At 41.6% G+C, this 72,089-nt stretch overlaps 1 protein-coding gene across 1 annotated transcript; it reads left to right on the top strand.

Moving 5' to 3' along the window:
* The first annotated feature begins 17,434 nt into the window (after positions 1-17,434).
* On the top strand, positions 17,435-57,913 carry CDC5L (cell division cycle 5 like). The gene is made up of 16 exons (XM_063442065.1): positions 17,435-17,580; positions 21,351-21,454; positions 25,505-25,666; positions 26,508-26,635; positions 28,090-28,189; positions 28,934-29,152; positions 30,447-30,594; positions 30,921-31,109; positions 32,483-32,631; positions 33,896-34,058; positions 36,102-36,266; positions 38,402-38,482; positions 38,774-39,019; positions 40,724-40,921; positions 55,675-55,887; positions 57,289-57,913. The coding sequence occupies exons 1-16, from the start codon at positions 17,536-17,538 to the stop codon at positions 57,391-57,393; spliced, it is 2,415 nt and encodes an 804-aa protein (XP_063298135.1). The 5' UTR covers positions 17,435-17,535; the 3' UTR covers positions 57,394-57,913.
* The last annotated feature ends 14,176 nt before the right edge of the window (positions 57,914-72,089 follow it).

The following is a 72,089-nucleotide window of genomic DNA, read 5'->3' as shown; positions in this document are numbered from 1 at the left end:
TGGTCCACATGAACTAGATTCGGCAGTCCGTTGGAGTCTGGTCACCAGGACTGTGTCTGCATTCAATAGGGAAATTGGGCGGTAACTGCCGCATTGTTCCGGGTCCTTCCCGGGTTTGAGTATAACAGTGATAGTCGCCGTTAGGGATTCTACACAAAATCATTCCCCTTCCGTCACCTTGTTGACAGCTTTAGTCAGCCACGGTAGTAAGATCTGGGCGAAGTGTTTGTAGTAGCCTGTGGAGAACCCATCCGGTCCCGGGGCTTTCCCCGTTTTCGTACTTTTAAGCGCTGCGGCGAGGTCGTCGGTCGTAATCAGTTCGTCAAGCATAGACGCTGCTTCTGGATTTATTCACGTCCGTACAATGTCTTGTAGATACGTCCGCATTTGCAGCGACGAGTCCCGTCTATGTGCTGGGTCCCCCGATTGGCGCAGGTTATATAGGGAGTTATAGTATTCTCGAAACTCCCCTGCTATGTCTTCTGGATACGGAGATGTACCGCCTGATGACAAGCGAATCTTTCGTACCTGTGTGCGTGTCACGTCCCTCGGAGTAGGCGCGCTAGAAACTTCCCCCCTTTGTTCGCGTGTGTGTAGAAAAAGTTTTTCGACCTTTGGAGCGAACGTAGGTGTCTTTGTGTAAGGAAGGCTGTCAGGTTACTCCTAGCTTCCGTTAATTCGTCATATATTTCGACTAGCTGCGAGCGTTTGTGCTGGAGCTCGAGGCGCGATATGGTGCCGTACAGGTCAGACATTGTGCGGGTTGCTTCTTTCCTCTTGCGGGTCGCAATACCAATAAGAGTGCCGCGTATGACACTCTTGTGTGCTTCCCACATGGACACCGGGGATGTTTCATCGATCCCGTTTTCCTCAAAGTAGTGCTCCTGTGCCTGGGAGACCTCGCTCCGCACCGCTAGGTCCTGGAGCAAGGATTCGTTCAGGCGCCAAGTCCGAGTTGCAGGTTTAAATAACGGGGATTCCAGTTCTATCTGGACCGAGCCGTGATCCAATCACGTTGCAGGTTCTATGGATGCCGTTCTCAGTCGAGATAAACCGTCTTGCTTAATGAGCATGTTGTCAATCCGGGAGTAACGATCATGTATCACTGAATAGTGCGTGTAGTCTCTGCTAGTGGGGTGGATCGTCCTCCAGCAATCAACCAGTGATAGCTCCCCTAATGATCTGCGTATGGATCTAATGTGGGTCTGTGGGACGGTTGCAATGGCCCGTGGAGGAATCCAGAAGTGGGTCCAAAGGGGCGTTAAAGTCCCCCCCTACTATCAGAGCTCCCTCCGAGAAGCCATGTAATTTACGGAGTGTTGTCCGTAGAAATTGTGCTTGTTTCGAATTGGGTACATAAATAGATGCAAGAGTGTATACTCTGTCGGCTATCACTCCTTTGAGAAAGAGGTAACGTCCATGTTCGTCCGCTAACCTGTCTAGTTCCTGAAATCCTAAATCCGCGGCTATCAGTATTGCTACTCCTGCCCGACGAGCCAGCGGGTAGTTGTTGCAGTAACTTAAAGGGTAGTAGGTGTTACGGATTTTAGGAGCCGCGCCTTCCCTAAAATGAGTCTCTTGTAGCATCGCAATCGATATATGCTTCTGTCTCAGTGTCCTCAGTAGGTGAGTGCGGCGTTCTGGGATGTTCAGGCCTCTGCAATTGAGCGTCATGACGGTCATGGGAGTGCGGTGGTACGCCATGGTCCCGCCCGCGACTAGGTGCGCCTGTCCTCAGGAGGCCGGCCCGAGCAGCGCAATGGCCCGGGTCGACGGCGCAGCCCCGCGAATGTGTGTGTGTTATGCTGGTCTGTAGGAGCTTGTGTGTCCAATTTAGGTCTATGAAAGGTCAAGGGAGTGTCAGGGGATCCCGTCTGTCGTCGGTCGTGGCCTGGTGTGTCGCCCCTTGGTGCCAATGTCAACCGCCAGCGTGTGTAGAGGTAACGGAGGGTGGTGTGCGTGTATATGTACGTGTACGTGTGTGAGAGAGTGTATGGGTGGTGAGTGTGGGTATGAGGTAGGTAGTGTGGATTGAGAGATTAAAATAAGGGTGGGCAGAGGGAGCCCCTCTGCCGGGTAATGTCCCCGTGGGGCAAACGTTGGTATTACCCCAGGATCTCCTTCGAGAAGGAGGAACACCTGCGCCTCAGTGGGAGTGGCCAGGCGTCACCCCGATAACCAGACCGGTGGGTGAGTGTGCCTGTGGCTCCGCCAAGAGTCTTGCGCAAGTGGTTATGTAGAGCAGTGGTCAGGGTCTAAACCGGGTATGGTAAAGCATATGTGTGTAGAATATAGGATATGGGTCAATCTGTCCCGCTCCAGCCAGTTCCTAGCCCAAGTGTTGTTGAACATGGGAGGTGCAGGTATGCCAGAAGGTAAGCATTCCAATAACAGGTAATAAGAAAATAAAATAAAAAAAGACTAAGACAACAGCAATAACAGTAGTCAGTTATAAATCACTCATCGTCCCCTTTTGCCCATCTCCGCCGCTATCCACCTCTTATCCCTAATCCCCATAGCAGGTCCTGGGCGGTGTATGCCACCTCCCCTCCTCCCTCTATTCGGTCTCAGAGACCTCGCTGACCCATGATATTAGGTTCAGTCAGGCCAGTTAGATCATAAAGGGGGTTACAGCCTTATCCCCACCTCCCGCTTTCTCACTAGGGAGGATTCCGGGCGTGAGGTATACCCGTGAATCGCCACATATACGTTGTTCGGGGGTAGGCCATGTCCTCCCGATGACCTCAATAATATGCATTCTCGTGCGTCCCACATATCACTAAGCTAATATTAACGTAAATAATAATAGTGATGGTAGTTATTAATTTTATTAATAATAATGTTTTTTTTAGGGGGGGGGTGTCCCCCTTCCCCCCCTCCCCTTTCCCCTCATCACCCCTCCCCTCTCTGTGAAGATTATAAACTCTCTCCTTCCACCGTACCTCCCTGTCTCCCAGGGCATATGCATATACATTGGTTCTGTCACCCCTCCTCCCTCCTATCGTTAACAATCTATAGCGCACTGCAGCGCGGTACTAACATTCCCACTATTGCAAGGCACAGCTAAATCTATCATACACCAGTCGCTTCAACATTATAATCGAATGCAGCATGTATAACGATAACAGGTGATACTTATCAGGTCTAAGAGCCAAACTCTGAAGTGTAGTATGCTTTCACAGTCTCGGTTTGTGGGTCAGAGAGTCTCATCCCACATTGCTACTTCGTGATTCGTTATGAGGGGTCAGCCCAGTGCTCCCAAGTGGTGGGGGGTTACCAGTCCAACATGTCCCTCAGTTCCCCCTTCCCCAAGACTTCAGCAGGGAGCCCCCTAGCGAATATCTGGGGGGAGGATTCTGCGAACAGAACAGAAAACAAAAAGGAAAAAGGGTGGAAAAAAATGAGCAAGAAAAAAGTGAAAGAGGTGGGTAGCAGCAGTTATCCAGTGCAATAGAGGGAGGTCACAACCCGGTTCGGCCACTTTCAACGGGCGCCCCATGCAGCAATGGGCCAGCGGTAAGTCTCAATCTGTTATGGGGTGGGGAGGACAGTACCTTGGTGATGGGAACGGCACTTTGCAGGTGTGTCAGCGGCATCAGGGTGACGGATGTTAATCTTGACCCCCTTGCGCCTCGCGGCGTCGGTATGCAGAACCCGGTGGTGATTGTCCCCTGCGTCGGCGAGGTGCGCGTTGCGGCCTCTGTCCGGGCCCCAGGATCCAGTTCGGTACCAGTGTAGGAGGGAGCCCCAGTTCTTCCAGAAAGCCGGGAGCCTCTTCCGGTCCGCGGAGCGACACCCAACCATTCCGGTGTCTTGCCGATAAGGCAAATGGAAAGCTCCATTTGTAGGGGATATTGCGGTCCCTAAGTAAGGACGTGATAGGCCACAATGCCCTCCTAGCTTCTAGGGTGGTCGGGGACAGGTCGTTATACAGTGAGATTTGCGCACCATGGTAGTCCAATGTGTGTCGGGCTCTGGCTGCCTTCATGATGGCGTCTTTCGTAGCGAATGAGTGGATGCAGCAAATTATATCTCTTGGGCCTTCCTCGAGCGATCGAGGACGCAGGGCCCTGTGTGCTCTGTCATACCGGAGTGTTAGCTGGGCGTCGCCGGGCAGGATCAGGCGGAATAGCGCCGTTAGGGTATCTTCTATGTCCTCCTCGCCTTCTGCCTCAGGCATACCGCGAACCCTAATGTTGCATCTACGGCCGCGGTTGTCGAGGTCTTCAACCGATCTCCTAAGCTGTAGTAATAGGTCACCTTGCCTCGCTAGGGCTGTGTCGGTAGCCGCCAGCCTGGTTGTGTGGGCCTCGTGGGAGTGTTCAAGCTCCTGTAGTCGGGTGCCTTGTGCCGTCACCTCCGTCCGGAGTCCGGCTAATTCTGCCCTCAATGCGTCCTGGATTGTGGTTGTAAGGACCAGAAGTTCCGCCTTCATGGCCATTGAGGCCGCTATCGTGCGGAGTTCTTCTCCAATTCCCTCTAGCGTAGGGGCAGGGGCGCCTTCGTGCCCTGAGGCCTCGTCGCGTGCATCTGCCGGCATCTGCAGAAAATCATCCATCGGGCCGTAAGACTGGCTGGGTTGGGAGTTCCTGGGGGTCCCAGGGGCAGGGCCGGATTAACATAGGGGCTGATGGAGCTGCAGCTCCAGGCCCAGGCCCATGGAATAGGCCCATTGATTTAAAAAAAAAAAAAAAAAAAAATTTTTTTTTTTCACACTCACACACACACTACTCTTAGGGATTCCACCTTTCTTTTATTTTATTGGAACAGCCAGTATTTGAGGCTGCCTGGCTGGTGCCAATATTGCAGTGATACTGGCAATACAAATGCTGGTATTTTTCTCAGTATAAACAAGAGATTACTATGCAATACCAGCACTGGCCAGTAGGGGTCACTGTATGTGGAGACCGGCAGGGATAGGAAGTTCCAGCATATCCCTCCGTGCCTATCTTAACTCACTGATCTGCAGGGGTGCAGCTACAGAGAGTCCAGACAGCAACACCCACCCTGCAGAGACAGCCTACAGCTCAGCGAAGTAAGGAATGGGGGGAAAGGCTGCAAGGAGACATACACTGAGACACTAAGGGACACTGGGAGACATTATGGCAGACACTGAGACACTAAAGGACATTGGGAGACATTATGACACAGACACATGGGGACACAGTGTCCCTAGTCTCCCAGTGAGCCCTAGTCTCCCAGTGAGCCCTAGTCTCCCAATGACCCCTAGTCTCCCAATGACCCCTAGTCTCCCAGTGTATAGTATCCATCTATACAGCAGAATCAAACTAAGTAGTTTTTTGGTGATTTTACAGCATTTTCTCTTATGTCACTCCTTGTGATTTACATCATGTGATGTCATCCATACATATTTAATTATGCAAATTAGTAAGTCCGGTATGTTTTTCCAAGAGAGGTGGCAACCCTAACTACTTTTCACATACTCTTACTTAAGTATGGAAAACTGTATGTATGGAAATAAAACTTGTGTGGACTGGCTGACAATGAATATAGTTGAATGGACACTATAGTCACCAGAACAACTGCAGCTTATTTAATTTTTTCTGGTGAGTAGAATCATTACCTTCAGGCTTTTTGCTGTAAACATTGTCTTTTCAGAGAAAATGCAGTGTTTACATTACAGCCTAGTGATAACTTCACTGGCCACTCCTCAGATGGCTGTTAGAGATCCTTCCTGGGTCATGGCTGCCTAAAATGCATCCAAACATTCAGTGTCTCCTCCCTCTGCATGCAGACACTGAACTTTCCTCATGGAGATTCATTAATTCAATTCATCTCTCTAAGGATATGCTGATTGACCAGGGCTGTGTTTGAATCATGCTGGCTCTGACATGACTCTTTGTCAGTCTCAACCAATCCTATGGGGAAGCACTGTGATTGGATCAGGCCACCACTTCTAATGATGTCAGCAGACTGCTTTTTTCTGAGGCAAACAGCATGCGGAGTTACAGCATGTTCCCTTTCTTCTACACTCACTACATACACCTTTTCTCTGTCCCAGACTATATACCAGGAGCTTCTGCCTGCTAGTAAGAAGGTAAGGAGACAAGTGGACCAGCGAGTGCTAGGAGACAGTCCTTAGAAAGCGTTGAGCGAGCGCATCATTAGATGCATTTATGCCAAGCTCAGGGTGCTATGCCCTTAGTTGGCCAGCTGCATGATTGGCAGGCAGCCTGACATGCATTCATGCCAGGCTGGCCTTCTAATTCTTTGGGCAGACGTCCTCTTTTTGGGCATGTTCTCCCCTTTTGGCAGGTTACGTGATTCTCACCAGTGGCACACCCTTTTAGCCTGCCCATTGACTTCCTGCTTGACTGGACACTGTTGTTAGGGGATATAGATTTACTTGAAAGATGAAAACATAAATTAGTGAGAGATTAGCATAGAGTATGTGTTTTCTTATAGCTGCTTTTTTTCTTTCTCTCCAGCACCATCTCCATCAGATACATGACACTTGGGAGTGTTTTACTGGTTTTGGTCGATATGATTCTGTAATTAGGCCCATCATAATTGTCAGCACCAGGCCCACTGGGCTCTTAATCTGGCCCTGCCCAGGGGGATCACCCCAACGGTTTCGTCCCATGAGTGCTAGTGTTAGCTAATAATTAGGGCTTTCGTAGGACCGGTGGAGCGGAGCTCACTGCTTAGGCTTCCATCCCGGTCGACGTCCAAGCCACGCCCCTCTGTTTTAAACTTTCTTAATTTTTTTACACTTTAAAAAATGTTTTAGAAACTTTTCCTTTACCGTTAACTCCTAACTAGCAGTAAGCAGCACTAACAGTAAATTCCCCACTTTTCCATAAATCCCACCCACCCCAGCTAGCAAAATATATACTTATAAAATATTTAAATTAAAAAAATAAATAAAAGTTAATCCTCAGGGGTTAAAAAAAATTAGATCACTGTATAATACTGTGATCTGTATTTTGATCACTGTAGGCAGTGATCAATTGGCAGGGAAGGGGTTAATTTTTATTTGGACTGGGTAAAGGGGGGTGGTATTTTTTTTTTTGTTTTTACATAAATGTTACTAAAACATTTTTTAAAAACTTTTAAAAACTTTTTAAAGCTTATTAAAAACTTTTTTAATGTTAACCCCTAGTTAGCCTAACACCAAATTCCCCACTAACTTCCACCCACCCCAGCTAGCTAAATATATTATTTTAATATATTTAAATTAATTAATAAAATAAAATTAACCCCAGAGGGTTACAAAAAAAAGTTAACCATCAGGGGTTAAAAAGTAATAATCAGATCATAGCAAAATGTATACCCTGCCAAGTGATCACTGTAGTCAGTGATCAATAGGCAAGGAAGGGGTTATTTTTTTATTAAAATGGGTAAAGGGGGTGGGAACTTAAATTAACTTTATTTTATTTTTTACGGGAAGCACTGATTCGTCTCCCTGCACTTCACACAGAACCCGGAAGCGCAGGAAGGCGGATGGTAAGTATCTGCAGCACATGTGCTCGCTCTGACAGCTTGTCAGAGCGAGCACTGCTGCAGGGGCAGCACGGTCTGATGCTCCCGATCTGCCTCTAATACAGAGGCAGACCGGAGCACCGCTAACCCCGCGATTGCCGCGATCTGGGGTTAACTTTAGTAAATGACGGAAATTTTCCGTCAACGGTCCTTAACTCAAGGACAAGGTTGACGGAAAATTTCTGTCTCCGGTCAGGAAGGGGTTAAGTGACTTACTAATAACAATGTATGTAGCTAAAATGTAATTTAGAAGAAGAACAATGTATCTGATTGACACAGACTGATTTCTAAACACATTTATTGTAGTTTAAAGATACATTATACTGTGAGTATTATTGCTGTGGAGCTCTGGTATATACTCAGACACACCAACAACATGGAGCTCCTTGAAAAGATGACCAGAGGGTTGCAAGTTCAAAATAAGGACTGTCCATCCTAAATAGGAATTTGGGAGGTATGTCGAATCCAATCATAACCCCCAACCAAAACTGACGTCACACGTACGCATGCATGCAGCTCTGGCCACGCCCCCTGGAACAATTGGAGTTTACCAGCCTGATTCCACAGCCGGCAGTGGAGAGAACCATGAACGACTCTATCCGTGGGGTGAGAGGCAAGGAGAAAAACACTTCACAATAAAGATTGGATTTTTATTATCACAGCTGAGTCCATTGTGGTACATTTTGAAGCCATTACAGTTAGAGCAGGCTTCTCAGCTCTACACTTCCAACTAGTACCATTTCATGTTATTATGGGCATGTTAGTATGTAAGTAAAGTGTGGCACTTTACACTGCTTTTTGCACAGTATTGCAGCACTTTATTGTAAGTTTTGAAGTGTTAGTTTGTTGCACTGGTGCCTATAAATTATTGCACGTAATGATATATATACACTTTAGAGAGAAAAATGTATTTGCACAATAATTATACATTCTTTTAAGTATTCGGTTTGAAATATAATATTGTCTTAAAGGCACTGCGCACCTTATTTTTTGTTTTCAATATTCCACCATTGACAATGCCATCTGGGCCATTCTTGCAGCTGGGGCCCGGTGCATGGCTCAGTAAAACTGATATTGTCAATGCGTTCAAACTACGTCCTATTCACCCCTCACTTTGGCACCTGCACAGCATTACATGGCAAGGTTTATATTATTTTTTTTCTACCGGCTTATATTCGGTTCCAGAAGTAGCTCCAAGATATTCTATATTTTTGCGGAAACCTTGTGCTGGTTGCTACTTAATGTGTGAAGATGCTTGACTGTTATCCACTAATTAGATGATTTCCTCACGTTTGACGACAACTACCAACCCCCTCGAAGTCACACAGCAGCAATCGGTCTTTTTGAATCCCTGGGTATACTGTTCTCCACAAAAAAAGACAGAAAGGTTCTGACAAGGTATCTGGGCATTCAACTAGACTGGGTCAACATTCAGTCCTGTCTTCCTCGTGATAAGATTGAGCGCACCCTATCAAGCAATGACCTATACTTGCAATTAGGTTCTTGCAACTGTGAAGAACTACAGTCTCTGCTTAGTTTGCTCATTTTTGCCATGAGGATCATCCCACAATGTAGATCATTTATTTCCCAACTACTCTGTTTATTCCCTGACCTTCCCTCAGACAATATCTGCATCACATTAGACCCACAAGCGCAGACTGACTTACTGATGTGGTTCACTTTTTTCACGACATGGAACGGGAAAGCAATGTTTATTCCCCCAATCTCTGACAAATCCCCGACACTCTGGACAGATTCTGTGGCCAATTCGAGTTTCACAGCCATCTGTGGCAACCAATGGCTCTGGGGTCTTTGGCCTAATGAAGTCAACTCCCTACCAAGTTTTTCCAAAACATCGGTCTTATTAGAGCTATACGAAATAGTGGCAGCAACAATTGCCTGGGGTTCTGACTGAGCAGGTCACTCGGTCAGATGCTTCTCAGACAACCTAGATACCTGCCACATTGTAAACAAAGGTCACAAAAAAATAATCTTTGGTCGTTATGAGGTTTTAGAGGAGACTCACTTGGGTGCAGGGCCGGCGCTACCCTAAGGCGGCCCAGGCGGCCGCCTTAGGGCGCGCGGGTCCAGGGGGCGCGATCTCCGGTGAACAGAAGGAGGAGAGCGCCATTTGCATCGCTCCCCTCCTGTCTGTCACTGCGGTGCGTGGCTGAGCGGGCGGAACGCTACTTACCCGGTCTGACAGGAAATGCAACGAACTGCTTCCTGTCAGACCAGAACAGGAAACCGGAACCTTCGCCGCGGACCTCCAGCTCAGTCACATGGATGGAGGTGCGGAGGGGAGAGGAAGGAGACAATAAAAGGTACAGGAAGCGGGGGGGGGCAATAAAAGAGGCATGATAGGAGGGGGGACAATAAAAGGAACAGGAGTGTAAGGGTACAATAAAAGGTACAGGAAGCGGGGGGGATGGGGCAATAAAAGAGGCATGATAGGAGGGGGGACAATAAAAGGAATAGGAGTGTAAGGGTACAATAAAAGGTACGGGGGGGGCAATAAAAGAGGCATGATAGGAGGGGGGACAATAAAAGGAACAGGAGTGTAAGGGTACAATAAAAGGTACAGGAAGGGGGGGGGACTATAAAAGATTTAAGAGGGAAGACAATAAAAGGTACAGGAGGGGGAACAATAATAAAAGGTAGAATAGGGGAGTGGGGGACAATAAAAGATACAGGGGACAACAATAAAAGGTACAAGAGGGGAGGGGGGCAATAATAAAAGGTAGAATAGGGGAGTGGGGGACAATAAAAGATACAGGGGACAACAATAAAAGGTACAAGAGGGGAGGGGGACAATAAAAGATACAGGACAGGAGGGGGGAAATGGTATAGGAGGGTAGGGGTACAATAAAAGGTACAGGAGGGGGGGACTATGACAGGCTCAAGAGGGAAGACAATAAAAGGTACAGGATGGGGGGACAAGAAAAGGCACAGGTAGGGAGGGGGGACTATGAAAGGTTCATGAGTTGAGACAGTAAAAGGAACATTAGGGGGATTATGAAAGATACAGGAGGGGGGACAATGAAAGGTACAGAAAAAGAAGGGGGGACAATAAATGGGATGGGAGGAGGGACATTAAAAAGCACTGGGGCATTGAAAGACACAGGAGGGAAAGGACAACTATGAAAGGGTCAGGAGGGGAGGAGGTGAGACAAAAAAAGGTACAGGAGGGACAATAAAAGGTACAGGAGGGGAGGGGGGCAATAAAAGGTACGGGAGAATATAAAAAGACACAGGAGGGCTGGGTGGCACAAAGAAACATACAGTGGGGTTGAGGGGGGACAAACACAAAGGGGCTGGGGGGAGAAAGAGTCGCGCAGAAGGGTGAGGGGCTGGGGGAAAGATGCACAGAGGGACTGTGGGGGAGAACGAAGCACAGAGGGGCTGTGGGAGAGAACGAAGCACAAAGGGGCTAGAGGGAGAAAGAGATGCACAAAGGTACTGGGATAAAAATACACACAAATATGTTGGGGAGAAAGAGCCACACAAAAGGGCAGGGGGACGAAAGACACACAAAAGGGCTGGGGGGAGAAAGAGAAAGGCAAAGGGGCTGGGGGAAGTAAAAAATACACAAGGAGGGTTGTAAGAGACACAGGAGAGATAAAATACAGCAAAGGGGACACACGGGATAAAAGTGGGGGGGCAAGACATACACAATGGGATATAAAACACTAAAGGGGGTAAGTTAGTCAAAAGGGGGGTAAAAGACACACAGGTGAAGATACATTTTTTTTCGACGGGGAGGGGGGTGGCAAAATTAATCTTCGCCTGTGTAGTCAAAAATCCTTGCACCGGCCCTGCTTGGGTGGCGGCCAATTACCAATTTGTCCTCACTTATATTTACATCCCGGGGGTCACTAATGTATCGTCTGATCACCTGTCTTATTTCCGCTTATAGGCATTCCACGAAACTCTGCCCACCGCTTCCCATCTGGCTACTCCAGCCCCTCCATTCCAAGCTATGTTACTGGATTAAATGTTTTATTATCGCACGCACAGAATCTTACCCACCTAGCACTCTCGGTTAACACTAGGAAATCATATGATAGTGCTTTTCACCTTTTCACTAAATTCATTGCTGATTTTCAAATTCATGACATGTTTGCTATGGAGTCTTTATTGGGATTTGCTTCCTTTTGCCACCTTAAGTTAAAATTATAATTTAACACTATCAAACTCTACATTCCGGGCATTTAACAACACATGCTGATACAACAACCTAACAAAACAGGATTCCTATCATCCTACCAAATTAAAACCTTCCTCTAAGAGACTACCCATCCATAGTAAACTATTCCAATAGTTATCCGATTTGTTAGACACGTCACCTTTCAAACCTATCACCAATATGGTAATTAAAACTGCCAATTACCTAGCCTTTTACAGATTCCTACGACCAAGAGAGTTCACTTCGGTTAATCTAACTTCTACAGATTACCTCAAAACAAGGGACACTATAGTCACCTAAACAACTTTAGCTTAATGAAGCAGTTTTGGTGTATAGAACATGCCCCTGCAGCCTCACTGCCCAATTCTCTGCCATTTAGGAGTTAAATCCCTTTGTTTATGAACCCTAGTCACACCTCCCTGCATGTGACTTGCACAATATCTGCATCACATTAGACCCACAAGCGCAGACTGACTTACTGATGTGGTTCACTTTTTTCACGACATGGAACGGGAAAGCAATGTTTATTCCCCCAATCTCTGACAAATCCCCGACACTCTGGACAGATTCTGTGGCCAATTCGAGTTTCACAGCCATCTGTGGCAATCAATGGCTCTGGGGTCTTTGGCCTAATGAAGTCAACTCCCTACCAAGTTTTTCCAAAACATCGGTCTTATTAGAGCTATACGAAATAGTGGCAGCAACAATTGCCTGGGGTTCTGACTGAGCAGGTCACTCGGTCAGATGCTTCTCAGACAACCTAGATACCTGCCACATTGTAAACAAAGGTCACAAAAAAATAATCTTTGGTCGTTATGAGGTTTTAGAGGAGATTCACTTGGGTGCAGGGCCGGCGCTACCCTAAGGCGGCCCAGGCGGCCGCCTTAGGGCGCGCGGGTCCAGGGGGCGCGATCTCCGGTGAACAGAAGGAGGAGAGCGCCATTTGCATCGCTCCCCTCCTGTCTGTCACTGCGGTGCGTGGCTGAGCGGGCGGAACGCTACTTACCCGGTCTGACAGGAAATGCAACGAACTGCTTCCTGTCAGACCAGAACAGGAAACCGGAACCTTCGCCGCGGACCTCCAGCTCAGTCACATGGATGGAGGTGCGGAGGGGAGAGGAAGGAGACAATAAAAGGTACAGGAAGCGGGGGGGGGGCAATAAAAGAGGCATGATAGGAGGGGGGACAATAAAAGGAACAGGAGTGTAAGGGTACAATAAAAGGTACAGGAAGCGGGGGGGATGGGGCAATAAAAGAGGCATGATAGGAGGGGGGACAATAAAAGGAATAGGAGTGTAAGGGTACAATAAAAGGTACGGGGGGGGCAATAAAAGAGGCATGATAGGAGGGGGGACAATAAAAGGAACAGGAGTGTAAGGGTACAATAAAAGGTACAGGAAGGGGGGGGGACTATAAAAGATTTAAGAGGGAAGACAATAAAAGGTACAGGAGGGGGAACAATAATAAAAGGTAGAATAGGGGAGTGGGGGACAATAAAAGATACAGGGGACAACAATAAAAGGTACAAGAGGGGAGGGGGGCAATAATAAAAGGTAGAATAGGGGAGTGGGGGACAATAAAAGATACAGGGGACAACAATAAAAGGTACAAGAGGGGAGGGGGACAATAAAAGATACAGGACAGGAGGGGGGAAATGGTATAGGAGGGTAGGGGTACAATAAAAGGTACAGGAGGGGGGGACTATGACAGGCTCAAGAGGGAAGACAATAAAAGGTACAGGATGGGGGGACAAGAAAAGGCACAGGTAGGGAGGGGGGACTATGAAAGGTTCATGAGTTGAGACAGTAAAAGGAACATTAGGGGGATTATGAAAGATACAGGAGGGGGGACAATGAAAGGTACAGAAAAAGAAGGTGGGACAATAAATGGGACGGGAGGAGGGACATTAAAAAGCACTGGGGCATTGAAAGACACAGGAGGGAAAGGACAACTATGAAAGGGTCAGGAGGGGAGGAGGTGAGACAAAAAAAGGTACAGGAGGGACAATAAAAGGTACAGGAGGGGAGGGGGGGCAATAAAAGGTACGGGAGAATATAAAAAGACACAGGAGGGCTGGGTGGCACAAAGAAACATACAGTGGGGTTGAGGGGGGACAAACACAAAGGGGCTGGGGGGAGAAAGAGTCGCGCAGAAGGGTGAGGGGCTGGGGGAAAGATGCACAGAGGGACTGTGGGGGAGAACGAAGCACAGAGGGGCTGTGGGGGAGAACGAAGCACAAAGGGGCTAGGGGGAGAAAGAGATGCACAAAGGTACTGGGATAAAAATACACACAAATATGTTGGGGAGAAAGAGCCACACAAAAGGGCAGGGGGACGAAAGACACACAAAAGGGCTGGGGGGAGAAAGAGAAAGGCAAAGGGGCTGGGGGAAGTAAAAAATACACAAGGAGGGTTGTAAGAGACACAGGAGAGATAAAATACAGCAAAGGGGACACACGGGATAAAAGTGGGGGGGCAAGACATACACAATGGGATATAAAACACTAAAGGGGGTAAGTTAGTCAAAAGGGGGGTAAAAGACACACAGGTGAAGATACATTTTTTTTCGACGGGGAGGGGGGTGGCAAAATTAATCTTCGCCTGTGTAGTCAAAAATCCTTGCACCGGCCCTGCTTGGGTGGCGGCCAATTACCAATTTGTCCTCACTTATATTTACATCCCGGGGGTCACTAATGTATCGGCTGATCACCTGTCTTATTTCCGCTTATAGGCATTCCACGAAACTCTGCCCACCGCTTCCCATCTGGCTACTCCAGCCCCTCCATTCCAAGCTATGTTACTGGATTAAATGTTTTATTATCGCACGCACAGAATCTTACCCACCTAGCACTCTCGGTTAACACTAGGAAATCATATGATAGTGCTTTTCACCTTTTCACTAAATTCATTGCTGATTTTCAAATTCATGACATGTTTGCTATGGAGTCTTTATTGGGATTTGCTTCCTTTTGCCACCTTAAGTTAAAATTATAATTTAACACTATCAAACTCTACATTCCGGGCATTTAACAACACATGCTGATACAACAACCTAACAAAACAGGATTCCTATCATCCTACCAAATTAAAACCTTCCTCTAAGAGACTACCCATCCATAGTAAACTATTCCAATAGTTATCCGATTTGTTAGACACGTCACCTTTCAAACCTATCACCAATATGGTAATTAAAACTGCCAATTACCTAGCCTTTTACAGATTCCTACGACCAAGAGAGTTCACTTCGGTTAATCTAACTTCTACAGATTACCTCAAAACTTTAAAGGGACACTATAGTCACCTAAACAACTTTAGCTTAATGAAGCAGTTTTGGTGTATAGAACATGCCCCTGCAGCCTCACTGCCCAATTCTCTGCCATTTAGGAGTTAAATCCCTTTGTTTATGAACCCTAGTCACACCTCCCTGCATGTGACTTGCACAGCCTTCCATAAACAGTTCCTGTAAAGAGAGCCCTATTTAGGCTTTCTTTATTGCAAGTTCTGTTTAATTAAGATTTTCTTATCCCCTGCTATGTTAATAGCTTGCTAGACCCTGCAAGAGCCTCCTGTATGTGATTAAAGTTCAATTTAGAGATTGAGATACAATTATTTAAGGTAAATTAAATCTGTTTGAAAGTGAAACCAATTTTTTTTTCATACAGGCTCTGTCAATCATAGCCAGGGGAGGTGTGGCTAGGGCTGCATAAACAGAAACAAAGTGATTTAACTCCTAAATGAAAGTGAATTGAGCAGTGAAATTGCAGGGGGATGATCTAAACACTAAAACTGCTTTATTTAGCTAAAGTAATTTAGGTGACTATAATGTTCCTTTAAATATCAATAAGTCTATAGAACACTACATCCTTTCACTCCCCCACTCTAAAACCAGCCAGATGGGATGCCCAGCCAACATACCCTTTTACCCTAACTATAACAAATGGTGCCCAGTTAAGGTTTTGGATAAATATTTTGGCACCATTCACAAACAATGACACCAACCACTACTAGAATTACATGGTTTCACACTCACTACTGCTAAATTATGCTCTATGTTCGTATGCTATTAGGAAGGCTTGGCCTCAATTCAACATATTACTTGGGCCACTCTTTTCGCGTAGGGGCAGCATCCCCTGCTTCATCCAATCACATTCCAGCACATATCATCAAGGCCATGGGGTGCTGGAAATCATCCACTTATACATTATATATACCAGAACCAGTTAAAGAGATTCGTCAGGCATTTTGTGACTTATCCAAGTAATTTTGATGTATTGTAGAACGAATAATTTTGTGTGGTACACATTTTTTTGTCTTCTTTATCACAGGCCTACTACATTGTCAGTTCCGGCACACCACAACCAACTGGTGTTATTAACTATGATACCTACTACTATTTATGTGTTATCTAACTTATGACAATATTGCCCCAACCACACATATATATTGCCATAAGAGTTATATATTTTTTTTTAAATATTTCTTTACTGGAATTTCATATGGTGTAAAATATAAATATATTAATAAATGATAAAATGATAAGAAATACAGTAATGCAAAAACAATTGTAGCAGGAATGTTCTGTTAACAAAGCTCTGTAAAATGAGTGATTTGCTGGTTAGCTCTTTTTTTCTTTAATCAATAGGTCTATTCCACCGTCTTGGGCCTGAAGCTTCAGCTCCATCAGCCCCTAAGTTAATCCATCCCTGGTAACAAGCAGTGAATTGATCATTAATCACACATTGGTGATAACTTTGCGATCGGCACCCAGCAATATTCTGTGTACAGAGAAAAGGGACAAAATAAACAGCAGCTGCTGAGTATTGTTGAGTTTAGCATGTGAGTCACTCAGTAAAATAGGCTTTAGAACTGATGAATGTATTTATTTTGTTAAAGTACAATTTAAACACTTTCAATAATCACACAGAAATAGAAAAAAAAACACTGTGGGCTAATACATAAAAAAAACACTGTGGGCTAATACAATAAAAAAAACACCAAGACAATGAACCAGTGCTGCCGATGATGCTCAGCTCCTATATAATGGTCAATTCCAAGGAATATCCCATCATCTCAAGATATATTTAAAATGCAATGAATAACTTGTGAGTTCACATGGTGCCAGAGGGCAATATACTACCGCAGGGCATCACTTTTCATGTGCTCCCCGTCTGCATGAAAAAGCAGTACCAGGGGTCACGGTTTCATCGCTGGGAATTTAAATTTTAGCAGAAATGAGACTGGCGGTGACTTGGGGAAAGGTTCCAGTTTGGCTGCCGTGAGCTAAATTGTGAAATTCTTCCAATTCCCGAATAAACCAAGGGTTTATTCACTAAACTGGCAAGAAAATGTGATAAGACTTAAATGGCAGAAATGTAAAAACGAAATTGACTGTGACTAGCTAAGTCAGAATATTTTTCCATTCTAGCTAATTATTTTTTGCCTTTTGGACGTTAATTTGCTCTAAATCAGAGTTTAGAAAATAACCCTGTTAGGTGCCCAGTAATAAAGTGGACGTGGCAGGTGCAGACTGCGCTAGGTGTTGCCTATTATAATCCTGACACTAGAGGGCGCTGTGCCGCTCCATCAGGGCAGCGCTGTGGTCCTCCTGCCACCAGAGATCGCTGTGGCTCTCACGCGTAGTGTTTCTTCCTAACGTCTTAGAACGCTGGTCAATGCATGCGGAGCAGCGCTGTGGTCCTCCTGCCACCAGAGGTCGCTGTGAGAATCCCGCCGCCTCCAGCCAGTTCCAGGACACGCCGAGGGCAGCGCGTCGTTTGACGTCACGAGCAGTTCCCGGTGCAGCGGAGGATCAGGCCTGGGAGCGAGCGCAGCCACACAGCCGCCAACATGCCGCGAATCATGATAAAGGGAGGGGTGTGGAGGAACACGGAGGTGAGGGAGCACCCAGCGACCCGGGGCCGGGAGACCGGCTTACTGAGAGCAGATATATATATATATATATATATACATCAATATCAATATAAATGATAATAATAATAGCTAACAGGCTGACTGACCCTGCAACCCCCATCACCCTCAGCCAGCCACCCACCAGAACATGATCACCCCCAGCCAGCCACCCACCAGAGCATGATCACCCCCAGCCACCAGAGCATGATCACCCCCAGCCACCAGAGCATGATCACCCTCAGCCACCAGAGCATGATCACCCTCAGCCACCAGAGCATGATCACCCCCAGCCACCAGAGCATGATCACCCCTAGCCAGCGTGCCCTGTGTCCAGCAGAAGAGTCATAGAATGAGAGAGCCAAAACACATAATGTGTACAGCCCAGATACTGCTGGCTGAGTGTGATGGGCTGGCATTGCACCCTCACCACTCCTAGCCAGCATGGTCACCACTAGTCCTGGCTATGGATCTTGTGGCAGGGGGGGGGGGGTGTCACAGAGTGAGAGAGTCAGGACACGTACCATGTGTTATAGTGTACAGACCAGACACTGCTGTCTGCGAGTGATGGACTGGACTCCTAGCCAGCATAATCACTTATAGCCAGCATGCCCGGCTGTGTGCCCTGTGTCCAGGAGAAGAGTTAAAGAATGAGAGCGAAAACACAACGTGTACAGCCCCGACACTGCTGGCTGCGTGTGATGGGAGTTACCATGCACAATACTGGGTCTGCTCTGATTCAGTAATTGCTGGGTTTCTGGATTAACAACTGTCAGTGCCTGAGTCTAGCTATGGCTGTAGTGGTGAGCGTTATTTGATCCAGGACTAAACTGTAGAAACATAGAATGTGACGGCAGATAAGAACCATTCGGCACATCTAGTACCCAATTTTCCAAATACTTTCATTAGTCCATGGCCTTATCTTATAGTTAGAATCGCCTTATTCATACCCCACGCATTCTTAACCCCTTAAGGACACATGACATGTGTGACATGTCATGATTCCCTTTTATTCCAGAAGTTTGTTAACCTCTACGACTTTAGCTGGAAGGCTATTCCAAGCATCCACTGCCCTCTCAGTAAAGGACTACTACCTGATATTATTTTTAAACCTTTGCCCCTCTAATTTAAGACACTGTCCTCTTGTTGTGGTAGTTTTTCTTCTTTTAAATATAGTCTCTTCCTTTACTGTGTTGATTCCCTTTATGTATTTAAATGTTTCTATCATATCCCTCCCTGTCTCGTCTTTCCTCCAAGCTATACATGTTAAGATCCTTTAACCTTTCCTGGTAAGTTTTATCCTGCAATCCATGAACCAGTTTAGTAGCCCTTCTTTGAACTCTCTCTAAAGTATCAATATCCTTCTGAAGATACGGTCTCCAGTACTGTGTACAATACTCCAAGTGAGGTCTTACCAGTGTTCTTTGCAATGGCATGAGCATTTCCCTCTTTCTACTGCTAATACCTCTCCCTATACAACCAAGCATTCTGCTAGCATTTCCTGCTGCTCTATTACATTGTCTGCGTACCTTTAAGTCATCAGAAATAATCACCCCTAAATCCCTTTCCTCAGATGTTAAGGTTAGGACTCTATCAAATATTCTGTACTCCGAACTTGGGTTTTTACATCCAAGATGCATTATCTTGCACTTATCCACATTACCGTATATACTCGAGTATAAGTAGAGTTTTTCAGCAAATTTTTTGTGCTGAAAAAGCCCCGCTCGACTTATACTCGAGTCAAGGTCTGTATTATGGCAACTTATATTATGGCTCATTACAAGCCCCGACGGTCCTGTTGGGGGCTGGCAGCGAGCTGTTACTTACCTTTGTAGCAGCTCCCCTGTCAGCTCCCAGTGCAAGTCTTGCGAGACCCGCGGCCATGTATATAATGCAGAGTGTGTGTTTGTATGAGAGTGTGTGTTTGTATGAGAGTGTGTGTTTGTATGAGAGTGTGTGTTTGTATGAGAGTGTGTGTTTGTATGAGAGTGTGTGTTTGTATGAGAGTGTGTGTTTGTATGAGAGTGTGTGTATATAATGCAGAGTGAGTGTGTGTATATAATGCAGAGTGAGTGTGTGTATATAATGCAGTGTGTGTGTTTGTATGAGTGTGTGTGTGTATATAATTAAATAAATCACAGAATTTCATAGCCCCAAGTTTTACCCTCGACTTATCCACGAGGCATAGCATATTTCACAATTATTGGTCACAAAACTGCACTCGACTTATACACAAGATCGACTTATACACGAGTATATACGGTAAATGTGAGTTGCCACAACTCTGACCATTTTTCTAGTTTACCTAAATCATTTGCCATTTGGCTTGTCCCTCCTGGAACATCAACCCTGTTACATATCTTAGTATCATCAACAAAAAGACATACCTTACCATCAAGACCTTCTGCAATATCACTAATAAAAATATTAAAGAGAATGGGTCCATGTACAGATCCCTGCGGTACCCCACTGGTGACAATCCCAAGCTTTGAATATACTCCATTGACTACAACCCTCTGTTACCTGTCACTAAGCCACTGCCTTACCCATTCAACAATATTGGAATCCGGATACCTCTAAATGCAGTGTGCTTGTCTGTCTGTTTAATTTAAAAACTAAAGTGTGAGTTGAAGGGAGATCAAAGTGAATTTTGAAATCTAAAAACAGAGAAATTGTTCTCAGTTTAGCTTCTGAGTTCTGAAATGTAAGATTAATTTTTAATTCCCAACAATTCAGACTTTACTGGAGGGCAGTTTGGTTTATCATCTGGGTTTGTTGACAAAATATAAATAAAATATCGTCCGACCTTATTGGGTCAAATTCTTTGCAGTGTCATATATTCTGCACTTGAAACAAAGGTCTCCCCACAATGTCAATTATTCAGCAAGGTTTCATTGAGAGCTTGAACACCCACAGTTTATTTTAATGTCAAATAGTGTTTTGGTTGAATGCTTATGGTTTGTGGGAAATTACTGTAATCACAAGTGCCCTTATTCACAGGTAACACATAACACTGTTTTTTTTTTTTTTACTAATTGATTTTTTTATAAGAGCCGTCGTGGCCTGTATACATGTAGGAATGTACAGTAATCGGCATTTTGCTGTAATCCAGGCTTTCACTTAGACTGTTAACTGCTTAGAGATTAATATAATCAGATTTACACATTTCCAGTGCATTGCTATGCACCATTACCCTTTGAAATTAGAACTCAGATTTTTAAAGATTCTCCAGAGCTCAATTCCATGGTCTTAAAAGGAGACTTGAAAGTGAAACACTTTTGACCTGAATTATTAAGACTGGTCCCCACTACTGTAGACCAAAGGGTTCTGTAGATCAGCTGGCTCCCAATTTTTTTTTTTATAGAGAATTAAACAAATCATTTTCCTAGATCTTCCTCTTGCAAGACAATTCTGACAAGCTAATTTTTCCTAAAAGTTTAAATAACATATGCCATGGTATTGATATTGTTGTAGTTTTTGTATAAATGATGAGTTATTCATCTGCAGTATGCAGCAATCACAGTATGTCAAAATTATCTGTGGGTTGAAGATCAAATTCTGGTGGTGTAAGTATTACAGCTAGTTAACATGGCTCTTATCATTAAGGAACTTACTATTAAAGTTGGCTTTCAGGCATATTCTGACACTGAAAAGGTTCATCGTGAATTTTTTTCAGACCTGTGATAATCCCAAGACATTGTAACAATAAATTCTTTACCATATGCTCAATGTGTGATTTGTTTATTTCTCCAAAGGATGAAATTCTTAAAGCAGCTGTTATGAAATATGGCAAAAACCAGTGGTCTCGTATTGCTTCTCTCTTGCACAGAAAATCTGCCAAGCAGTGCAAAGCACGATGGTATGTATTCATCAGTTTGTACAAAAAGCAACACAGATTGCAAGTTTGATTAATGGTAACAAGGGTGTCGTGGTAGAAATCCTCTAGATCTGAAGTTATAGTAGAGCTATATTTTCTGGGATTATTCACTCGTTTTTTAAGGATGTTCATATTATAAAACATGGTTTGACAAATCCCAGGCGTCAGGTCGCCATGGCAGCTAGAAATTGCGCCCTGGCGCCTGGGATTTGCAAGCTATTTAGTGGCTGCCAGAGCTTTGAAGGTGGCCGTCACGGGAAATATTGGAGTCGGCTGCCCTGGAGAGCAAGGAGGCGGCCGCCCTGAGCTAGATGGAGGCGGGCAGCATGGAGGCAGCCACCCGCTCGAGCATTGTAGGCAACTTGGGTGCGCGTGTGCCTGTCAGTGTGTGTGGGCCAATGTGTGCATGCAAGCCTGTTGTCAGGGTACGTGTGTGTGTGTGTGTGCGCGCGCGCGTTTAGGTACCTGCCCCCACTCAGCCTCTCAAAGGTAGGGAGGCTGAGTGGGGTTCAATGAAAACAAAAATGTAAGTGTTCTTAACACTATAGGTTCAGGAATACATGTATGTGTTCCTGACCCTATAGTGTTTCTTTAAGATTGCAAAGTCTAACGTAACAGGGAAAAACCTCCAACTTGTCTGTTTTGTCAATTAGATTCTGACCTAGGACTACCCTGCTGCATCTTCGATGCCCTCATGTGCAACTCATGTGCAACATATCAAAATTAATGTTAACATAAATTCTTCTGGATTTACATACTTTACGGGGTGTCTTCTACCTGTTCAACACACAATCTGTAAAATGTTACATTCAGTATGCGAATTGTGTCCCAGCATGCATTTTTTTTGTTGTAAATCTTTCTTTTATTATGGCATATGCGTCATGGGGTACAGAAGAGAAAGAGGAGGCATTGTGGGATAACACGAGTGAACAATATCAAGATAGTGTGCAATGCACCTCAAAGAAAGATTGCCGTGTTTTTTTTTTTGCTTTTTTTTTGTGGAACAATCATGTAAACAGAGTGGTATAAGCTTAGTTGAGAAACAAAAGTAATAAAGTTAGGCTTCATATACAAGTCTGGTAGTCATAGCTAAACAGGATATTTTTTTGTTTTATAACGACATAGGAACAACATAGCAATACAGGCCTGGTAGTATTTGCGGGTCATATGAACACACAGAGGGTTATTAAGGCTCAACTGAGCTGGTATAGTGGGCAGAGTCATCCACGCTAAAACATTCTGTTTGAGAGTGATCCTAGTTGCAACTACTGGGCAGTTTTAGCTCTCAGGGTTGGGTACACTAAATACTATCGTGATCCGGCATAAGCTTTTAACCCATTCAGCACTATTGTGTCAGGAAGGTTAAACTCGAGTTACAGTCAGCAGCTTAGCGTTTGTTATGAGTCAGTAGCGGAGTTGCCGTGTTTTTAGGGGGTAACAGGGGTATCTTAATCGATCAATACACAGGTTATTAGTGTGTAACTAGATAGGGGGTACAAAGGCTACCCTAACTGCAGGCAAATGACGGTTTCCATTATTATCATTATAACAGGCTAAACAAGCTATTCAAGCTAAACAATAAAGGCATGTTGGACTGAGGTGGATGTGACCCTGTCGGGATAACAATCTTGCTACCTCTAGCCGGATCCGTATTAGTATTCCTATAACGTCATATGCGTCTCTAGATTATACGTTAAACATGCATAGAACAGGCTAGTCAAAATGCTGGGCCAGACAGTTCAGTATCGTAATTGCTTTATAGCTAGCAAAACCAAGGTAAGGGGTTAAACTGAAGCAGATAAAAACGTTAGTGACTCTAGACGGCCATACAATTACAGCAGTGAGAAAGCACCCAAAGTCTGTCCGATGTCTAGACTGATGGCTGAGGTGCGGGTTGTTGAGACAGTTCACCCGATGCCTTTGGGATGTTTCTGGAGGCAGACCACCCCGTGGTCCGGCGCGGTGCTCTCAGCATCGTTTCTGCCCGGGTTTTCCCGATTCCCTGCTCTCCGCCCGCTCCGACCGGGCGCTTGGTGTCTGGGGACCTTGTGTCTTCGGCCCGAGGCCTTAGTAGGGGTTCTTGCCACAAGTCCATTGGCCCCATCAACAGGGTCGTGGGCCTGAGGGTTTGCCGGTGCTCGGCTGTCCCCTCGGGTGTATGGGTGGCGTGGGAGGGTTACCTCTTGACGAACCCCCAGCTCGGAAGAAGATCGTGTGGCCCCTTTGGTGGCTGGGTGTGTTTGGCGGTTAGTCCGGGGTGTATTCAGGAGCTTGCTTGGGTTGGGTCCTACCTCCACCTCGTGTTTGCCGACATGGTTCGGGAAGGCCTCGCCTAGGCTGTGTTTCCGTTGAGAGGCCGCCTTTGCCTTCCGTGGAGGGATCACCCACAGATGGCGCCGGGTAGCCGGGCGGATCCAGGCCGCCAAATCTCTTATTCCTCGTTTGTAAGGCAGTCCCTTGGTATTGTGCCCCCTCCACAGGCGTGTGCATAGCTGGTGTAGGAACTCCAAGGCGTCCCTGGGTGGTTTAAGGAGTTTGCTTTGCGAGGTTCCCGCCATGTGGCTGGACCCAGAACATCCGGAGTCCAGCCTTGAGTGGGTAGGTGCAGTTGTTGGATCAACGTATGTCCCATTGGTGGGGACCGGGATAACCCCCGCCGGTCCATAGGGGGGGGAACGAGGGCACAAATCTTGTCTCGTGTCTTGCTTCAGCAGTGAGAGAGCGGCCGTCTCCCTCACCGCCGCCATGCTCGTAGGCCGCAACCCCGTGCGGGTCGGGACCGGTGCAGAGATCACCTTGCTTGGTGTCTACACGTAGGTCTCAGTAGCCCCAGTCGTTTGGGAGTCGCTATGTTGTGGTTCACAGCCTCTGTTCGTCGGTAGTCGACGGTGTGCACGGTGGTAAGCTGGAGCAGCAGCGACATGCGACTGCTCCGTTCCGCGGCCAGGCCCTGCCCCCATGTCCCAGCATGCATTTGACACAGTTATTAAAAATTTTAAATTCTAATAAAATTGTGTCAGACAGCAAGTAAAGTATTTACTTTGCTCGTTTTAAAGAGCAACTGTAGTTCCCAAAACTACTTTTGCTCTTTTTAAAGAGCATACAATTCTATCTATACATTGTGCTAGCAGTTTAGCTAGAAAATGTATAGGTTGGGAGAAAAACCTTTTTTTAAAAATGTTTCTTTCTTCCACCTGTCAATCAATTCTGTGCTGAAAATTGAATTGATGGTGTAGAGCAGGAGAGGCCACCCACAGGCAGCACTACTGCTCACCATCCATCCTACCACATACTATGTGGTTGCTATGGTAACCCACTAGCTGAAGCTGCTAGAGTATTGGAATGGCGTCACTTTAGTCTTACTGACATGCTGACAACGAAGCCAGCGTCTTGGAAAAGTGTCCCAAACTGCGCAAATCAGCAAAGACTATGGGAGTAGCACAGGATTAATCTGATCTTGAGAGCGCAGCGGGGGAGTGGAGAGTCAGGGAAGTCAATACAGATTCCATTTAAACAGGCACTCTAAGCAACAGCTCACTCTAGTTGTTATAATGTCTAAAGTCCCCTTGTACTTTCCCTTGGTTTAAACACAGAAATTACTTCATCTTAAATATGTAATTTTGTTGTTGCAAACAGTGCCGTTTCAGTGAGAATTCTGTCTTGGCACTGAATTGTAGGTAAGGTCATATGATACTAATCCAGTTGTTTAAAATAGGCTGGGGACCTATTTATCGTAAACAAATTAAGGGACACAGATAATTGAAATAATTTTAAATAGTGTTCCTTTTAGTATCAAACTATTTAGGAAAAGTCCGATTCGTCCAAACTGTATGACATTGGCTGAGTGTGCTGGGCTAAAAAAAAGTTTGACAAATGACTCTAGGCAAGTAAAAAAAAAAAAATGGAATTGGGAAATGAATGTATTAAAGTGCATAATTGGTATTCATCCTAACTAAAAATGTACGATGTATAAGTTATTTAATTTTGCAAAGGCATTTATGATGATACACTTTTATCTTTTGTTCGTGATAGGTACGAATGGTTGGACCCGAGCATCAAAAAAACAGAATGGTCTCGCGAAGAGGAGGAGAAATTACTACACTTGGCCAAGCTAATGCCTACACAGTGGAGAACGATTGCACCAATCATAGGCAGGACAGCTGCACAGTGCCTGGAACACTATGAATTCCTGCTGTATGTATAAATACATCTTTTTTTTTTTTTTTTAAGATCTTTTTGTAGCTTGTTACCACATAGTTCTGTGTGTGTTCCAGAACTGGTGCTCTCCAGTGGGGAATAAGTCCCTAAAATTTCCAAATGGCAAAAAAGAGTGGGAGGATGCACCAACAATCACACCAGGAGATCCATAAATTATGAAAAAATGTTCTTTGAAACACAAAATGTGTAAAATGAAGTGGCTGTAGCTTCATCTTGCTTTTTTGGCACAATGTAATACATTTTTATATTGTAGAAAATTCATTATTTATTTTTGGATTTTCCCATAGACTTTAGTGTACACACCTACACTACAATAATTTTAGCTTTCCTTATTACACAGTAATTTTACTTTAGAATGTCATATCTCTGCCTCTTTAAATAGCCTTCTAGAGCATGCAACAAACTCGAGTGTGATTAAAGTTTCTTTAACATAGCAGGAGATTACAGTTTTTCCAAGTTAACACATTGTGGTGTCAGATCTGATTGAGAATGTAGTTTGTCAGCCACGGCAAGGGGAGGTGTTGCTAGGGCTGCATAAACTGAAATGAAAGGGGAACTAAATGGAATAAATTTGTGCAGTGAGACTGCGTCCTGGTATATAGACATGATCTACACACCAAAACCACTTTATTCAGCTAAAGTTGTATTGTTTCTTAGAGTATTCTTTTAAGTCCAGGAAAATATTCTGGTTATATTACCACATTAAAAGTTACTTGCCACTGTAAGACATTGTATGCTCACCGAGTTAGTGGCGAGTGGAAAATTTGAGTCCCGTGTGTGTAAGTATATATAATTACAAACTTGTTTGTTCCCTTAGGGACAAAGCTGCTCAGAGAGATAATGAAGAAGAGGCAGCGGATGACCCTAGAAAACTTAAACCTGGAGAAATCGATCCAAATCCTGAAACCAAACCAGCAAGACCCGATCCAGTTGATATGGACGAAGGTATTTTGACTAAACTGTCTTAGTTTGTTTTTGTTGATACATGACATGGTTGTTATATGTTTGTGTGACTAGACACTGTACAAGAGGTGTCCCTCACGTGTATCTTTTTTTAGATTCTAGGGTCCAACTTTTTACTAAAATAATAATTGAACAATTTTACTTGCCTGTAATTCTTTGCAGTCCAATCTGCCCTCTGTGTTATCATCATGCTCGATAAGTAAAGCAGATTGTGCCAAAAAGCCATGTTGTCCTATCAAATGCTTCTAACAGAAAAGCCTTGACAACATAAGGCACATGCTAGGCAATCACTGCAGTCCGCCAATCAGAAACCTCTGCATGAGTACATCAAATTCCAAGAAAGGATGGATGACTCTATTGTGGACTCGAAGCACCATCTAGTGGCTGTCAGGGTGAAAACCAGGGGAGGTGTGTTTCGCCCCGCAATGTTACATTGCTGTATCTCTGAAATTGAAATGGAGTGTTTTTTAGTGTCCCTTTAATTTGTGTGAACTTGCTATGATTGGTTCACTTTATTACCCTCTCACCCACCACCACCATATGCAATCACTAATCCTACAGCATTCTATTGTAACACACAGCTCACTTGCTGTCCCATCTTGCACATTCATTTTGATCAGATTGACCTTGGGATAGTTCTCTAGCTTGTCAATTCTCCCCAATACATCGACACAACTGGTTTCATTGGCCTCATGTTCATGTCTAAATAATTAACAGGTGTGGTGCAGGAATATTTTTTATACGGAATTGTAATGTACTTTTTTTTTTTTTTTTTTTTTACTTTAACTTGTACTTAAGCTTTCTTTTGTTAGGTTTATTATTTTGTAGCTTGACACCTAGACAGAGCAGATCCTTGTTTGTCTAATGATATTTATTTATTTTACTGGAAGTTCAATAAATTCCCAACGCAGTCAATATGAGTGTTTAATAAATATTTATTTCGGCAGCAGAGCTTCCTTTAACACAATAGAATTAAATAACCCTGACATTGCTCTCATTTGTACTTATTATATCACCTTGGCAGAGTTCATTCTTAAAGGAGCACTTTGACTTTAAAACTATTTATAAAGCTAGATATGCTCCTTACTTTATTTAGATCAACCCACTTTGTTTAAAAATAAATCATGTTTAAATAGATCAGCTATATTGATGCATTTATGTTTTATTTTTTTGTGAGCACATATACATGTAAGTTGTATTTGAGCAAATTGGTTGTGGTGATTGAACAACTATTGACACTTTATTTTTTCTGCCTGTTTACGTCACTGTCGTCTGCCTTATGGTTCACAAATCTGTGAATGATGTGTCTCCCCCCCCCCCCGGCTTGCTTTCTTTCTTTTCTTTTTTTTTTTTTTGTGTAAAACTTTATACATTTTTAACACTGCTGTCATGCCTAAACATTGCCTTTTAACTTGAAATGTTTGTACTGATTCCAGATGAACTTGAGATGCTTTCTGAAGCTAGGGCCCGTTTGGCTAATACACAAGGAAAAAAGGCAAAGAGGAAAGCCAGAGAGAAACAGTTGGAGGAAGCAAGGTATATTCAGCTATGGAGCCTGTTTGTCATGTCAGGCAATATATCTTGTGTATGTCCTGTATAATACTATGTTTGAACAAAATAGAACTCCTTAACATTTAACTGTGGAACAGGAAAATACTATAGTGATGGAGTAGGAATGTACAAATATCTCGTAGTAACATAGACACGTAAATGTTGAAGACCATTGTTGGTATTAACTGCCATTTTTTGTCACATTTTTAATAGTGTACAGAGACAATATTGAGCATACAAATGTCTGTTCGCCAGTGTACACAGTGAAAATTGGCTGCTCTCTCACATTGGTGGGTGTTAAAAAATAAAATAAAACAAATATGAAGTTATTATTATGTATAAAGCTCCAACACATTCCTCAGTGCTGTACTATGGTGTGCCTGAATGTGTTCAGGGAAAGATAAGTGGGAATCGGAAAGGTTGTTTAGGTTGCAGCCTTGGGGTGAGTAAGGAGATGAATTTGACATCCTTTATTGAATTAAGGTTTATTTATTTTAGTTTTTTTTTTTTCATTTAATTTATTAATTTTTTTTTGTTAATCTTTCTTTTATTGAGGTATTTTAGTTTTTTTCTTTTTTTTCTAGTTGCTCATTAATTTTTGTTTGCATCATTTAAGAAACTATTATATGCATTATTTGAAGAGAAACCTTTTCTAACAAGTATACCATTTATTCAATCTATCTTTATTTTTTTAAATAGAATATTAATACAATGTGCTTACTTTGACAGGCGCCTTGCGGCACTTCAGAAGAGGAGGGAGCTCCGTGCTGCAGGAATAGATATACAGAAGAAGAGGAAAAAGAAACGTGGTGTAGATTACAATGCAGAAATCCCGTTTCAAAAGAAACCCGCGCCTGGATTTTACGATACGGCAGAGGAAAACTATGATGCACTAAATGCAGATTTTAGAAAGCTCCGCCAGCAGGACTTGGATGGGGAGCTGAGATCGTATGTTAGCATTATTTGTAAATCACAATAATGTTCAGTCGTGTGTAATAGGGCTAGAAACCAATAAACCCATATTTAAAAACAAACCATTCAGGTCCGTCATGTAGAAAATAGTCTTCATTTTAATCAATTTGTATTAATTACAAATAAGATTAAAGGGAAGTTGATAAAATGTTTTTTGTTACCTTTTAACCCCTTAAGGACCAAACTTCTGGAATAAAAGGGAATCATGACATGTCACACATGGCATGTGTCCTTAAGGGGTTAAATAAAAGTACAATGTATTGTAGCCTTATAGTAAATATACAAGCCAGCTTATTGATTTGGCATTGCTGCTTGTGAGACTTGTATTGACTAGTGTAACTTTCTCTGGGCCTGGAGAAATTCCTCCCTTCCCTGGCACCAAGGCACGGGTATGTTCTGTCAAATATAACAGTTCAAAGTGTTGCTAAGCTCCCTTGCTGAACTGAATCACAGTAGATGTCATACTTCTAAAGTGCCCTTTAAAAGAAAGCACCTCTAGTGACTGTTAGGAAGACACCCACTAGATGTGAATATTTTACCCTGCAGTATAAAAAAAGCAGTTTTCTTTAAAAAAAAAAAAAAAAACTGCCATGGTTAAAACTCAATGACCAGTGCACTCAGACCACTTGATTGAGATGGAGTGGTCTGGGTGACTATAGTTTTCCTTAAAACAAAAACAGTCGTGTATAAGCGATAATAGAGATCTACTCTGTGCAGAGCAATCGTGGCTATAAATTGTTGAATGTGATTTGGTTTGTCTGCTGGCACATTCTACATAGTTATAAGCCTTGGAACAATATTTTAATGCCAATATCAAGTAACTGGGTGGTGGTCTGGAGCAGATACTATATATATTTTTTTTTTCAATCCTGGACACTCTTCTAAATGTTTCCCAGGGTGACATTCCAGTGCTTTTGTCTGATGAATTGACTTTCATCTCATCCAGCTATCACACTTCTTCCCATGTGTTAGTTTATACATTAGAATAAAACCCAGTCTATTTATTTTTCCAGGCGAGATGTTAACAGATTAATTGATTTTGCTTATATTTTGGGTGTGCTTCTCTGGAGAAAGAGCTGTGAAAATATTTTTACTGCTGTCAATTTTAACGTCTTCCTAATGAAAGCTTGGAATGTGGTTCACTACATCTTGAAACCAAATTTATATTCCGCTTGGATAATGTTAAATAGTTTTTTTTTTTTTTTTTTGTTCTCTTCTGCCTTTCATTTAAGACAGAACCGTTGAATGATTGTTTTATTGCCATTGACAGTGAAAAAGAAGCAAAAGAAAGAAAGAAAGACAAGCAAAATATAAAAAGGAAAAAGGAGTCTGATCTTCCATCAGCAATTCTGCAGACAACTGGCGGGGTATCTGAACTCACAAAAAAAAGAAGCAAACTGGTTCTCCCCTCACCTCAGGTTTGTATGAGTGACAGCATCACATTTTGCTGATTTAAAGAGGACATTCTGTGAAAATAAATACACGGTAGCACATTGCTAATTTTTATACAGACAATACAGGTGAATTTACTACCAAATATGAAAAGAAAAATAACATACAAAGATGTAGAATATATCTAGGGATGGATAAATATAGGTTACAGGCCTGACATGAATGTGTAGTTTCGCATGTCATAATATCTCCATTATTGGCTTTTGTCTGCTTTTAAGCATTTTTGTAATTAGGGTATTGTTTATTTATTGTAACTATGAATTTTAACAATGTTTTTTTTTTTTCCGGTCAGATTTCAGATGCAGAGCTTGAGGAAGTTGTGAAGATTGGCCAGGCCAGTGAAATCGCTAGACAAACAGCGGAGGAATCCGGTATCACCAATTCTGCTTCCAGTACGCTGCTATCGGAGTACACTGTGGCCAACAGCAGCATAGCCTTAAGAACCCCTAAGACACCTGCGGCACAAGATCGAATCCTGCAGGTAATGGGGATAGTGTTTCATGTCATTAACAGGCTAAACATTTCCACTATCCATTGCGCTTTGGTTTAGTTTTTATCATTTTAAAGGCCTGGCTAATAGTGTAGGATTTGAAATTGTAAACCCTGATTAGAAGAAACTTAAATAGTTTCAGCCTAAATTTTGCTCCTTTTAAAACACCAAGCCATTCTATAAACTGATTTACAAAACACTTTGTAGGTTACACAAATAGCAAGGAGTAAGTAAAACTCAATGATCATAATTACTGCTTAACTAATGACTGAACTTATAGAAGCAGTGGGACCATGTGCATGTAAGTGTATGTGTAATCTCTAAAAAAAAATAAAAAAAAAAAAATATATATATATATATATATATATTTCTAGTAAAACATTAATGAATAAAAATAAATAACTTTTGCTGAAGACAGTTCTGCTTACCTAAAGATCTTCGTAGCATCTTTCTATCATTTTCTTTATTCAGCCCTCGGCAATTCATCTGCCGGGAGCTGATTTTGCATTGACCAACTCTCAATGCACGAAAATAAACGTTGTACCAGTGCCGTGGCTAGGGATGGCTGTGGAAATTAAGTTTTTCGATGTAGGCTTTGCCCATAAAGTAGTTTCTACCTTATCTTGTTAAGAGATTACACGGATAGTGACATGAAGTGACATAGCTGTTTTTGATGTGAATACTATTCATGCCAGGTTTCAAATAAATGTCATGCTATTTCTTTTAATTACATGACAGTGAAAAAGATTAACAGATTAATCGAGTTATTGATTTAGCCGTTATACATGTTTAGATAGATTTGGATATTTGCATATATTTATGCGCAATGCAGCCTCTTGGCTTGCATTAACCCCTTAAACACTGCACTACATTCTTTCATGCAATTAGGGTGACATTGGGACATAAGGGCTAGAACTCTGCTGGAACCAGAGAGACCCAGGTATCACTTGATACCTGGGCCTGTGCTCTGTAAGCTGGGGCCATATTTAGTGGCCCCAGAATAACCGGTGAGCTGTGTGCAGCAATAGAAAGATTCCAACAAATTATAAGTACAGTTTTAAATAATAAAAACAATATACTCAAATATATACCGGTAGTTTTTTGTTTTTTTTCTCACAAACCAATACTAACATATATGGCAGGGAAACTGTTTTATCAAAGTGTTGGATGTTATTTCAATTAGCATTCAGTTGTCCACCGATGGAAGTGGCCAACGGACTGTCTGTTGCAATTTATTTGGTTAAATAAGAGCTAATTTAAGCAACATAACTGGCATTTCTCTATATCACAATGTTAAAAAAAAGTAATAAGGTTTGAATGATGCACCCACCTGACCCTCTATTGTGTGTTCTGAAACTTTGCAGGAAGCACAGAATCTGATGGCACTCACCAATGTGGATACTCCGCTTAAAGGGGGGCTTAATACTCCTCTTCACGAGAGTGACTTTTCTGGAGTAACACCACAGAGACAGGTCGTTCAGACACCAAACACCGTGCTCTCCACACCCTTCAGGTAAAACGCATTCTTTAGTTTTATGGTTTGAAGAAAAAATCAATTGCTACTTTGTGTTTCATAAAGGGACATTGTAGGGACTTTAACTGCTTATGCTCATTGTGTAAGTAATGGTGCAGGGAACTGTCTTGGCCTAGTCTGCCTGTATACAATTGCTTATAACTACAACAGTTTGTGAACAGTGCAGTTATAAGCCTGCCTCTTGGGTTTGAAATACTGGAGGAAGAGACTATCCTAGCTCCTCCTGCCTACATGATATTTTGTATGGAGTATGCATGCTAAGATCACTACGTTTTCTTTCTGATTTTTTTTTTTTTTTGGGCTGTGTGGGCCAGCAGTGTGCTTAGCCCCATTTAAAAAAAAAAAAAAAAACAACTGAATTTAATAAGCTCTGAATGGATTGATAGCAGCCACTATCCACACTGTTATATCCAAAGATATCTTAAGGTAAAATGGGCGCTACTATGTCCCCAATTGCAAAGGTCAGAGCTTCTTCATTGTCCTCCTGCTATAAACAACTGATGGGAACAGGCATCGTCTTCGTGGGATCTTTCATAGGCCCCAATCTGTAGTATCACACATGTGTAAGCAAAAACTGACAGGTGAAGTGAATAACATTGATTATATAGAAACAGTGGCACCTGCAAAAGGGATTGGATATATTGGGCAGCAAGTGAATAGTCAGTTCTTGAATTTCGTGTGTCGACACAAAAGTCAAATGACAAAAAAAAAAACTAAAAATGCAATTACCATTTGCCATATTATTTATTTATCACATTCTTCCATTTCCCAGTGTATCTCGAAACAATACACGGTGTACCATCGGATAGTTAATCCAAACAAATCTTCAAACAATAGCAAGCAGTGTACACAAACATTTTATTCAATGCCCATTCCTTTGAAAACATTTCTTCAGCGATAATCGTCTGATAGAGATTACATTAGACATACAGTCAATGCTCCTTTTCACCAACCAAATCTTGGTAATCAACGTGTTTCTTGTTACACAACACTTCATCAAGTGTAATGAAGTCCAAGATCAATAAAGATCCCCTTTCCTCAGTTAGCTTGGTAAATGACGTCCCAACACCTAGACAATTACGTATTGTTAGCCACTCAAGGATTCTATCATCCAATATAATGTGGTTATACGTAAATCAGTTTTCTAGATTTAATCATTGCGCATGTAGGGAATGGTATCATTTACTTACGCTTATAAGAGAGATACAGATGTCAACCTTTTTATTTTATTTTTAAAATGTAGGACACCGTCTCAGAACTCAGAAGGATTAACCCCTCGTGGGGGCATGACTCCTAAACCTGTTATTGGAGCAACTCCAGGAAGAACACCGCTGCGGGACAAGCTTAACATAAACCCAGAGGATGGATCAGTAGATTACAATGACCCAACTTACATTAAGCAATTGGTAAGAAACTGTTTTGATCTATTATCATGTTACTATTCCTGTAACAGTTATACTGTTATATTTTATTTTGTTTAAATATAGGTCTAGACAAATTTGTCATTGCTGTGCGTGGCCTGATTCATCTTCTCCAACATAGTTTAAAATTCTGTTTTTCATTTTCAATTCATCAAAAATTATTTAATTCTCCACCCTGCTTGTCTCACCTCCTGCAGCTGTGATAATGTCAACTTTCTCTTAACTCTAACCATTATAACCACTACAGCTGCAGTGTTTACAATAGACGTATCCTGCCGCTGTTCTCCAGTTATGGGGAAAACCGTTTTACATTGGTTTGCCCTCTTACTTGTATTCTCTCCAGACTCCATTCGTAAAGCTTTCGATGTTTCTTGTGAATTGTAGTTTTACACCCATGGTTTATTCAGTGGTGTTTGTGTGGGTTCTCGGTGTAAGAATGCAGTAGTTTATTCGTATGGAGTGCGTACATGGAGACAAAGTATAGATGCACTTTTCCCTTCCCTTGTTACTTTTTAAACCTTGTATTTGTGTGAATGTAGAAATTTATTTCTGTGGATTGTGAGTGTATGGATGCAGATGATTATTTATGTGGCGTGTGCGTCAATGGAAGTATGTATGTGTACCCCTTGTTTGTCTGTTTTCTGTTATTTGCAAAGTCTCTTTCCACTCTCCAAATATCTCACTTCCCTCTTCACATAGTCAATGTAACACTTGCTTTCTGCAACTTTCCCTTCACCTATGATCTAAGTATGTATTATTTTACACTCCTTTAAAATGTTATTTCACTTTTTTCAGGCAGCAGGGGGACTACCTGTCATTCCAGGCACTCCCCCTGCTGGCACTGCTATGGGCGGCTATTCCGTCCATGTTATCATGAGGTCCTCGCAAGGACCTCGCGATCACATGGCCCCAGATTGTCAGCAGGTATATCAGGTAAGTCGCCCATCGCGATTGCCGGTGAGTAGGTAAGTTCCCTGGACAGCGTGGACGTGCTATGTCGGCGTTTAGAGCCGGGTCGCCAAGGACGGCATAGCACGCACGCCGTCCTTAAGGGGTTAATAGCTGCGCATTTCATTTTTTTACATGTATTATGCTTTTAAGACATTAAGCTAGGTTTACATCAGCCTAATTGGCAATAGGTTATTAATTGCTATTTTATTGATGAAATTACCTTTTTGGTAGGAATTGTCAGGAATTAATTCAAAGTGAAAGTCTGAAAGCTGAATTCACTTACAGGATTATTTACCAAAATGAAAATTGTCAGGAATTCCAAATGAATTTAAAATTTTAGAACAAAATCGCTGAACTGGATCATGGCGCACTTAGAGAGTTTCTCCAGTTCAGCTTTTTCGGTTTTAACTTCCCTGTGAATTCACCCTGCAATTCTCACTTTAGTCAATAACTCTGTTGGAATTTGCATAGTATGCCCTGGCTGTGCCCTTACAGCATTGTCTTGTATGCAAATCCAAAGAAAATAATAGAAGTTAAAAATAAAAATCACAACTAATTGCTAGGTTTTAGTTGACTATAACAATGTGCTCTGACACCCCTACCTTACCGAATTTACAGGATTCTGCTCCTGAAGTCCTTCAAACAGAAAACATTTTGGTTACCCTGTTTAGAGTCATATATTCTATGCTAAAGAAGTACTACATTTGTGCAAAAACTATTTTTATACTTGTCTTTATATTTTTTTTGTTTTACTTTTTTCTTCACCACTTTTTTCTTTCAACTTGAGTATGCATTGTCCTCTTAATATCAAGTTATAAAATCTACAGATACTAGACACATCTTAAGTCCGTGCATGGGGCTACCTGTATAGGAGGTTAACTGAAATATGTTAACAGCTTATTCACAAACTTGTAAGTGCTACTTTATGTGCACCATAGCTCCAGTGGTATTTTCAATGCCCTGCTTAAACTGATGTTGAATGCAACTCGCACCATTAATTCCAGGAAGCTGATGTACTGAAAGATAAATGAATTTGGTAAAATGCTGATTAATGGACTAATCTTTGAACACACACAGGAAAGAGAATCCCGTGAACATCTGCGTCTTGGGCTGATGACTCTTCCATCTCCGAAAAATGATTTTGAGATTGTTCTGCCAGAAAATGCTGAGAGAGAACTTGAGGAACATGACCAGGAGGAGACCTTTATTGAGGATGCCGCGGACGTGGAAGCACGCAAGCAGGTGTGCAAGTTTGCTAAACAATGACAGTTTGTCAATTTGGATCCAGGGGCAAAAGCAATTGTTTTTGAGATTATATTGGTCAGAGAAGCAAAGATTTGATGGCCTCTGAATGCCTGTATCACCCAATGCTTTTTAACACCTTGCCGGCAGTGTATTATCCATACAATACTGCTTAAAATAATTTTTACAGAGTATGTTTCATACATGTTTAGTATGCTTGTTCGTTTCATATATTAAACGCAGATTTATTGTACTTTTATTGGAAGTTAGATATACCCTTCCCACATACACATTTGATTTATTCTTCTAATTCTTTAATAAAAGCTATGAAAAGTTGATTTTACATTTTAAATATGTAGCTACAATACATGTAGTTCTTTTCCTCTGCTTTTTATTTAGTACTACACATTTATTAATATTGTCAAACTGATGCTTCCCACAACGCACTTAAAGAATGGGCCGTACCATATCGCTGATACTTCCCAAAATGCACCTATAGAATGGCCCATATCATGTAGCTGATACTTCCCAAAACGCACCTATAGAATGGCCCATATCATGTAGCTGATACTTCCCAAAACGCACCTATAGAATGGCCCATATCATGTAGCTGATACTTCCCAAAACGCACCTATAGAATGGCCCATATCATGTAGCTGATACTTCCCAAAACGCATTTATAGAATGGGCCGTACCATATAGCTGATACTTCCCAAAACGCACTTATAGAATGGGCCGTACCATATAGCTGATACTTACCAAAACGCACTTATAGAATGGCCCATATCATGTAGCTGATACTTCCCAAAACGCACTTATAGAATGGGCCGTACCATATAGCTGATACTTCCCAAAACGCACTTATAGAATGGGCCGTTACATATAGCTGATACTTCCCAAAACGCACTTATAGAATGGCCCGTATCATGTAGCTGATACTTCCCATAATGCACTTATAGAATGGGTCGTACCATATAGCTGATACTTTGAAAATATTTTGCTGACTTGTATTAGATTTGTGCAATTGCAAATGTTTCCATTAATTTTTTTTTTTTCGAGCAACATCTGTGTTTTGTAAAAACATAATGTTTGAGACCAAATCATTTTTATGCAAGGCCAGTCAGATATAATTTGTTTTTGTTCTTTGAAGGCTCCCTCCAGACTCCTAAACAACTTTAGCTTGCTGAAAAGCTTTGTGTGAAGAGCACATGACTTACAAAGACTTCTCATTGAGCTGTATTTGGAAGTCTGTGATTGGACAGCCACAGAAAGTCTGGGCGGGGTTAGAAGGGGAGAGCTTTCAAAGGCAGCAGACAAGAGAACTCCATGTTTTTCTAGCTGATTTTAGATGTATCCCCAGTGGAATACATAACTAAATGCATGCAAGTTTTCATTTGGGGTAAATCTACTAAACAGTGATTTTTATTCATTTTGTATTTGGGCAGTGGAGTGTCCCTTTTAATTATGTTTATTAGTAGCCTTGCATACGCCCTGTCTAGGCTTGACCTGTAGCCGTAAGCCTACTTTGCAACTTTCATATCTATCCCTGAAGGTTTAAAAGGACATTATGAGGAGCTATTGAATATATATATACTAGCTGGCTTGTGCAGGTGCAGCAAAGGTCAACCATAAAACAATATCTATATGCATAGCAATGTTAAATATGGTCAACTATATAATTTATATTGATCTTTTATATTTTATACAATATATGTATTAGAAACTGTAATGTCTTACTAAGACTTTTTTTTAAATTCATAAATACTGCTAAGTGTGTTGTGTTATGATTTCCCATGAAGGTCTTTGACATGTGCCAGGAATGGGTCTGGGAACATGTCCTATTAAATGGTGAAGTAAAGGTTTGTGATGCCACTATGAGCGTTATGTAAAAGTCAAGTGTCACTAGGAAGGCTGAATGTGATCTCACTGGAATGCCTGTGTGTTGTGCAATATTTTAATAAGGGATACGTGACGCTTTAAGGATGTGATGTACATCAGTACATTGTACCATCAGCAGACAGGATATTATAAGTGTGTCTTAATAGTACCCTAATAGCCAGAAAATTAAAAAAATTTTTAAAGAAAAATATAATCTGTGATATGGTACATGTGTCTAACCTTTTTTTTGTCTCTAGGCAATACGAGATGCACAACGAGCAAAGGAGATGAAACAGAGACACAAAGCCATTCAGCAAGACTTACCGCGACCTTCTGAAGTAATTCAGCATTGTCTCTAAACTATATCATGTTCCCATAGTAATTTACATCTTGAATATTCTTCATGCTGAATAGACACGAAAATGTTTACTGTTCTTTTCACACATTCCAAATCACTACTCTTCTGTGATTGACAACCCTCTCACCTGTGCCAAGATTATCACACCATAGACCTGCTCTAGATTATGCTATAATGTTACTTTACCAAAACCTATAGTCGTTCGCAGATAAAATCTATATATATATATTGTCAGTAAATTGGTCGGATCTAATCATTTCTATAATTTTAGGTAAATGAAACTATATTGAGGCCTGTAAATGTTGAACCTCCACTCAGTGATCTACAGAAAAGCGAAGAGATGATCAAAAAGGAGATGATCACAATGCTGCACCATGACTGTCTCCATTATCCATATGGCGACAATGTTGGAGTAAAGAAGGGGAAAGGTCCTGGTTCTGGAACTACTAACGCAGAGCATATTACATACCTAGAGCATAGTCCGTATGAAAAGATTTCCCATGAAGATGTAAAGCATGTAAGTGATAGTTAAATCCACCCTTGTTTGGATGGGGTAAACCTAATGTTATGTCAGGATTACTCACTTCTTTTCTATGTCTAGGTCAACATTCACCTTCTTTGAGTCTTTGTCCCCTTCTGGTCTGAGTCTTTGCCATTGTTCACCTCATCAAGACCAAAAACCAAGGCAACATGGGTTCTTATTCTCATAAACAAACCGTATAATACAAGAAAACTATGTGGTCTAACTGAACTTTAAGAGAGTTTTCAGCATTGCCACATACTTATTTGTATGTCTTCTGTTGCTCTATGATTGACTGACAGTGGCTTCCCCTAAATACAGCTGTGTGTGAGGCCATACACCGTTCAATGACTCTGATAAAAGTACACAAATAAGTCAGCGCTAATAGACACAGATAACTAAGAAAGGCAGCAACCCTGGAAAAGGGATTCCCTCTAAACCTTTCAAAGACCATTATAGGCACCCAGACCACTTCAGCTTAATGAAGTGGTCTGGGTGCCAGGTCCAGCTAGGTTTAACCCTTTTTTCTATAAACATAGCAGTTTTAAAGAAACTGCTATGTTTACATATGGGTTAATCCAGCCTCTAGTGGCTGTCTCATTGATTCCCACAGTGTGAAGACGCCAGCGTCCATAGGAAAGCATTGTAAATGCTTTCCTATGAGACTGGCTGAATGCGCGCGTGGCTCTTGCCGCGCATGCACATTCAGCAGAGGAGGAGGAGAGCTCCCCGCCCGGCGCTGGAGAAAGAGGTAAGTTTAAAAAACGAGTGTGTTTTCCTGGCACTATAGTGGTCCTTTAACAAAAAAATCACAGATAGAAAACAAATTTTAAAAAAACAGAGGGAGGGCTGCACAGCGAAAATATATAAGAGAACAGTCAATGAGCCTAAAAAGTGGAAAACAAATAGTTCCAATCAAGGGGGTAGAATGTCTCACATAAAGAAGTATCCCTCTTGGAGGAGTATGATGTAGGGTGGAAATATTGTTAAGATCAGAGAGTATGACTTGGCTCCAATATTTTCAGATGTTCATAAGTTATGGAGAGATTAGAGGTAAAAAAATAGTGTTATGTGTAAAATCAATACGCAGGACAAAATGATGATATTTAACTCACATTTGTTAGAGCTTCGCCAGCTGTAGCGTTTCTCGCGTTCGATGGTACAGTCCTCACTTATAGGATATGATATGTGTCTCCTCGGTGTAGTAAGGAACCAGAACTCAAGGAGAAGGAAATAAAAGGACAACGATAGTGCTCTCAATACAATACATAGGAATATTACAATGTAATAAAAATAATACTCACAAAGATAGAACAGGCTCACTGCTCTTTGGTAACAGCGTTGGTGGTGTAACCCCAACTAGCATTCTTTGGAGTAGGAGATAATATATATAAATGCCAGGTTGTATGTTCACAATAAAATAAAAGATAAAAGGATAATTGGAACAAAAGGCTATTGCAGTGACCATAAATCTCTTTATTATAAAATCCAACTAATTAACATCAACGCATTTCCTAAATGGCCTTTTTTTTTTAATGCTTTTTTTACTCCATTTGAAAAAAAGCCATTTAGGCGAAATGTGTTGTGGATGTTAATTATTTGTATTTTATGGGCTCTAAAGTAGATATTTGAGCTGTAAGTTTAGAAACCAGACTTTGAATGAAGTAATCGTGTCTTTATATCTCTGTCATGCTGTCACAGGCAGAAGAACTCCTGCAGCAAGAAATGGAAGTAGTGAAGCAGGGAATGGGGCATGGAGACCTCTCTATAGATGCTTATAACCAAGTGTGGGAAGAGTGTTACAGTCAAGTGTTGTATCTGCCTGGCCAAGGGCGTTATACAAGGGCTAACTTGGCAAGTAAGAAGGACAGAATTGAATCGCTTGAAAAGAGACTGGAGGTAGGTCACTAATCATCTTGGATATTGTTATATGTTCTGTTTCTGTAATTATTAAGGGAAATGATTCATAAGCAAAATAAAGACCATTGTGAGCTTGCGCATTAACGAAAATGGAGGAGGGAGAAGCTTTCTTGTAATCCCTCTTTACTATAAAACAGTCTGGCAGGGGGGCATTCTGTTTTTGCAGCACTGGTGTCATTTAGTTGAATGGCAGATTTCAAATTGCCAATTTATAGTACATTTTATTTAGCCTACATATTGGAGTTTGGGTTTCTGTTCACTACAATACATGAAAATAGATATAAAAAAATATAAAATTTTGCAAATAAAATACATTTTAAATCCAATGTATGCAGGGTTTTTTCCACTCTTATTTTAATATATACAGGAATATGTTTGTTGATATAGCGACCGCACATAAAAAGCATACCTTCCCTTGCTGTTGAGAGGTTAGGTTTATCCCATTTGGAGAGCTTGAATACCAACAGTAAACATGGTTCCTGCTTTCATTCTCCCCTCCATTTTATGAGTAATCATTTTCTGTGGACATGCTTTACACCCATGTTCACGTTATAGGGAGTCAGAGGTGGTATTTTCCAAGTTTTACACTGTAAATGCATATTTAAGTTGATCCTATAGGGGAGGCGCATGCTGACTCGTCAGTGAAATGTGGTGGTATTCTTGCCACATTGGACTATGGGAAGCCGCATGCATTCCCAGCACTCTGTCCTGTAAGGGCAGTGTAATTTACTAAAAGCTGGGAAAGGCTGAACCATGAAAGTGACAGAGGGGAATCTGATGGATTTGAGGGAGAAAACAGGTCTGGCGGTTGAAAAAGAGGCTTAAGGTCATTCGTGTGACGGAGGAATGAAAAACAAGCAGAAGGCTAAAAGTAAAATAGAACTAATTGTACACGTCTCCAGCGTAAAGTTTGTGAAATACGGTTAACACTACATGTGACCACTTAGGAGTACTGAGCAGAGTCTTGGGGCTTTTATGTCCCACTTTAAACCCATGATTACTCTTGTTCTTCAATATTACCAGTAGATGGCATTCCAGCTCTTCCATAATATACTTAAATTCTAGTTGACGATGCCTTGATTCTGTTTATTTACTCTGCATTTCTCTGCCAGGCTTGTATTATTTTAACATGATCAGTGTGACAGTTTATCTGCCACACTAGTTAAATCAACAGACAAACAACCAAATCCTCAGCGTATTGTGGGAGGAAAAGTACATTTAAACTTGCTCGACACTTTCTCTGTTCCCAGATTTTATTGTCTCCACAGACCTGGGTAAATGTTTAGCTATGGGTATCTTATTACACATCTGATACCGTTATCCTAATGGCAAATCTTTTTACAATCAAGAAGCTTAGCAGGCATGTTTGCTGTCTGCTTATTAGGGTTCCAGTGAATCCGTACAGCCATACATCTTTAGCGTAAGGTGCTGTCATTGACTGAGTCTATGTTCACAAAATTTGATAAGACTTGACGAATGGTGAAACAAAAAACGTTCTACTTGTTTCCATAAAGTGATTTATTTGTATTTATTTTTTCCTTTTGGGTGCCACCTACATTTTTGATATTTTGCTTTGTCCATTTGCTCACTTGTTTTTGGGTGAAAGTTGGTTATTATTTTCGAAATTGATCTTGCAGCTGTTTAGCAGAGATCTCCCTAAATTGGTACCTTTGTGGGATTGCCATATTTAAGGGTACCACATTTGGCAGGTATTTAGTAGATAGCTCCTTTTTAAGTATCCATATGGCAATTCCACAAGGATTAGGGAGCTATCTAACAGTCATTTATTTTCATAATTGCTGTCTGTCACCCTACTTTACTAATACAATGTAAAAATACTTCGTGTTATTAAATAAGGGAGGTTAAATCACCCTATGCCCCCCTGGCCCCAAGGATATCAGTGCTTTGAGTAGGTGCATGTTAACTAAACAGTCATAAGAACAGACTACTCACCAGTCAATCCAATAAAGGGGGACCACACACACTACCTAATAAACTAACAGTGGGGAATATAGTGTCCAACCAATGCTCCTTGAGTAATGCTATTAAGTGGGGTGGCCTAATGTCCCAACCCCATCTGTGGACTATTGGAGGTGGGTGGGGGGGCCCTTAATAATAAAAGGAGTGGACCTATTGCTTGCTGTTTACTATACATGCCCTTACTTGCTGCACAGTGGGTAGGGGCATGAGGGAGGATTTATTCTCCCTCATAGCAAAAAGTACTGTATACATTCGGGTGACTGGTAGCATGGGGGGGGGGAGGGGGGGAATTCGGATGAACGAAAGAAAAAATTAATTGCATGGAAGAAATTCTTTTAACAAGCAAATCGTTCTTCTAACATTCGTAACCATTTTTATTCGTCTTTCGGACAAATGGACTGGTTGCCAGAAAATTAGGTCGAAAACGTATTCATCCTAAAACAAATGCCCCGGTCTAAAATGCAGTACTCATTGCACAGTAGTTGTAAAAATTGGGTACGCCAACATTTATATTGTTGGAGCAATACCATGGCCTCTGTTATCCATCAGCGTTCTCTGGGCAAGCATCTCTAACATTAATCACCCGTTTTATGAATTACAGGCCTCTGTGAAAGCACTTTGCTTAGGCTGACAGCTAGGCGATCGCATTGTGTGGTTAGTGTAGGTTATTGAATCGTCTGCCATTGAGTGATTTTTGGATGTACATTTTTGTCATTCTAGAAGTTGGCATGCTTTCTTTTATATGATCGAGTAGAGTGGGATATTTCTATAATGTAGTTTAGCATTGTTCTACTTCAATAGAACCATGAGTTTTTTTCCTGCCAATGTACAGTTTAAGTGTTGTTAATTTAAAAAACAAACAAACAAAAAAAAAACATGTATTTATTGGTTATTGACTGTTAATTTATTTTGCCCTACATTGTGTTACTTCAATGAAATAAATTCTCCAGGCACTCAAAGTGTTAAAGACAGATTTAATGAAACCATAAAGAACATCAGCGTGTCGCGTGTAAGCTTGAGTAGGTCGAAACGTTGATGTTCTTTTTTGTTTCATAAAAACTGCCTGCGGCTTTAACAACTTGAGTGCCTGGAGAATTTTTTTTTATTGCCTTGACGTTGTGGGATTGCTGGTCCTGCTCTGGAGCACCGGTTGGCTGCTGGAATTGAGTGCGGCTCCTACCCTCACTTTTGCTTCATTGTGTTACTGACTTTGTGTTATAATTAAACATTGTCATCTGTCTTTAAGGAATATTGTCGTTGCTTCTTGTATTTATTGTAGTGAAATGTGGCCATTTTTTTCCTCTGTGCTCCAGTTTAAAGTTTTGTTAAAGTAAAGAGATCCTTGATTTGTAAAAAGTGCTTAAACCTTCCCTTTTCTGAGAACTACAGGTTACAGATACCAGGGAGACCTTAGCTGTCAATCGAGTTACATTGAAAAGTTAAAGACCCCTAAAGCATTTAAGCTTGCTGAAATGCTTTGTGTGAATTGTGTTTGCTCTTTTTCATTTTACAAAAAGTGCTGTTTTCCATCGAAATTGTAACTTTTATAAATGAACCTTGTTACACCCCACTGGCTGTCAATCAGACACCAGATCTGTTACTTCCTGGTAGTTTAACTCAGTGAAGCTAAACTCAAGAGGAAGCAATTGCTCAAAAGCTTCTCATTGAGCTGCATTGAAAAGTCTGATTGGACAGCCTGCGGAGGTCTGGGCGGGATTAGAAGTGGAGGGCTTACAAAGGCTTCAGATGAGAAATGCACCTCTTTTTAGAGTTATTCCCAATTAAAATGTATCATTAAATGTTTTCATTGAGTGTATATACACTAAATAGTGATTTATTTATTTTTCCATTTGAGCAGTGGAGTGTCCCTTTAACATTGTGAAATTACAGTTCTCTTTTGATAAGTATTAGAATATATTCTACAGCCCACCTTCATTAAATTAGTCATAAGTGCTACAGGGATCTCACCTGCACTGGGAAAGGCAGGGCTGCTGCACTAAACAATGTATTGTGGCCAGTGTTCTGAATAGTAGGATGTCTGTTCCCCCAGTAGGTACCAAGTTATAGGTCTGCCCATACAAATATAGACACAGTCTAACTAGTACAGCTGAACAGTTTGAGAATCTTTCCCAGCCTCTCACTAGCAGTATCATTGCTGCATTTTAAATCTGATGTCCTAGGAGTCCAGGGGATGCAGCCAGCTTTGGCAGAATGGGTATGCCAGCCATGTTCTGATGTACGAAGTCATCTGGAAGTCATTTCGATACTTGCATGATTACGTTCCTTGGCAGTGGGGTTTCTAGCTGCTAATAAAACAAGACTTCTGATTGTGTGACCAAGAGAAGGCTATGATGGTACAGTGAATGATTCAGTTTACCTTAAGAGCAATTCAGCCCCGATAAAATGCACAGCCAAATAATTCTTACTGATTTTCATGCGACTGGCTCACACATCCTTGGTTTAAAATGCTGCTTAACTTTAAAGATCAGAATGTGAATTTACTGTGGTCCGAAAGTACCAGTTGGTAACTCATTTCTCGACGCCGTAGCCTGTCTGCCTGATTTTTCTGTCAGTAAATTTCATATTATGGTTGAATTACTTAAAACAAATTTTTATGTTTTGTTTTGGGTGTTTTTCTGTTTACTCTCTCTGTGTGATTTGTTAACGGTTAAAAAAAAAAAAGGACCTGTTCGACGTTATAAATGCTTGTGCAGTGGTACTATGTTATTGATGATAGGCGCAAGGAATTCAGTGTCTTCCTAACTACATGTGAAGTAGCTGGCTCATTATGCTGTAAGTTCTGCTTGCATGGCTACCCGTGCTTGTTAAATGATATCCAGCACCTGGTTGAATTCTGTAATTCTAAATAGACTGAGGGCCCTTTTCATGAGCGGGAAGGTGATATTGCTGTGTGTATCTTTCCAGCTGTTTAATAGGAGGGGTATACCCAGAGGATTTTATAAGAAAATACTGCACTTGTGGATTTGCATAATTCGTTACTCTGTGCTGATAGATTTTACTGTCGTGCTTTTAGCATTACTAACAAGGTGGCTTTTGAAACCCTTGGATATATTTTCGGATCCCTCCACTTGCTGCTGTAATGGTGATGTCAAGGAAAGATCAGAAGTTGTATCAGTTTATGATTGTACTGCGTATAACATTGCTTCTTGTACATAGCTCTCAGGTTGAATGTTAAGAACACCAAAGCCAAACAGGCAGGCATGTAAACTCGGCTAAAACACTTACCTTTCCTTTTTCTAACTATTACAATACTCGTTTTAATAGGACTGCATATACTAATTGCAGTGTGGCTTGCCTGGGCGACACCTGCAGACATTGTGTGGCTTCCCTAGGGGGCACTGCAGACATTGCGTGGCTTCCCTAGGGGGCACATGCAGACATTGTATGGCTTGCATGGGGGGCAGCTGCAGACATTGCGTGGCTTGCATGGGGGGCACCTGCAGACAATGCGTGGCTTGCATGGGGGGCACCTGCAGACATTGCGTGGCTTGCGTGGTGGGCACCTGCAGACATTGGGATGCTTGCATGGTGGGCACCTGCAGATATTGCATGGCTTGTATGGGAGGCACCTGCAGATATTGCATGGTTGGCACCTGCAGACGTTGCGTGGCTTGCATGGTGGGCACTTGCAGACGTTGTGTGGCTTGCATGGTGGGCACCTGCAGACGTTGTGTGGCTTGCATGGTGGGCACCTGCAGACGTTGTGTGGCTTGCATGGTGGGCACCTGCAGACGTTGTGTGGCTTGCATGAGGGGGCACCCGCAGACATTGTGTGGCTTGCATGAGGGGGCACCTGCAGATGTGTGGCTTGCATGAGGGGGCACCTGCAGATGTGTGGCTTGCATGGGGGGGGCACCTGCAGATGTTGTGTGGTTTGCATGGGGGGGGGGGGCACCTGCAGATGTTGTGTGGCTTGCATGGGGGGGCACCTGCAGACGTTGTGTGGCTTGCATGGTGGGCACCTGCAGACGTTGTGTGGCTTGCATGGTGGGCACCTGCAGACGTTGTGTGGCTTGCTTGGGGGCATCAGCTTGCAATATTTGGCTTGCTTAGGGGGCACTCTTATACGCTTGGGCACCTGCAGACATTGTGTGGCTCCCCTTTAGGGCACCCGCTTGCAGTGTGTGACTTGCAAAGGGGGCATGTTCATGCAGTGTGTATAATACCTAGGAATACCACAAGCTTTTCATAGCTTCCTTAAGGGGGTGCCCACAGGCATTGTTTAGCTTCCCTTGGAGGCACATAAAGATAGTGACTTCTCTGAGAAGAGCACAGACTTTAGTCTTCTAAATTAAAGTATTCTTTATTTGATTGCATTGGGCCAATCATTTTTATGTCTGTGTACTCTGACCTGTGGCTAAGGGAATATTATACGCCCACCTGAATTTTATCATACTCAAGTGAGTGCTTACCACATTTATTCCATTTGTATGGCCGGCTGTGTCAGTAACTTTATTATATTCAGCCACGGCTGAATTCTGAATTGTTCTATAGAAACCTCTATTATTAACTGGTCTTTTCTTAACAGATACCAGCTGAGCAGTGAACATTGCTCATAACTACACCTCACAAATACAGAGTCTCTGTCCAAATACCTGAACTGCTGCTTTTCTTAGAAAGACAGCATTGTGTTCAAAATGGACCTTAACACAATGTTTTCTTAATGTGCTGTTTCTAGAATAATTACTTATGGATTTGTATTCATTTTTTTTTATATAGAAAGGCACATTCAGACTACAAAGAATCATTTATTTGTGTGGAAGAATTCAGTTTGTATCAGTGTGAACATTTGCCCTTTATTTAATTTGGCTCTGCATCTTTGCTTGGTTATTGATAGGTACATTCTCAATGTATCTTTCCTGGTAAAATATTCTATACATTAAATAAATAAATTCCCTCATTGAAACATTGACTGGCATTGAAGGACCACTATAGTGCCAGGAAAACATACTCGTTTTCCTGGCACTATAGTGCCCTGTGGGTGCCCCCACCCTCAGGGACCCCCTCCCGCCGGGCTCTGGGGAGAGTAAAGGGTTAAAACGTAACTTATTCCAGCGCCGGGCGGGGAGCTCTTCTCCTCCGATCCTCCTCCTCTCCACCTATTCGGCTGAATGCGCACGCGCGGCAAGAGCTGTGCGCGCATTCAGCCGGTCTCATAGGAAAGCATTATCAATGCTTTCCTATGGACGCTTGCGTGCTCTCACTGTGATTTTCACAGTGAGAATCACGCAAGCGCCTCTAGCGGATGTCAGTGAGACAGCCACTAGAGGATTTGAGGGCTGGATTAACCCATTTATAAACATAGCAGTTTCTCTGAAACTGCTGTGTTTATAAAAAAAATGGGTTAACCCTAGCTGGACCTGGCACCCAGACCACTTCATTAAGCTGAAGTGGTCTGGGTGCCTAGAGTGGTCCTTTAATATAAACATAAAATACATACAATGTAGGAGATGGTTCACACTTCTAGAATGGTTCTGTAATATAAAAAGCAATATAGTGTAATATGCTAGTACAATTGTATCAATCGAAATGAGCGTCAGGTACTCACAAGCCTAGAGCCAAATTTCTGCATATGGCTCTCATGGATAGCGCTGTGGGACTTTTCAGGATGTCCCTCTCCTATTCCCAGATCACTTATATGATGCTCCGGTTGGGTAATAATCCAGGTTCCACAACTTGACTTGAATTTTTCAGGAGAAAACTTTATTGCTCCCCAATGTGGAGTAAAACATGGATAAAATTGAAATATCGATAAAATAAATAAAAAATAGAGTAACTGGATATAGTCCTGCCAATTGGCAAAAGTCCAAATGTCCGAAACGCGTTTCGCCCCGTACCAGGGGCTTTTTCAATCGGTTGACACCGATTGAAAAAGCCCCTGGTACGGGGCGAAAACGCGTTTCGGACATTTGGACTTTTGCCAATTGGCAGGACTATATCCAGTTACTCTATTTTTTATTTATTTTATCGATATTTCAATTTTATCCATGTTTTACTCCACATTGGGGAGCAATAAAGTTTTCTCCTGAAAAATTCAAGTCAAGTTGTGGAACCTGGATTATTACCCAACCGGAGCATCATATAAGTGATCTGGGAATAGGAGAGGGACATCCTGAAAAGTCCCACAGCGCTATCCATGAGAGCCATATGCAGAAATTTGGCTCTAGGCTTGTGAGTACCTGACGCTCATTTCGATTGATACAATTGTACTAGCATATTACACTATATTGCTTTTTATATTACAGAACCATTCTAGAAGTGTGAACCATCTCCTACATTGTATGTATTTTATGTTTGTATTTTATAGAGTGGTGTAAGGAGTTTCCACTCAGGTGATCTGTGGCATTTATTGCCACCACACTTAATCCCACTTTGTTTGTATATTTTTGTGTTTCACTTACTATGGTCCTTTAATATGCTCGCAAGGTTTGCACGGGGTGTTTCACACACACACATCTGGATTTTTATGTATTTGTGAAGATTTCTTAAGTCTTTATTCGGAACCTAGAGTTTTATCAACTGAAATTCAGTCAATTCAATGCCCTCGTAATTTAAGACAGAGAAGCTGAACTGAACAATCTGTACAGCTAGTTAGGCAGTCCAAGTGTATATAGATAGTTTTTTTTTTTTTTTTTTTTTTACAATGTCTAATATCCACATATTTGATTTGTAATGCTGTAATTTGTTTTTCATGAATTTCTTAAAGGAACATTCCAAACATCTACAGCACTTTAGCTTGCTTAAAGGACCACTATAGTGCCAGAAAAACAAACTTGTTTTCCTGGCACCATAGGGTCTTTGGGTACCCCTCCTCCCGCCGGGCTGAAGGGCTGAGCAAGGGGTTAAACACTTAACTTTCTCCAGTGCCGGGCTCCTTGGTGCGCGCATTTAGTCAGTCCATAGGAAAGCATTTCTCAATGCTTTCCTATGGACGCTGGCGTCTTCTCACTGTGAAAATCACAGCGAGAAGCGCGGAAGCACCTCTAGCGGCTGTCAGTGAGATTGACCCTGGTGTAAACATAGCAGGTTCTCTGAGATGGACCTGGCACCCAGACCACTTCATTGAGCTGAAGTGGTCTGGATGCCTATAGTGGTCCTTTAAGTGCTTTGTGTGGAGTGTCTAATTTTATCACTTTACAAAAAGTGCAGATTTCAATAATAAAATGAACCGTGTATAACCTTGTTACACCCTCCTGGCTGTCAAGCAGTGAGCCAGTCCTGTTGCTTCCTGGTAGTTTAGCTCAGTGAGAAAGTCTTTAATTGGACTGTCATAGAAAGCCTAGGATGGGGAAGGAGGAGTGGCCTGCAAAGGCTGCAGACAAGGTACCTGCAGTTTTTGCAAGCTCTTTTACATAAATCCCCAAATGAAAAATGCTTAAATAATTCATTGGGATGTATATCTACTAAATAGTGATTCATTTATTTTTTATTTAGGTTTTGGAATATACATTTTCTGTAATAGCGCCTGTATCAATGCTGCAGCTAATGAGATTGGGATAAATACTGTGGAATATCGTAGTAACCACTTTGCTGGATAGCTTGGTTGCTTCATCTAAGTGTTGCTTCTAAGTGTGTGTAGTTGGAGATATTCTGGAGCGTTTTACAGAAGCTTCAACTGTCTTAATGCCTCGTTTCCACTAAGCAGATCGGTTCAGTTCGGTACGGTTCGCTATTTTGGGTGTTTCCATTATGAAAGTGGTCCATACAAGCGAACCGTACCATTCAATTCAGGGTCCTGCTTCAGATGTAGGGCCATAGAAAATGGAACGGTTCGGTTAGGGCAGAACTACTATACAATCCATTGATTGGTGGACAGGAAGAGCATTTTTTCTAAACCCTGCATGGCCCTGAAGGTCTGACTTGCAGTGGAAACGCTCACCAGAATGGGCTGGTCCATTCTAAACCTTCCAAACCCTGTACCAACCCGAACCGATCCGCTCAGTGGAAACAAGGCATAAGATTTGTGCTAAGAGTTTTCTTTTTTACTGTTACAGGTAAGATTCATCTGTAGGAAAAGGTTACTTATTGCACAAGGTTTGATTTCCTGTTGGTAATTATAAGGCATTTGATTAGTTAGGTACTTGCTATTGATTGCTGTTTAAATTAGCTATTGTTTGCAAATAAGCAGAGGCCTACCCAGGTGTTAAACATTCCTAGTGGGTGGTGATTTTAGGAGTATATAAGGGTTGTTTTCATTAGCTTGGCTAATGTAGCTTGGTTGCTTCATCTAAGTGTTGCATCTAAGTGTGTGTGGTTGGAGATATTCTGGAGAGAAACTGGAGGTAATCTGAGGTATTCAGGAGGATAAATAAAAAGTAAAAATTCGTTTGATTTAAATTATTCACCTCATTGGAATGGCAGACTTAGTTCAGTGTAATAGTTGCTATGCATTTGTTTTACGTTCCACTTTTTGGAGGTTTGGGTGTTGTCTAATCTGTAGACAGTTCTCTATCTTGCGGCAAGAGATTGTATTTTTGAAGTCTGAGATTTGTAAATTATCTGGTAAACAAACTCAGGCTGGAACTGCTGCAAAGCCACTGCCGCAGAGACATAATAGGAATGGCAGATGGATTACTGTAGGATCTGGTAGACTTAGAGTTGTGGATAAAAGGTATATTGCACAGTCTGTTGCTCTACATAATTCAGTTTCTGCACTTTCAGAGTGTAATGGTGTTATGGAGACAGGCACTGAGGGTAGTGGTGTTGCGGAGAGAGGAACTGAGGCTAGTGGTGTTGTGGAGAGAGGCACTGAGGCTAGTGGTGTTGTGGAGAGAGGCACTGAGGCTAGTGGTGTTGTGGAGAGAGGCACTGAGGCTAGTGGTGTTGTGGAGAGAGGCACTGAGGCTAGTGGTGTTGTGGAGAGAGGCACTGAGGCTAGTGGTGTTGTGGAGAGAGGCACTGAGGCTAGTGGTGTTGTGGAGAGAGGCACTGAGGCTAGTGGTGTTGTGGAGAGAGGCACTGAGGCTAGTGGTGTTGTGGAGAGAGGCACTGAGGCTAGTGGTGTTGTGGAGAGAGGCACTGAGGCTAGTGGTGTTGTGGAGAGAGGCACTGAGGCTAGTGGTGGTGTGGAGAGAGGCACTGAGGCTAGTGGTGTTGTGGAGAGAGGCACTGAGGCTAGTGGTGTTGTGGATAGAGGCACTGAGGCTAGTGGTGTTGTGGAGCGAGGCACTGAGGCTAGTGGTGTTGTGGAGCGAGGCACTGAGGCTAGTGGTGTTGTGGAGCGAGGCACTGAGGCTAGTGGTGTTGTGGAGCGAGGCACTGAGGCTAGTGGTGTTGTGGAGAGAGGCACTGAGGCTAGTGGTGTTGTGGACAGAGGCTTGAAGACTATGGTGAGGCCTAATAGAAAGCAGTTTTTGTTGGTGGATTCCATCATAAGAGGTGTGGAGATGGACAATGGTGGTCTTGTGAGGTGTCTTCCCGGAGCTACTGCTCACAGAGACAGGAGACTTATCTGTAATATTGTTAAGCGAGCAAAGCAGGAAGGGGAATTTGGATGTACTTGTCCATCTAGGGACAAATGACTTGGCTTGCAATGAGGTTTCAGAGGTTAAAGACGTTTTTGCCAATGATATACGGCAGGTTGCTTCCACACTGTCATTCTCTAAAGTTCTGTCTGTGCATAACACTCAGAACGACAGGTGGATGTGTATTAGGGACTTTAACTTGTGGCTTGGTGAATGGTGTCGGGAGCAGGGATTTGGCTTTATTTCTCATGGTAGCTCTGTTTGGAATGGAAATAAACTGTACAAAAAAGATGGTTTGCATCTTTCTCAAAAGGGAACAAATGTTCTCAGTGAGCAGTTCAGAGGTTTTGCTAGGATGTATTTAAACTAGGAGGGGGGGCAAAAGGGTGATAAAACATCAATCCAATTGTCCCCCAAAACAAGGACAGAAGGTGCCTGTAGCAAGTGTGTTAGAAAATGATAAGCTTAGAGTCATGTCTACAAATGCTTGCAGTTTAGGGAATAAGATCCATGAACTTGTGGCAATAATGGCAACTGATAGTGTAGATTTAGTCGCTGTTACTGAGACATGGTATAATGAGAAAAATGACTGGGACATAGCAATACCAGGGTACTCTTTATATAGAAAAGACAGGGAAGGCAGGAAAGGGGGAGGGGTGGCCCTGTATGTGAAGGATAGCATAAAATCTAGCCTAATAAAAGTTAGTGAGGTGAACATAGAGTCTGTTTGGGTTACGTTAGAATTTGGTAATCACACAGTAATTCGTGTAGGTGTGATTTATAGGCCCCCAAATTGAATGAGTTAGATAATCTACTAGTTGAGGAAATAGCTAAAATGACAATGAAGGGGGAAGTTATCATCATGGGTGACTTTAATCTTCCCGAAGTGAATTGGAAAACAAAAATAGCTGCTTGTGCCAGGAGCACACATATTCTAAACTCCCTACTGGGATTGTCTCTAAAACAAGTCGTTGAGGAGCCAATTCGTAAAGAGGCCATACTAGATTTAGTGTTAACAAATGGAGATTTGGTATCCAATATTACTGTAGGTGAAAGTTTAGGATCCAGTGATCATCAATCAGTGTGTTTTAATATAAGAACAGTGACTGAGTCACACCACACAAAAACAACAGTTTTACACTTTAGAAAAACAGACTTTTCTAAAATTAGAATATGTGTAAAGAAGTCATTATCAGACTGGAGAAATTTAAATGGCGTCCAAGAGAAATGGGATTATTTAAAAGTTGCACTACTGAAGGCAACAGAAAATTGCATTAGGCTTGTCAGTAAAAGCAAAAAATTCAAGAAACCACTGTGGTGCTCCGCAGATGTGGCCAAAATAGTAAAAAACAAAAAGTTAGCATTTAGTAATTATAAAAAAAAAGGAAGACAAAATGATCTATAAGATTAGGCAGAAAGAGGCTAAGCAAGTTATAAGAGCTTCCAAATCACACACAGGAGAGAAAATAGCACAGTCAGTAAAAAAGGGGGACAAAACTTTTTTTAGATACATAAATGAGAAAAGAAAAGTAAAACAAGGATTAGTTAGATTAAAAACAAAAGAAGGAAGGTATGTAGAAGAGGATAAAGGTCTAGCTGACTGCCTCAATGAATATTTTTGTTCGGTATTTACAGATGAAAATGAAGGAGAGGGACCTCAGTTAAGCAAAAGGATAAATGAGTTATTTATTACACGTGAGTTTACAGAGGAAGAGGTACTATTTCAACTGTCAAAATTAAAGACAAATAAGTCAATGGGACCTGATGGAATACACCCTAAGCTATTAAAAGAGCTTAGTGGTGTACTAGCAAAACCATTAACAGATTTATTTAACCAATCATTGATAACAGGAGTAGTCCCAGAAGATCGGAAGTTGGCGAATGTTGTGCCCATTCACAAGAAAGGTCATAGGGAGGAGTCGGGCAACTATAGGCCAGTAAGCCTTACTTCAGTAGTGGGGAAAGTGATGGAAACCATGTTAAAGGATAGGATTGTTGAACATCTAAAAACACATGGATTTCAAGATCAGAGACAACATGGGTTTACTTCAGGGAGATCATGCCAAACTAATCTTATTGATTTTTTTGATTGGGTAACTAAAATATAGATCAGGGTGGTGCAGTAGACATTGCTTACCTAGATTTCAGTAAGGCTTTTGACACTGTTGCACATAGAAGGCTTATCAATAAATTGCAATATTTAAGTTTGGATTCCAATATTGTTGAATGGGTAAGGCAGTGGCTGAGTGACAGGCAACAGAGGGTTGTAGTCAATGGAGTATATTCGAAGCTTGGGCTTGTCACCAGTGGGGTACCTCAGGGATCTGTACTTGGACCCATTCTCTTTAATATTTTTCTTAGTGATATTGCAGAAGGTCTTGATGGTAAGGTATGTCTTTTTGCTGATGATACTAAGATATGCAACAGGGTTGATGTTCCAGGAGGGATAAGCCAAATGGCTAATGATTTAGGCAAACTAGAAAAATGGTCAGAGTTGTGGCAACTGACATTTAATGTGGATAAGTGCAAGATAATGCATCTTGGACGTAAAAACCCAAGGGCAGAGTACAAAATATTTTATAGAGTCCTAACCTCAACATCTGAGGAAAGGGATTTAGGGGTGATTATTTCTGATAACTTAAAGGTAGGCAGACAATGTAATAGAGCAGCAGGAAATGCTAGCAGAATGCTTGGTTGTATAGGGAGAGGTATTAGCAGTAGAAAGAGGGAAATGCTCATGCCATTGTACAGAACACTGGTGAGACCTCACTTGGAGTATTTTACGCAGTACTGGAGACCATATCTTCAGAAGGATATTGATACCTTAGAGAGAGTTCAGAGAAGGGCTACTAAACTGGTTCATGGATTGCAGGATAAAACTTACCAGGAAAGGTTAAAGGATCTTAACATATATAGCTTGGAGGAAAGACGAGACAGGGAGGGTATGATAGAATCATTTAAAACATAAAGGGAATCAACACAGTAAAGGAAGAGACTATATTTAAAAGAAGAAAAACTACCACAACAAGAGGACATAGTATTAAATTAGAGGGACAAAGGTTTAAAAATAATATCAGGAAGTATTACTTTACTGAGAGGGTAGTGGATGCATGGAATAGCCTTCCAGCTGAAGTGGTAGAGGTTAACAGAGTAAAGGAGTTTAAGCATGCGTGTGGGATAGGCATAAGGCAATCCTAACTATAAGATGTTTCTATGTCTGTGATATTGTACTGAATAAAGGGTACGTTTTGTATGCTCTTTTTACAGATAAACAGAGGTCATATGACCGCCGAGGCCAAAAGAGCTGCAAAGATGGAGAAGAAAATGAAAATTCTGCTTGGTGGTTACCAGTCAAGAGCAATGGGACTAATTAAACAGCTCAATGAGGTCTGGGATCAGTATGAACAAGCCAACCTGGAGTTACGGACATTTGAGGAACTTAAAAAACACGAAGATATGGCAATTCCAAGGAGGATGGAAGTAAATACTGGTTGAGGTTTTGGGGACCTGTGTGTGATTATTGACCTCTGGTTGTTGCCTTTCCTATGTGCAATCTAAATGGGCTTCCATGTCTTGTTTAAAATATATAAATTAAATATATATCAGATGGTTTCTAGTGGCAACAAATTAGGGAGCGATATGCAATGTCAATCTGCAGTTGCTAAGGCCAGGTTTTGTCATGTATAAATAGGGGCATAAATTCACGGGATGAAAATATAATTTTGCCTCTTTATAAATCGCTGGTAAGACCACACCTTGAATATGCTGTGCAATTTTGAGCACCTGTTCTAAAGAAAGATATCATGGCACTAGAAAAAGTGCAGAGACGAGCTACAAAATTGATAAAAGGAATGGAGCATTTTAGGTACGAAGAAAGGTTAAAAAAGATTTAAATCTCTTTAGTTTGGACAAACGGCGCCTTAGAGGGGATATGATAACATTATACAAATATATTCGGGCCAGTACAAACCATTATCTGGAAATCCATTCGTAAACATCGTTAAAACATAGGACACGAGGTTACACGTTTAGGCTGGAAGAAAGGAGATTTTATCTAAGGCAAAGGAAAGTTTTTTTTTTTTTTACAGTAAGAGCAATAAGGATATGGAATTCTCTTCCTGAAGAGGTGGTTTTATTAGAGTCCATACAGATTTTTAAACAGCAATTGGATAAATACTTGCGACAAAAAACCATATGGGGATATAATTTCTAATTAGTGGGGTAATGCTTGATCCAAAGAGACAACTGACTGCTATTTTGGGGTCAAGAAGGATTTTTTTCCTAGTTTGTTGCAAAATTGGAAGCGCTTCAGACTGGGGTTTTTGCCTTCTTTTGCATCAACAGCAACAACACATGTGAGGAAGGCTGAACTTGATGGACGCAAGTCTCTTTTCAGCTATGTAACTGTGTCAATAGACCACTAGACTTCCCAGTGCACTCTAAGATTCAGTCAGTATCTAATGCTCCCCCAACCATTCTTTCTGCACTTAGTTAATCATAAATGCTTATAAAATTAGTCACATAACCATTTGTTAACAAATCTAAATTATATTACATTTGATTCTAGAAGCAACTGAAGTATTATAGAAACATTCGCCCTGGTCTGGTGTGACCTCAGGCAAAAAAAGAAATTCCTCCATTTTGCATTTGCCTGATATACAGGTTTACATGTAAAAGTTTGCGTTGTAGGTAGATTGACTAGATATACAGTGTAATGGAAGCCATCAAGCCATTGCTGTGCACTGGTAGGTTGCCTGCACCAGCCTAGTTGTTTTAGGGACAACTTATTTAGGATTACTCGATGAATAATCCAACTTCTAATGTCTTAAAGTCGTACCTCTGTTTGCTGACTATTATATGTTTTTATTTTCTTTAACACAGTCCCTGAAAGAAGATGTCCAACGACAAGAGGAAAGAGAAAAAGAGCTTCAGCAGAGATTTGCTGAATTGATGCTGGAAAAAGAGAAATGTGGATCCAGTTTTTAGTTGTAGAAAAGCCACCCTGTCCTTCAGTCGTTTTTGCATGTGCACGCCATGCTTTCTGTGATGAGACCCGTACCAGAACTCAGCACGCTGTTGGTTTCACTCCTGTGTGCGTCTGCTAACATTCAAAAAAACTGTTCCGTTTGGTGTAAGAATTGTATCAAGCATCATAAACCGCTTAGTGTTTTTGCAATAAATTGATCAAACACATCTGGTTTAAAGACTCTAAATGGAAGCAAAGTGAAACCAGTGGATATGTATATATTTTTATTTTGTGATACAGATAAACTCTTTTTTTTATTTTAATTGCGTGCTCATAAATATGTCAGTTGGAAGAAATACTTGTTTGGACTCTGAGGTGAGATATGTATACTGTTACTGACTGTATATTTGTTGGCTTTTAGGCGATTGCCGATTCATTCCTCTGAAATGACATAGGGACATTGTTGGATGAGTCCTTAATCTTAGAGATTTACATTTCCTGCAGATAATTGATGTACAATAAACATACATGTGAACTGTGTGCGCTGTGTTTATACACTTGTTATTTATGTAACTAATTGTCATGAAAAAACAAATATGCTACACTAGAGCATAAAGTTTAATGCTCTTTGCCAGGGGTTCCCAATTAATTTTTCCCATGGAACCCTTTGACATATTGTATCAACATTGTGGAAAACCCCTCCGACCACTCCCCCCCCTTCCCAAAGTGTGTGTATCTGTGTTTGTATGTGCCAGTGTGTACCTGTGTGTGTGTATGTATCTGACACACCGATACACACACACACACACACTGGAGCATAGTGGCACTCAGTTACACACACTGACATACAGACACACACACCTTGACACACAGATACACACACATCTTGACTCACAAATACACAGTGACATACACATGCTGATACACATACAAACACACTGATATACACTGGTATATTCACACATACACTCAGATACACACAGTGACATACACAAACCTTGACACACTCAGACACACATACATTCTCACTGACAAACACACATACAAACTCCTTAACAGACACACAATTTTTTATTTTACTCCACCCAGCCTCCCCACCTTTGGGAGTGCTGGCATAGAGTCTCTATTTCCCTGGGGTTCAGTGGGGCTGAGCAGCTGCGTGCGGGCGGTGAGGGAGCAGTGATCTAACTGCTCAGCTCTTTTGAGCTCCTCTTATTGATTCCGGAGTGGCATCACTGCTGTGCGCGCCGCGATAATTGAGGCAGGCGGCGAGGGAGCACTCTCCGCCGGCTCAGCTCCCTCTCCACCTGTCTCAATTATTGCGGCGGCCATTTTCCCCCGCGAAATTTTGGCGGTACCCCAGGAGTCCGCAGAACACCAATTGGGAAATGCTGCCCTAACTCAACAATGCAAGGTATGAAATTCTACTCTCTGGGTATATATATTGACTAGTCAATGGCAATAGCGAATGGAAATTTTGGACTGTTATGTGGCACCAACTCATCGTTTATCTATTCTGTGGTGCTTTGATGACACAGTAAACTTGTGAAGATTTGACAATGCTAAAAGGATTAATGTTATAGCTTATGTATCATTAGACTTGTGCAAAAATGTATTTGAAGCATTTCAGGCCAAATAAAATTCCTGTATTCCTAAATTATCTAATTAGAGACACTCTAAGAATTCCAGAGGATTTTGCAGAAGCGAACGACTCGTATATATTTTGAGTACCTGCACTGGAGAATAATTACTTTCTCTATTTCTCTATATACTCCACTATTATAGATCTGATAGAATCAGAATGGGGGGAAAAAAACAGTAACATGTTTTTTAACCGAAGGGAAAGCCAATATATTATTCCCATTCCAATCATCAGACACAAAATTCTGGAACGCTGCACTGAAAGTGGATGCGGCTATAATCAAAGTCGCAAAAAAGAAAAGTTTTACCAATAGACAGTGCAACATCTTTGAGGAAACTAATGGAAAAGCGATTGGATGCTAACCTGGTCAAGACTTACACCTCTTAATGGGCAGCAATGCATCCTGCAGTGGCCTTAACATCGTTGTCAAGGGCTCTAAGTATCTGGACCACTACGCTTAGTAAAGACATCTCTAAAGGCACTAATAGAGAAAAGTTACTGGAAATTGCTAAGGATTTAAAATTTTCTACAGATTTCATCCCAGAAGCATTGGTATTCATTACCAAGGTTATATTTAAAGCTATGGGCCAATCAGCTCCAGCCAAGAGAGCCCTTTTGTTGAGAACATGGGGTGCAGATAATTCATCAAAAGTCACCTATGGCTACTTCCTTTTTAGGGAAACTTTCTATTTGGAAAACCCTTAGACGATGCTAAGCAGTTGGAGCAGAGGATACAAAGAACAGAATTCCTTTTGAGACTCCAGATCTTATAGCCTGGGAGAGAATATTCTAGAGTGCCATGATCCAAGGAGATATCTTACTGTCATTTTTGGGTCAAGAAGGAATTTGTTCCTAGTTTGTTGCAAAATTGGAATCGCTTTAGACTGGGTTTTTTGCCTTCCTTTGGATCAACTGAAAAAACATGTAAGAGAGGCTGAACTTGATGGACACAAATCTCTCTTCAGCTAGAGCCCAGTGAGATGAGAAACTCAGTGGGCTAAGGCATCATCAGTAGAATCTGTCCCCCTCTCCCCCCCCCCCTCCTTGGGGGTTCACATTCTGTCTGGGTTGATTCAGCACTAGAGATGTCCCAAACAGTTCGCTGGCGAACATAGCTTGTTCGCGGTCGCCGCGGCGGGCGAACATATGCGATGTTCGCTCCGCCCCCTATTCGTCATGGAGGTGGGAGGGTCTGCTGCTGATTGGCTGGAATGTTTCTGCTGACTGTGAGGTACAGGGTCAAAGATTACTCAATGATGACGAATAGGGGGCGGACCGAACATCGCATATGTGCGACCGCGAACAAGCTATGTTCGCCGGCAAACAGTTCCTGGCGAACTGTTCGGGACATCTCTACTCAGCACTTCATGCCGAGGTAGATTAAATGAGTACCATTAAATTGTGTAACAGTAGTCATTGGAGCAGTTTAACCCCTTGGTGACCGCGGACGTACAGGGTACTTCAGACAAAAAACGGTAGTCAACGACCGATAACGTACCCTGTATGTCCGCGGCCAAAATGAGCGCTGGAAGCGATCGTGATTGCTTCCAGTCGATCTAAGGGTAATACACGATGCCTCGATATCAAGGCATCGTGGAATACCCCCGCTCACTGCCAGGCACCCGAGTGATCGCTCCCCCCCGGAGCAATCACTTCCAGGTTGCCCCACGTGGTGCCCGGCCGTGTAGAGCAGCGCATCGGAAGCCTTCAGTCAGGCTTCCGATGCTCTGCCTGCACGGAGTGCCTCGAGAGGTTGAGTCACTCATTAAATGTATAAAATTATACTTACATTTAAAAATTAACCCTCTCCCCTCCCTCCACATGTACTTAAGGATCGCCACCGTTTCCCCACCGGCGATCGGTCTATTTCTACCTCTGCAATTTAGGACCAGGGTCACATGACCACAATAGGTGTCCACAGTGCTGGTGAAAAAGTAAACTAAAGCTAATAAATTAACAAATATACATTATATATATATACACACACACACACACATATTATATCCATATATATATATATATATATATATATATATTTGTGCTCGGAATTTATCTAATATGTAATGAGATGTAGAAGGAGAAGCAAAGTTGGTTGAGGTGTGCTGAAATTCAACGTACGAGTAGGCCTGTAAAAGAGGGCCCACAAACGTGAATTGTTAATAAAGATGGGTGTAGGTGGGTGGGGACAAACAGCTTTCACGACAAAGGTAAGTAGGGGGTAGGGTTTATATAGGATCATAACTCCCCCGCAAATTCAGGCCAAATGGCCTTCCAACTTGTGCTCGGAATTTATCTAATATGTAATGGGATGTAGAAGGAGAAGCAAAGTTGGTTGAGGTGTGCCGAAAACCAACGTACGAGTAGGCCTGTAAAAGAGGGCAAAAGAAGATTCAAAGAAAACACACTTTATGCAAGTTTATACAGCGTGGGTACTGAAAGCTTGTGAGACACTTTTACTCTGATTGAGGTATATATGTAACTGCGCTGAGGATTGCCCGTGGCCCCGACACTTAGTGATGTAGACTGGGGTGTAAGAGCTTGAAGCTGCTGATGCAGCGCTGGGAGGCTGGCTTGGAAAGTAGTGGAGTCCAATACTATGCCTCAGAAAGCAAGCCTGGAAGAGGGACCCACTGAAAATGGGGAGGGGGCTGTGGTGGTGTGAATACTGTAAGGTGTTTGTGAACCCGTGAAATCAACAAAAATGTATCCAGAACATGGATGACTGATGGACACCTGAATATATTTAGGAGCGGCCAGCAGAGGGTTTCTGCAGAGGGCAGTGCGAAGAGGTCTATGATCAAACGTATTTGGGTACTGTGAATGGTTACCCCGATGGGAGTGTTACACCAAGATGAGAAAACGTGAAGACCGGAAAGGGGCCGATTGTGAAACCAGCATATGATTCTTGTGGACAGAAGGTGGTCCACTGTAAGTGGGTCAATGGATGTAGATAATAGGTTAGGGCATACGAGTGTACCCGTGGGGTTGGCGCCAAGGCCCGTGTGAGACCTCTGTGAGAAACCCGGCATCAGAATCTTCCATATACCCATACCCAGCTGGGTGTAAATGCAGATAGTAAACGAGGATGTCAATGTTGACCTAGTTAGGCGTATCTTGGGTGACAGACGGGCTGTATATGTGGATTAGGTGTGAGTTCTGGAGCAGATGAAGCGCATGTGTGATACCCTGTATGTAGTGAAAACAGCATACCCCAGCATTAAAGTCATAGCTCGCCCGCGCTTTGCCCGGAAATTAATGGTCAGTCCCGCTTGTCCTTCTGTCCGCCTCCCAGTCTAGTGCGTGGGATGAAGGAGTGGTAAGAGGGACTAAACAGTTACATTTGTGACAGACCCAAGAAGCCTGGATATGTTAAAAGCATAGTGATAGGTACCGGGTTCTCAGGTGTGTGCCGAGAGAGGGAAAAGACATGTGTGGGCCTAACAAGGTTGTGCGTAATATTAGGAATGTAGTATGAAAGGTTGTATTCTTCATCCCTTGTATATTAGAAATTAGACGTATGTAATTGCCCAAATGTGGGGCCGAAATTGACGTAAGTAACTGCCCAAATAAAGGTCCGGAATTGCCATAGTGCCCGTAGTGGGCCATGTGTAAACGTATGGAGTGAAGACTTGGTGAGGGCCATGTGTAGAGGTATTGTAGTGGAAGGCAGAGTGTTTAATGTTAGTCCTGAGCTGCTGGGTGGCGAAATAGGGCTGTATGAGGACTATGGATGTATAGAACGAACAAAGAAAGGGTGAGAGATTTCTACGGAGACCCAGGCCTAACTGGTGTGCTGGGTATTTCATCCAACAGTAGACCGATTATTGGGATGGATTCTTGTGACATTCTGAAAATAATTATTTGGATAAGTAAGGTGTCGTAGAGATGGGGATGAGACCTCCGGAGAACTGGCCTGCTAGCTAGTGCCGAGGTGAAGAATTAACCTAGGACCAAGTGACAGGTGAGGCCCTGCTATTGCCAAGTGGCGCTGAGAGGCTCTACCTATGATTTGGCCCGAGGGGATTTTGTGGGCACCAAATGAGGTGGCAGGATGTTGGCCTCTCGGTGACAGTAAGAGATTCAAAACGTGTGGCTGTGACTTGGGAAGCCCTAACTGTAGCCAAAGGAAGAGCGAGCGAGGTGGCTAGCTATGATTTGGTCGTGGGGCTGAACCTCCGTTTATGAGGTGGTGTAGACCTCGCGGACCGCAGTATTATTTGGGAAAGATAGGACCAGCGCCTAACCCTGAAAGCCAGTTCTCTAACCTGATGGGGTTTGTCTCTAGAAAGGAAGTATGTAACGTATGTAGATACTGACCTCGAATGTTTGTCCTGTATATTTACAGGGTGACTTCAATATATATGTATAAATATATATACTGCGAAGAACAGGTCCAGTCCAGGAACCTAGGGGTAAAAGGATGCTAGCAGGCCTGAGGCATGCCACTGGTGTGCCAAGTGTAAAAATGTAGAACGTATGGAAAGGAGTGTAACAGCGAAACTGTAGCGTAAGAACCAGTGTAAGCTGAGGGACCTGAACGTTGGTCCAAATATTTTGAGACAAGACCCTGGATTCCCACAAATGTGCATTACTTGTGAAAGATACGAAGGCAAAGTGAGGCCTTAGAAGGAACGTAATCGTAGTGAGTAAGATTAATGATACCTGATACTGAAATGTCGGGGACCAGGTAGCCTGTTGGTTTGTTGATGGCGTAGTGAATCTGCGACATGGTGCAGGTCTAAGTAATGATATGTAGAAATGATAAACAAATTTTAAACATTAATATAATAGTAACATGGAGGGTGAGGCATCTTTGGACCTGGTGTGTTTGAAGTTAGAACCCACTGTGGGAGGGGATAGTAAAAAAGGCAGTGGAGGCTGAATGAGGCCTCAGGAAAAACGTAAAAATGTTAACCTTTTTCTACCTGATACCGTGAGACGGGATACTAGAACCACCTCCTGGAGTTTTCTTGAAGAAGAGTAATAGAACCTAAAACATGTTCATTATTTAAAAATAAGGAACCAGAGTATAGTGTTTTTAATATAAATAGAGATTTTAGAAATAAGAGCTAATGAACAAATTGAGCGTGGAGCTGGATACATTTAAGCGGTTTGATGGGCTTGACCTATTGACATCAAAACGCATAAGGGAGCCAACTGTGTCTTTAAGAGAATGCCCCTGGGAATTTATGCATAATTAAATGTGACTATGGGTGATGAATATTGACACTCTGATTTAAGGAAAAACGTAGGGAGAACTGTGTACATATGTTTTATAAAAGGAACAAATTTGAGGAACATACTTAAAATTATACAAATAACTGCATAAAACCTCATGCGTACAGTTAATGAAAGTGCAAGAGGGATATAACAGGACCGCATGTGATAGATTAGGAAAAACTAAAAGCTAGTAAAACAGCCGTTCGTACGTGTTTAGGCTAAGGAACGTATGTAAGAAACAGGCGAACGTAGGTGAGTATAAGCGATCGGTATTTAATACTAACAAAATAAAAACGAACAAGTGTGTACTCTGCGGTCGGCTAATAGCCGCACGAACGCAGAAGTACATGAACAGCAGAATTATACGAACGGGTAAGTAATATAGGGAGCTTATCTTTGCTTTTTTAGGCCCGAACGTAGGAAATAGCCAAGCGCTATTTCCCACGTTGATGCTTATATGTGCGTGCCGGTCCCGTGATCAGAAGCAAGAAAGCCGGGTAACGAGTAAGGAATACAGTGGGGCAGCAGGTGGACAAGCCCAGAGGTCGGCGGCAGGAGCTGCTGAAGACAGAGTGTTTGTTCGAGGCAGGACTGGCGGGAACAACGACCGGAAGTGCAGGTAACTATGGAGACAAACAGCCTGCATGACAAAGGTAAGTAGGGGGGGTAGGGTTTATATAGGATATAGGATCATAATTCCTCCCACAAAATCAGGCCAAATGGCCTTCCAACATATATATACACATGTGTAATTTTACTCCAAGTGTATTTTTAGATTAATGTTTGTATATATTAATAAAAAAATACACTTAGTATCACCTTTTATATATATATATATATATATATATATATATATATATATATATATATATATATATATAAAAGGTGATACTAAGTGTATATATATATAACATGATACTAAGTGTATTTTTTTATTAATATATACAAACATTAATATAAAAATACACTTGGAGTAAAATTACACATGTGTATATATATAATAACTATATATATATATATATAAATTTCATTCTATGTATATCTCCTCAATGACCGTGGACGTACTGGGTACATTCGACAAAAAACAGTTAAGGACAGAAGTCGTGCCTAGTATGTCCGCAACATATGGGAGCCCTGCATTTACCTGGAGCGGCGATCACGGTCGGGGGGACTGCTGGAGACCCCAGCAGTCCCCCTGCAGCAGCTCAGGCCCTCGAGGTCCATGTGATCACCATGATCACATTGCCGCATTAGGACTCTAGGAGCTGCCAGCAGGGGTACTGTCTGAGCTGTCAGGCAGTCCCCCACGTTGCTAAAAAAGTAAAAAGAAATATATATATATATATATATATGTTATACATATATTATATATGTATAATATATTATAAAATAATTAAAGCATTTTATAATATATTCTACATAATGCATATATATATATATATATATATATATATATATTTATATATATATATATGAGATTTTGTTATGTGTTCTTTGAAATATATGCACATATTTTTTTAAATACACTTATGAAATCATATATATGCATTATATATGTATAATATATTATACAGTGCTTTAATTATAATATATTATACATATACAGGAAATAAAAGTGTCTGTTTATGTATTTATATACATATACATATACACACACACGCACTCTCTCTCACTCTCTCTATGTATTGGGGGTGGGGGGTGGGAGAGGAGGCGGAAAAATACATCTTCGCCTATGTACCCAAAAATCCTTGCACCGGCCCTGGCTGTGATCATCAAATTCGAAAATCCAATGCTTTCCGACAAGAGGCACAGCAGAGATTTGAGATGCTGACCCAGGAAGCACCTGTAGTGGCCGTCTGAGTGACTGCCACTAGAGGTGTTCCTAGGCAGTAATATAAACACTACCTTTTCTCTGAAAAGATAGTGTTTACATTAAAAAACTGCATGTTAAGCTGTAGTTGTTCTCATGATTATGGTGTCTATTAAAGCCTTTTTCCAAACCTCTCTGTAACATTTTTGAAAATATTTTCGGTATTTTAGCATTGTATTCACCACTGTATCAGAAAGGCCTCTGACTTTCATATTCCATTTCTCAATCTCCAAGCCTGAGGACCCATGGTCACCTCTGCCATTATGGCAGGATGGTTATCACTTTCTTTATGTCCCTTAGAAGGAATTGGGGGAAAAAATATCCCAGATGGAACTCTTATGGATGGGATGGTGCATCTTGACAATTCCATCAGGTCGTATCTCCTGGAAAAGTAACTTGGAAGTCTCTTGATTTAGAAAGTGGCCATGCAATCTAGCTCTGGTGTTCCCCATCTTTTGCCGATCCTCTGAAATGTATCCCCATTTAGCATCCATCCTTTTGGATCTATATAGCTCCAAAAAATTAACAACATTGTTGTTTCTTCCTGGGAGATGAATAGCAGATAAACCTCCCAGATGCAATAGGACCAAAAGTAAAATAGTATTTGTCTCCTGTATTAATGCCTGACTCTTTGTTCCAACTTGGTGATTTATGAAAGCCACCACTGTCACATTGTCCACATGTATCTGCACCCATTTCGATTTCAAGTCCTTACACTGAACAAAATTATAAATGCAACACTTTTGTTTTTGCCCCCATTTTTCATGAGCTGAACTCAAAGATCTAAGACTTTTTCTATGTACAAGTAGGTGTGAAATATCAAGATGCTGATTACACAGCATGATTATTACAAAGGTGTGCCTTAGCCTGGCCGCAATAAAAGGCCACCCTAAAATGTGCAGTTTTACGATATTGGGGGGGACGGAAAACCTGCAGGACCTGGAACATGCTGCAACATGAGGTGATGGTCGTGGATGAATGGCACAACAATGGGCCTCAGGATCTCATCACGGTATCTCTGTGCATTCAAAATGCCATCAATAAAATGCACCTGTATTCGTTGTCCATAACATACACCTGCCCATACCATAACCCCACCACCACTATGGGCCACTCGATCCACAATGTTGAAATCAGAAAAAAAAATGGCTATGGGGATTTGGGCTTGCGTGAACCAGCAGAGGGAGCTGTTCGCTGGGCCGAGTGGTAAGTACTAAGAAAAACCTGTTCAATCCATGAGGTTGTGCGGTCCAACGACGAGAGCAGCACAGGCTCCAAGAGCAAGTAAGTCCCTTACAGATTGTATGTGAGAAAGAATTGTCTGTAAACTTTCCATCTTAAATATTATTTTCTTGATTTCCAAGTGAAAATTCTTTAGATCTAGGATCATTCTCCATTTTTTTTTAAACTTTGGAGTGAGAAAGATTTGGGAAAACATTTCTTTGAATTCTTCTGATGATGGGACTGGAATGATAACTTCATTCAGGAGTATTTGAATGCATCCTTCATTGAATTCCATTTTAGAGATGATACAGTTGATCTTACAATGACATGATTTTATGTTTTGTTTTCGCATTCTGTGAAGTATCCTTTCTCTATACATTTTCTGTCTGTGCCCTGCCTCCATCAGTGACATTTTCCTCTTCCTCTAAATGATTTATTGCATAATTGGTGCTGTTGTCCTCTACAGTAAAAAGCTCTGTAATATTCTCGACCTGGTTTGTATGACTTAGAGTTTGAAATGACCGTTGATCTTGATTTCCTCTATTCCATCCTGTATTAGATCTTTTATTTTTCTACATTGAGGATGAAAAACCTTTTTACCTTTGGCCACCTTGGAAATGGCATCTACTAGAGGTTTCCCAAATAGGAGGCTACCTTGGAATGGAAGGAGACACAAATTAGTTTTTAAGGCATCATCTGCTTCCCAAGAGCGTAGAAGGCCGCTTTTTGTTTTTTCCATGCAGATTCCACCAATCTCTAATGGCAGAGTGAATAGGAAAGGTAGCTCTTTTCATATGAAGATGGTCAAATATATGTCAGATTTTCCTGTACTCTCGGGTGTTCTTAAATATCCCTGAGTAATATTTAATTAATGAATCTACTGCTTTACCATCCAGATTCTACGAGTATTCTAATGTATCATCTTCCTCAGAAGAAAAGGACATTCTATCTGCTAGGAGTCCGGAGAGTCTTCCCTTGCTCTTTTATATGTTTTTTTGGAATTACTTTCCTCACTTGGCTCTTTAAAGCCTTCAGCCACAGCCTTAGAAATGAACTCAGCCAAAGCAGCATTAGGGATATCAAAACAGGTTGCAGCTCCTTCATTAGCAATGATACAGAAGAAATCTCAACAGTAGTCAATTCCTTATAATGCTTTAGATGGATAGACATTTTCATTTCTCTTTCTCTTGTAAAAACTACTGTATTAGAGACTGTCTCGGACAAGAACACACACACACACACACACACACATATATATATATATATATATATATATATATAAGGACCACTATCAATACCAGCCTTATAGCCTAAGGCACTCTTTTATATAGCATAATTTATAAATTAGCATAATAATATAAGCTCACCTTCGGCCTTTATGTCTTTCCCTTGAGGTGGAGGAAGAGGGGGCCATAATACAAGCAGGCTATATGAAATATAATAATAATACTTATCACATTAAAGACCAAAAACTGCTAAATAAACAAACAAACAAACAAGTGTGACTACAGAAATATTAACATAATTAAAACATTAAAAGGAAAAAAAGTACCTGTAAACCGCAAAAATCCTTGTTTTCCCAATACCCAAGTTGCAGAAAATTTATAAATCTTGCTGCACCACCTTAAAACTAAGGCTACCTTCACTGCCATAATATACTATAGAAATTCTATGTTGTGCCTTTAAGGCTGCTTGCGCATGTTGGTTTTAAAAAGAAATCAGCAGTTTTATAAAACACCTTTATTGCACTTTTCCACACTTGTCAATATTGGCAAGTTGAGCCTTGGACTGGATGTGCAAGCCTCTCATACACTTCTCAATGAACTGTAAAACACTATTCTGCAAATTGGAAATATTTTGACTTGCAGGGTTAAAACAAGGGGGACAGGACATCCAGACAACTTCATTGAAATTAAGTGGCCTTGGTGCCTATAATGTCCCATTGAATTGCCCAGCACACATCCATTTATATAATTTCTATATACAGATAATCGTCTGGGAGCCACTCCAACACAATCACGTGTAACAGAAGAATTTTCCATGTCCGTCATTTATTCCATTTGATGATCCTTTATAATGATTAACGTTTCGATCCTCACAAGGATCTTCATTAAGATGTTCTCTGCATGTAACACATGGTTTATTTCATACAAACATCCAGACCTCGGACTAAGCTGGAGTGAATATGCCAACTGAATGTTTTTTCTAATGTCTGCAGAGTTAAACATAATACGTGTATATATTTTTATATAAAAAAAATATGCAGCGTCTGGGGCTCACAATTGAATGGATTATTAATTGTATAATTAAAGAATAAATTAAGCCACCCACAAAACTACTGTCAATGTTGAGAATACTTTCCTCGTAATGTGTATAATTGGGTTAAACAGATAAAATTGAAATTCAAGACGTGGTATGATTGTCTGTATATACCGATGTGCCAGCGGGCTTGGCTGTCCTGACTGCAGGAATACTTTGACTGATGGAGACTTTGTTATGTGGAATAAAATATTCAACATTAACCCTGAGTAGTGTCTGATGACATTCGCAGTGTTGTCTATATCCCAGTTTCTCAACCTGCGTTTCCAAATGAGATACTTTTATAATGGCCACTCAAAAAAGTCGTACTCAAATAGTAGTTTATTTTAATGTTATTTTATAGGACATATTATTCTATTAGTTAACCAATAGATTGGCATTATTAGTAGATGTGTTTAATATAGTAGAAAAAGGCTGAGAAAAGCTGGTCTATCATCATTTACAGCATGTTTCGGTGAGTCAACATAGCCTCTCATCCAAGGCTGATAACATGAGTACCATACCATTAAGGTAATGGGGAATGCTAACATCTAGATCTCATGATTTACTGGGTAGCAAAAACAAACATCTGAATGTATCTTTCCAGGCTGAGCATGACCACAATAGGAAAGTTCCATGAAGGACATAGTGAACACTCCATGAAGGACTAACCAGGTCAGGATTCAATTTACAGAAGAATAATGCAGTGTGAGGCAGATCACTCTTTGTTTATTTCACTGGACTTGGGTCTTATTATTACTACATCTGGATGCCTGGATGATCTCCCAGGTCAAAGTGTTTAAGGGAGCCATTTCTCTTCTCTTCAGATACCATGTCAGTCAATTTGCTTCTATCCTGACAGCTTGTTTGCTTTCCTGGACTTTTTCTATTGTTCTTAGTGGGTCAGTGACATTTTATGACTGACTCCATTCTCAGCATTCTCCTATTCTCTGCATGCATGAGTAGCTCTTCTGGAATATTTCTTGGGCTTCTGTGACTAGTGGGTGTTCAGAAATCTCTACTGATCTCTGTTCAGAGGTTTAATCAAGTTTTTAAGCTGTCCAGCTTGTCTACTGGTTTTTAAAGGAAGAAGGAAAACTCTTTCAATTACATTAGTTCCATAATCTTTTTTTCTGCTTCTTTTTATTATTAAAGACTATCTTTATCAGATATCCATTGTATGTAGGATATTAGCTATGTTTCTATATCTTTTGAACAATTAAAAGCTCAATACAGTATAACCTGTAGGACCTTTTTTTGTGTTTCTGTTGTAGACATCACCAAAACTTATTTCCACCTACGAAAAAACATACTGTCTTTGTTTGGACTGTAGTTTGAAAATCCTTCACTATTAGACCCTTGTAAAAGTCACTCAGATCTTTTTGCTTGCTCATTCGTCCTGCTTCCAACACATGATATTTAAGAACTGACAGTTCACTTGCTGTCTAATATATCCCACTCATTGAAAGGTGCTATAGTAATTAGACCTGAGCAATTAGTTTCGGTCCGAATTTCAATTCAGCCGAATTTCGGCAATTCGGACATTCTAATGTGTCCGAATTGCTGAAGTACCGAATTGCTGAAGTACCGAATTGCCGAAGTGCCGTACCGAATCGAAGTGCTGAAGTCCCGAATTTCGGAAAGTCCAAACCGAAACGAATATTTTGTCCATGCACATCCTTAACAGTAATGATATAATCAATGATATTCAATTCACCTGTGAGTGATTTTAAAGTTGTGGCTGATCAGTGTGTATATGTATGTCGTGGACTTCTGGAACAATGTCCTTGGACAAACAAGACCAAACTGGAAATGTTTGTCCATAAAACACAGGGCCACATTTGGAGAAAACAAAACACAGCATATCACCACAAACACCTCATACCAACTGCCAAGGACAGTGGTGGAGAGGTGATGATTTGGGTTTGGTTTTTCACCTGGAAACCTTGCAGTCATTGAGTCGACCATGAATGCCTCTGTATACCAAAGAGAGTCAAAAGTGAGGTAATCTGTCTGACAGCTGAAACTTGTCCAAAATTGGGTCATGCAACAGGACTATGATTCCAAGCACACAAATCTACAAAAGAATGTCTGAAAAAGTAAAGAATCAAGGTGTTGATTCCCAGTCAAAGTCCAGACCTTAAACTGACTTAAATGCTTCAGTGGGACCTTAAGAGAGCTGTGCATAAACAAATGCCAGCAAACCTCAATGAACTGAAGCAGCATTGTAAAGAAGAGTGGAAGAAAAATTACTCCACAACAATGTTAAATGATAAAGTCATATAGAAAATTATTACTTCAAGTTAATGCTGCTAAAGGTGGTTCTACAATCTATTGAATCATGCGGTGTCATTTTTACAAATGTCTTCTCCAGTTTAGCTTTATTTTTGTTAAATATGGCAATTGTATGTTTTCTGAAGCTAATCCCAATCAAAATGTGGTTGACCGAATTCTAGCATTTA

Source organism: Pelobates fuscus, chromosome 2 (genome assembly GCF_036172605.1).
Source record: "Pelobates fuscus isolate aPelFus1 chromosome 2, aPelFus1.pri, whole genome shotgun sequence".
In the NCBI taxonomy this organism is placed as follows: domain Eukaryota; kingdom Metazoa; phylum Chordata; class Amphibia; order Anura; family Pelobatidae; genus Pelobates; species Pelobates fuscus.
This window is presented reverse-complemented; position numbering and strand designations above follow the sequence as displayed.

Bases quoted from the DNA above. Each gene is read 5' to 3' on its own strand.
- CDC5L (XM_063442065.1), top strand. From the start codon at position 17,536: ATGCCGCGAATCATGATAAAGGGAGGGGTGTGGAGGAACACGGAG. The intron at 30,595-30,920 runs GTTTGTATGAGT...TTTTCCGGTCAG, and splicing joins TGGTTCTCCCCTCACCTCAG to ATTTCAGATGCAGAGCTTGA. The intron at 39,020-40,723 runs GTAAGTGATAGT...ATGCTGTCACAG, and splicing joins CCCATGAAGATGTAAAGCAT to GCAGAAGAACTCCTGCAGCA.